The 70391-nt window shown below is 42.1% G+C and overlaps 3 protein-coding genes and 1 long non-coding RNA gene across 15 annotated transcripts; 2 read left to right on the top strand and 2 right to left on the bottom strand.

Moving 5' to 3' along the window:
- Positions 1–2392: 2392 nt before the first annotated feature.
- CBX3 (chromobox 3) lies at positions 2393–13777 on the bottom strand. 4 transcript variants are annotated; one of them, XM_019639896.1, is made up of 7 exons: positions 13373–13466; positions 12599–12709; positions 12171–12219; positions 9098–9240; positions 5994–6156; positions 3310–3404; positions 2393–3008 (listed from the first exon to the last, which is right to left on the bottom strand). In XM_019639896.1, the coding sequence occupies exons 3-7, from the start codon at positions 12192–12194 to the stop codon at positions 2882–2884; spliced, it is 552 nt and encodes a 183-aa protein (XP_019495441.1). In that variant the 5' UTR covers positions 12195–12219; positions 12599–12709; positions 13373–13466; the 3' UTR covers positions 2393–2881. The 4 variants fall into 4 exon arrangements, with proteins under 4 accessions (XP_019495441.1, XP_019495440.1, XP_019495437.1 ...); XM_019639895.1 differs by lacking the exons at positions 12599–12709; positions 13373–13466 and adding an exon at positions 13647–13777; XM_019639892.1 differs by lacking the exon at positions 12599–12709 and having other exon boundaries at positions 13373–13479.
- Positions 13778–14451: 674 nt separating this feature from the next.
- Positions 14452–24668, top strand: HNRNPA2B1 (heterogeneous nuclear ribonucleoprotein A2/B1). Of its 8 annotated transcripts, XR_002123703.1 has the most exons (14): positions 14454–14670; positions 17279–17314; positions 17412–17522; positions 17711–17857; positions 18169–18379; positions 18538–18639; positions 18712–18792; positions 19456–19518; positions 20818–20940; positions 21180–21302; positions 22000–22085; positions 22932–23158; positions 23466–23599; positions 24133–24668. XR_002123703.1 is itself a non-coding variant. In XM_019639888.1 (12 exons), exons 1-11 carry the CDS (start codon positions 14665–14667, stop codon positions 22062–22064), a joined length of 1068 nt encoding a protein of 355 aa, XP_019495433.1. In that variant the 5' UTR covers positions 14454–14664; the 3' UTR covers positions 22065–22085; positions 24133–24668. The 8 variants fall into 8 exon arrangements, 4 of the variants coding, with proteins under 4 accessions (XP_019495434.1, XP_019495436.1, XP_019495433.1 ...); XR_002123701.1 differs by having other exon boundaries at positions 14453–14670; positions 22242–23599; XR_002123702.1 differs by lacking the exon at positions 22932–23158.
- Positions 24669–28030: 3362 nt separating this feature from the next.
- Positions 28031–56468, bottom strand: NFE2L3 (NFE2 like bZIP transcription factor 3). Of its 2 annotated transcripts, XM_019639886.1 has the most exons (4): positions 55391–56468; positions 35349–35513; positions 30323–30406; positions 28031–29612 (listed from the first exon to the last, which is right to left on the bottom strand). In XM_019639886.1, the coding sequence occupies exons 1-4, from the start codon at positions 55952–55954 to the stop codon at positions 28368–28370; spliced, it is 2058 nt and encodes a 685-aa protein (XP_019495431.1). In that variant the 5' UTR covers positions 55955–56468; the 3' UTR covers positions 28031–28367. The 2 variants fall into 2 exon arrangements, with proteins under 2 accessions (XP_019495431.1, XP_019495432.1); XM_019639887.1 differs by lacking the exon at positions 35349–35513 and having other exon boundaries at positions 55391–56466.
- Positions 35522–49084, top strand: LOC109381343 (uncharacterized). Its single transcript, XR_002123705.1, has 3 exons — positions 35522–37503; positions 47144–47236; positions 47949–49084. It is a non-coding gene; the product is annotated as an uncharacterized LOC109381343 (long non-coding RNA).
- Positions 56469–70391: the final 13923 nt, after the last annotated feature.

Here is a 70391-nt window from a genome sequence, read left to right as displayed (position 1 = left end):
CCTACGAGCTGATCTTTTTGGGGTTTTTATGGAGGTTTCATTAGTCATGATTGACTAATCCATTGTCAATTGATTCAACAAGCCCCTCTCCCCTCTCTAGAAATCAGGGGTTGGGACTGAAAGTTCCAGTCCTCCATAACGACATGGTTGGCTCCTATTGGCAACCAGCCCCCATGCTTAGGTGCTTTCTAAAAGGCACCTTATTAAAAGACCTGCATCACTCAACATTTAGTAACTTCCAAAGGTTTCAGGAGCTGAGCCAGAAATGTTTAGACCTACTATAAATCACCAGTACCACATCTGCCAATTAAAAAAATTTATGAAACTGGCAATTTGTAGATGAGGATATGCAAATAGTTGTTAAGCATGAAAAGAATGCTCAACAAAAATATTTCAGACATGCAAATTAAAACAAGATGCCATTGAATTGGCTTAAAATAAGATCAGTATTATCAACCTGCAGTACAAGTGAGGACACAGGGCAATGGCTGCTGGTGGAAGAGTAAATCAGTACAAGTTTGACTTCACTGACTCCATCTACTTAAGTGTCACTATACATTATGTATAAGAAAGTTCACATACTACAGTAATCTTACAAATAACCCAAGTATTAATACCCAGCAATTGGTTAAATTGGAAAACCTCCATAAAACAGCCTACTACGCCCCTATTAAAAACAAAAACACGTTTTTACTACTTAATACAAGTCACTGTTCTAAGTGCCTCACGTGTACATGTCTTTATAGAAACCCATGATTTATCTATTTTACAGGTGAGGAAACTGAGGCAGAGAGCGGTAAGCTTGTTGAGACTATGCTACACTGCTGGAACTTGGAAGGGGCCAGAAACCAAGGAATGTAGACAGCCTCCAGAAACAGAAAAAGACAATGAAACAGATTTTGCCATTAGAGCCTCTGGAAGGAACCAGCCATTACCTAGACTAGCCCAGTTGAGACCAATTTTGGGTTTCTGACCTCCAGAACTGTTAATAAATTTGTGTTGTTTTAGGCAATTCAGTTTGTGGCAATTTTTTACAGCACCAAAAAATACAACATAATAAGGCATAAAATTGTTTCCAGAAAAGCCCTTATTAAAGTTTAATGTATAGGGGCATTAATATCTGATATGAACAGGTCTTATCATCTATGGAACCACTGTTGACAGCAGTGCTTGGTCTGTAATAATCAGCTTAGCATAACTTCCTTTTTTCATTTTTAAATTAAGGTATAAGCAACATATAAACATTGTTAGTTTTGGGTATACAACATAGTAATTCAAAGTTTGTATATATTGTGAAACTACTTCCTTTTCTGTGTGGATTTTGGAAATTAAAAACATGTCCAGCACAACAGGATCAGTCCTATCAGAATACCTGTTTTTCAGATGGCAGTTTTCACAAACTAGATTCTAAATAACAAAATATCACTTCAATGAAGCAAATGCCTCTTAGAAATCACATGAAACTAATTTTTATCTCCTCCAAGAAAACATTTTTGTGGAAATACATGTGTGGGGGTGTTTACACTCCTACTGCAAAGGCAATCAGATAAAGAAAAAGTCTAATCACAAAGGAATATAAAACTATTTATTGACCACTGTTTACCAGTATTTACAATAAAGTAAACAATATACAGCTGGATAACATTCTGATTACTACAGTTGTTTTTTCTGGCTTCTGCTGAACCAGTAACCCAAATACTTAGATTAAGCCTACACGTAAGGAATGAGCTGGGAAAAAGGAAAAACATGCAGGTCAAAAAGTTTCGATTATACAAGTTTGTTCACCCATTTATTCCAACAGGTCTTACACTGCCAAGTCTCTAACCTTCGTTCCATGAACAAAGTCTTATGCATTCTATGAATACTGACCTTTTAGCCAATATAGCACAAGGATTTCAACTTCTCGTAAAGGAGTAAGTCTTGCCTGCCTAATTAAAATACACCAGGATTTGCCTAGTTTTCTCATTTGGGTGAGGTGGTTGCTGGTAGTGACAAAATTTTCCTTTAAGGGTTTTGCAGATAAACTTGCATTTATATGACTGTAGATATGGATATGGAATCTGATATGGCTGCTCTTAAATTGTTTAATTTTAACTGCTTACATTTTACTTGAATTGCCCAATTAAATTTTTTTTTTTAAGCTGAGCCATCCTGCCACCTGTTGGCAGCTCGGCGGCTGCTCAGCTCGGGCCGGGACTTGAACCGCTGTTGCTCAGAGCTCAAACTCTTGAGCGAGCTCTTAACCAACTGAGCCACTCGGCCGGCCCTGCCCAATTAATTACAAATGATCTATGTAACTTCAAAGGTTAAAGCTTCGGGAAAAATTTCAATTTAACTTGAAGTGTTTCTTAGGTTGCTGAAAATGATGGCGTCCCAGAAACACGGGCTCATCCATGGTCGTGAAATGCTTTTTATTGTAGTAAATGTTAAACAAAGAAAGAAAACCATTTACTTATGTATTCTATGTATACACACCCGAAACCCTTAAATAAACAAAAACCCCAGAATGGTCCTTAGGCATATATGAGTTGAAACAGAAATTCCAACTCAGTAATGACAGTGGAGATTTCCCCCAACATTTAGAAAAGCTGTTCTCTAATGCAGAGGAAAAAATATACCATGGCATCAAATGTTCTTTTCTGATAAAGGAAGCAACTACAGAAAGCTTCTGTTCAAAGTAACCAGTGCTCTAGATGCAAAACCACCCCCCAACAACTCCCCGAATACTACTTCAAAACAAACATATCAAACTTGATTTTCATTAGAATGTAAATGTAGTTATTTCTTCACACTAATAAATCAAAAAAACAAAAACAAAAACAAAACCAAGACCCGGATTTTATATATATATATAAATATATATAAAAGGCAACGCAAATAATTATTGGGCTTCGTCTTCTGGACAAGAATGCCAAGTTAGTCTCTCTTCATAAAAAGCAATTACAATTTGAGGACACTTCATATTTGCCTCTTTTGCCAGCACCAAATCTGCCTCATCTGAATCTTTCCTGTTGTAAGGAAAAAGAAAATACTCAGTTAAAAGTCTAAACACTTTTGTGGTCAACCAAAAATCATCCATTTAAGGAATCGTAACTTAATCGAAGTTTATTTAAGTGCTTCAGGAGGGTTATATGGTACTTGTGCCGGTGTTCCAATAAAAGTTCATTTTATAAAACAGGCCAGTTTGCCCATCTTTGCTTTGAAACATCATTAGCAAAAGTAACTAGAATCATCCCTTCAGCATATTTTAAAAAAACATGCCCATCTATTTGTACTTGATAATATAACAGCAATCACCCACACACTTACCATTTCATGAGAAACATTAATTCTCCACTGCTGTCTGTGGCACCAATTATTCGTTCAGGATCAAGACCTCTGGCAAAGCCTCTTGGTTTATCAGCCTGTTTAAGAGGTTAAATGATTATTTATATACATGTTTCCAACCATTTTTCCAAACAGCAAATGAAGAATATTAACTTCCAATTTGTCTTCATGATATATAGCTTTTAAATTAAAACCTTCCAATAGTCAAACAGCAGAGCCCCTTTTAGTACTAAAACACCTTGTAATTTCCGTTAACCTTACAAGCAGGAAAAAACAAATCTGGGTATCTAAAAAGTATACTGAACTAAGAAAAAAGACAAACTAATCCCTTTATTTCTAGTAACTCCAATCAATTAATAATTATAAATCCTTGAAAGTTAACATTTCAAATCACTTCCAGGAATTAGTCTAAACTACCCACATGTTTAAAGCATGTGCAAAAATACAAATAGTAAAAACTTTAAAACTCAAGACTAATCAGTATTATAATCAATTTGAATTATAGGAAACCGTATAAAACAGTATAATCCAGTGATTTTCAAAGTGTGGTCTGAGGACTCCTGGGAATCCCTGATACCTTTTGGGAGGATCTGTAAGTTCCCCTCTATTCATGCATGTGACTTTAGATTGCCTTCATATACCTCCACCAAACACAACACATCAAATACAGGAAAAGAAGTGTCTTCTTTAAATCAGGCATTGAAAATTTGCAAAAATCTAAAATGCCTCTCTTCACACTTAAAAGTTAGGTTATGTCATTCTTAACTAAATACATAAATATTTTAGAAATTTCTATTTTAATTTCTACTAGTTATTGATAGGTATAACCCACATACGCAAATGTTTTCTGGCATCCTCAATAATTTTCTAGAGACCAAAAAGGTTTAAGAACTGATTAGATCAGATCAACAAATCCTTTCTCCCTACTAGACTTTTACATCGATATCCCAAGCTCTAGGTCAAATTATCCAGGTTAATTAGAATGATGGTTCTAACCTTTACTAGCTGTGTGGCTTTGGGCAAGTTGATCTCTGTGTGGTTCAGGTTACCTATAAAATAGGAATAGTTATACCATGTCTCATAGACATTTCATAGTATATGAAATACAAACTAAGTTATTGGGAACACTGTTTGGCACAATGTAAAAGCTTAATACAGGATAACTTCTGTTATTAAACTGCTTCTGTTGAGCATGTGGTTGACTTTTAAATTATGTACAGTAGTCCCCCCTTATCTGCGGGAAATATATTCCAAGACCCCCAGTGGATGCCTGAAACTGCAGATAGTACTAAATTCTAAATCTACCATTTTTTCCCCTATACATACACACCTATAATAAAGTTTAATTTATAAGTTAGGCACAGTAAGATTAAATAATAAAATACAATTACAATATACTGTAATAAGTTAGATGAATGTGGTCTGTCTCTCTCAAAATACCTTATTATACTGTACTCACCCTTATTATGATGATGTGAGATGACAAAACGCCCACGTGATGAGAAGAATGACGTAGGCATTGAGTCGTAGCATTAAGCTACTATTGACCTTCTGATGATACATCAGAAGGAGGATCATCTGCTGCGGGTGATCCTGGATGGAGCCACGACCATGTCGATGGTTGGATGTGAGGAGCAGACAATGTCGATGGTTGGGGAAATTTAGTATTTTCAGACCCCAGTTGACCACGGGTAACTGAAACCGTGGATATGAGGGGACTACTGTATATTAATTCTTAACACTGTTACTTTCTTTGCTTTGGTTGCTAAAGCATTCAGAACCAAATTTATAGCCAACCCGTTTCTCATCTGTAAAATGGTGGTAATACCTACAATTTTGAGATGTCATGAAGATTTAATGAACTATCTGTAAAGTACTTGCCATCTAGTTCAAATCATCAAATTTTAAATCCAGACATGATCAATAAATCCGTATTGTATGTTTAGTCCCCAAACCTAGATACTAATTTAGAACCAAGACCCTTTTCCCAAATTGCCATGCTAGCCCAATAGGCAGGGAAAGTATACAATTTGTTTTGCAGTAGAGGGTAGAAGCAAGGAGTTGTGTTTTGCCCAAAGCCACAGAGACACCAGTGAAGCCAAGACTGGATGAAAATACACATGTAGTGAATAAACCAACTGTCTCAACTCATGACAATAAGACACAAAAAAACTTATTATCAAAGATTATATACTTCAAAATCACAGCACTGTTTGGCAATACTTTGATAACACAAAGATCATATGCCAAAGTACTTTCTGGTGGTCAATGCCACTAATGGTCTACAATCAGGATGTGCTATGTGGATTGTTTTCATAGTACTGTAAGGGATTTCAATGGTTTAAGGTTAGTGTTCCTTGTATTTAGGACTGTTAAGACTTGGATCACAAGAAATTGTGTGATCAAGGGACCACATTCATGAATCTACCTAAAATAACACTAGCACAATTTAAGTGGTGTAAACATTTACTGCACATTTATACAATGCGGGCTAAAAACCACACCTATCCTTTTTGTCTTATATTATCAAGCGTTTAAAAAAAAAAGTCTTTTAAATGATATTTTAAAAGTATTTGAGTTTTTAAAAGTATTCTAAAAGTATTTTAAAAATCAAGCCATCAACCTTTTACAAAACGCCAGTTTGGTGGGCAATATTTTATACTTACGGCATCTCTTTTCTTCTTTGATTTGCTATCTTCAGACTCACTGTCAGATAAAGATTTTCTTTTTGTACCATCTTTTTCTTTACCAGCTTTTTGAGAATTAAGAAATGCTTCAATTAACTCTGGACAATCTAAATTTTCTTCAGGTTCCCAAGTATTGTCAGCACTGCGTTTAGTTTTAAAAAAAAAAAGTTCAATTAAACATGGTTCATCACCATCACCCAGATCCATTTAATATACAATATCTTAAAAAGTCCTCTGTACTCCAGATGCTAACCATTTCCTTCCTACCCCTCACATTCTTTTGAGACGATCTAGCTGATCATATTTCCCTCTTTTCTTTCACAGCCCCACCTAAAGGAGCCATCTATTATATTACCTCTAAGTTAACTGAACCTGACTCTAGCAGAGTAATTACAGCTAGTATTTTTCTAAATTATGGAGACAACCCACTTCAGAATTTCTTTGGGCTTTTAAAAAATATGAATTCCTGATTCCCACCCCAATTCCTTTACCAGATTAGTCAGATTATGCCTAGGGATGGGGCCTCCAATACTGTGTTTTAAAATATAATTCTGAGGCTTTTTCAAACATGAGACAGTATTTTCAGTATCTGCTGAGTGCTCAAATTGGGAAGTGACATAAAGCAGAGGCTGGCAACCAGTCAAATCCAGTCTTTTGTATGGTTGGCAAACTAAGAATGTTTTTCACATTTTTAAATGGTTGGGGAAAAATTTCAAAATGAAAATTATAAAATTTCAGGGCCCATAAAGTGTTATTAGAATACAGTCACACTCATTTAACAAATTGTCAATTGTTGTTTTGTACTACATTTGCAGAATTAAGTAATTGTGACAGACCTATGAATCATAAAGCCTCAAGTATTTATTTACTATATGATTCCTTAGGCAAAAAGTTTGCCAATCCCTGATATAATAAAGCCGAGATGATCATTTCCATGTATTTTTCAGAAGGGCTGGAAAGAAAATATCAATTACCAAATGTGAAAGTAAGATCATCCTTCATTAGTAACAGGCTTGCTAACTTTGTGTGCTCTGATCCAAAAAACCTTTACACAACAAGATCGAATAAAATTAATCATTTGAGAGGTGCTGGGGAAGGTGCTATTAGCTCCTGGTTATAACTTGGTCTGTTGATAGTGTGAGACTCCAAAATTGGCAAACCTAAATTAGAGGGTAAAGGAGAAGAAAAGAGCTAAAGTGGAGCCCCATTTCTGCAGTGTTGTTTTCATTAGAGCCTTCCACATTACCTAATACATTATACTGCACACAGCAGATTCTCAATCATATTAGTGGCATTAAGTTTGGGGAGAAAGAGGGAGAAAAGGAGTTAGTTTCCTAACGTTTTGATGGGTAGAACAGAGACAAACAGCTTTTAGTGTCTCATGACATAAAAAAAAAACACAACACAAAACCAACAATAAAAAACAACTGTCTACCATATGAAGGTTATTACTTCTTTGGTAAACTGGTTAAATTTAATTTAAAAATAGTTTGAACTCATTTTTGCTTGGTTTAAGCTATTTGTAGGAAATTTTTCTAGTGGTAAATTATGAACTTATGATATACTCTTTTTTTTTTTTTTTTAGCTGAGCCATCCTGCTACCTGTTGGCAGCTCAGCGGCTGCTCAGCTCGGGCNCTGAGCCATCCTGCTACCTGTTGGCAGCTCAGCGGCTGCTCAGCTCGGGCTGGACTCGAACCGCTGTTGCTCAGAGCTCAAACTCTTGAGCGAGAACTTATGATATACTCTTAAGCTCAACTAAGGATACTGGAAAGATAAAACAGGGAAATCTAAATCTTCTATTTAAGTCATAATTCCCAAATTGTAATGTAGGTGGCTATAAAACATGACTGGTGGGGGAAGTAGTACATAAAAGATATACGAAGTCTAATTATTTAACCATCATACTCCCCATCTCTACCATGCTCAGAAAATTTTTGTCAATCTCTACCTATCCATTTTCAACAGTTGCTGCCAGCGGAGTTTTGCTGTTTTTTGGGTGGTAAGGCAGAAGAATCCAAGCAGATTAGCACACGATAAACCTAAGTGTAAGAGTATAATTTCTGCATGTAAGTTATTCACAAGACAGCTAACATAACAGAGCGGTTCGAGAGCAATTAGTAATAAGGAACATGAGGAAATGGGGAGCTTAAAAAGTGCCCAGACTCTACTTCTGAGCCATTAGGATATAGTAAGCCTAGTGGAAGACCCAGGTCATAATGTGCACTTCTGTTTAAGACCCACTTGTCTGTGTTATATAGCTTCCATGTTTTTTAGTGTCCTCTGTATATAGGACAACAATGTAGATTAGGCATTTTAATTAGCACAACATCTAACTATAATACATTCAAACACATGACACAGGAAACTAGACTCTAATTCTATAAATTTGACTCTCCAAGATAATCAACTAGTTTCAGCTCTGCTTGGTTACAACTCTAGGCTAAAGACTTGGTTCTTTTTAAAAAGATCTCAAGCTACTGGGGATTAAAGGTGTCTCTAAGTTTAAAGAAACCTATGGGAAAACTGATAAAAACTGATAAAAATATGCTAAAAACAAATTTTAAATACCACTTAAGTGCAGTTAAACTTATAACAGGGGCCGGCCGAGTGGCGCGATGGTTAAGAGCTGGCTTGGGACGCCAGAGGGCCCCGGTTCGGATCCCACATATGAGGGCCAGTGACACTGCCCTCTATAGCTAAGATGCTGAACAACAGCTCAACCTGGAGCTGGGTTGCCATGAGTCGCCGGCGACGGCATAGGCTGCAGCCCCTGCTGCAGTGAGTTGCCATGGGCTACTGTGTGTAGCCTGCAGCCAGCGTGAGCGGGCAGCAGCCACTGTGAGTGGCCGTCCAGAAGCCGGTGACTGATCTGCCTCGCCCGGGAAGAGCACAATGATGGTGCCAACTTGAGCCAGTGAAGCAATATCCTCCACAACTAGATTGAAGAACAAAAGGACAGCAACTTGTCTGTTCCCCTTCCCTCAATTCCCCAGCACTGTTCCCATCCCCCAATTCCCCAATAAAAATCTTTAAAAAAAACAACAAAAAAAAAACTTATAATAGAAGCACTGAGGATTCTTACTCGGTGAATCCCTTCCACTTCAGAAAATACTCCACCTTCCCATTCACTACACGTCGGTCCAGTACTTTTTCCACCACAAATTCTTCAGGCTCTGCCTCTTCAACTTTTTTACTTTTCCCATTCTGTTTCTTTCCCATTTTTTGCTAAAACAAAAGAGAGAATTAAGAAACATCTGTTTTTGATTTTTGAGTACATTCAAAAGGCTAAATTGCTTATATTATTATTGCATTTGACACCTAAATTTTTACTTCTTTATCCCAGGGATAGACACCTTCTGAAAAGATAAGTCAACAGATAATCGAGAAAAGAAAGGAATGCTTAAATCTATTGATTTAGTTTAAAGCCATCACCCATCACCCTGCACTGAAATAGTACAATCAAAAACACTATGTGGAAATACTGTTCTCTTATTGCTATGTAGTGTATAAGACCAAGTTTACTAGAGTTTTCACTCATTTTAACAACACAGCCACAGACTAGGAGGTATTAGAGGAGAGAGTAAGTAGCAGTGACAGGTCTTAAGTGAACCATAGACCTGTTAAAACTATAGCTCCCAAACACTAAGACCGCTTTGGCAATTCAAACACCAATGTTAAAAGCCACAATACAGAAAAATAGGTAACTGCAAGAATTGAAAAACATATTCAGAATCCTGATTTCAATAGCAGGGTCAACCAAGGAGACCATGAATAGGTTATTTTCCCATAATCTTTGCTGATAACATTACCAACCACTTAGTACAAAGCTATAATGCTGTCATTTCAGGAGGCCAAAATGCTGGATCATTTTAATTCTGTGAAAAAAAAAATCTTTCTTGGTTTCTCAAGAGTCTAAACCAAGAAAATTCACTTAGTTTTTTTGTTGTTGTTTTTTGTTTTTTAGCGTTAACACCATTTGAGAGAAGCAGGAGACCAAGCTCAACCTGCTATTTTCCAATAATGCAAACAGATTTGTTATGAGAAGACTGAAAATGGATAAATTAAAATAAATGAACTGGTCAATTAGAAGAGACTAAGGGGGATGAGCCCCAAATGTTATACTCATTTTATAATCATTTAATCTTAAAACAGGTGCTATTAAAAAAACCCTTAATTGCCTAATCACTCAAATCATCCCTCAATATAACATGCAAGCAGAAAAAGGTAACGGCAATGCCACACGATTGCAAAAGAACATTAAAACTGTGTAGTCATTTAGAGGTAGACACACACATAAAAGAAATAAAAATCCTCTGGAATTTAAAAGAAACACAGCAAACACGTGATTTTGTTGAATACCATCTTTAAGTCAGGCCTTACAATTTTCATTAGTCAAGATACTTGGGTACTGTATCCAGTCTGATAGCTTTCTGCTTCTCTACAATACAGGAAGGGTAGTGGGAAGAGTGAAGAAATATTGGTGTGGACAAATGCTTATTAGATATTGATCCTAAGTAATAAACAAGATAGCTATGTCCATGAAGGTAAGAGATTAATAGAATAAAGGGGGTGACAAAATAAACACAGGAAGTAAAAAGGATAAACCCTAATAAAAAATGAAGTGCTTACTACGATGGTACTCATAAGCTAGTTTCAAGCGCTCATCTTTTTCTTTTTAAAGAAAAATTCACCCACTTTCCCATTTAATTTATAGCACATATGACCTCACAACACTAATAAAATTATTTAAAAATAAAGTTAGATGAAAATACTTGTGTGCAAAAGCAATTTAATTTTAATAGAAGCACTTAATTGCTTTCTGTAAGTATTAGGCAGAGCTAGTTCCTTTCTCATCCAATATTTGGGCAGTTGACCGGAAAGCCAATGTACACTTTGGTTTACTGACTATGAGATTCGAAGGACAGCTCAAACTTGAAGGGGGCACAGAAGATGTTTTGCACTTTTTCCATGGATGGCTTTGATGGGAATCATTTGTGCCATAGAGACTCATCAGTGGGGCTTTATATTTCTTTTTTTTTCAAATAGTAATTTTTTTTTATGAAATACACATTTTTTTAGAATTAGTTTCAGCTGTACAACACAGTGCAATAGTTATACTTTTTACCCCTCGAAGTGACAACCCCCCTCCCCCAGCTTTATATTTCATTTTGATGTTTCCCAGGATATGTCATTTAGATGTGCAATCTAATAATAGCACAAATTAAAAATCACCAACTTGTCCTTTTCGGTGTGAAAACCAAGAGAATATACAAACCAAAATAAAATGTTTTGCTTTATTTAGATGTTAACACTCACCTTTACATACTTGCGATTATTAACAACACAATGTGTTAGAATTAAATACTGTGGGAACCATAACTTTGAATTTCGTGATTTTTATATGAATACTCCAGTGGTTTTTTTTTTTAAACTTCTAACTTGACATGGCTAAATATATGTATGTCTTTACACATCTGCAGAACTTTTTAACGAAGTCTAAGACCGCAAACGTTGAGTTTAAGAAACTGGAGAGAAAAAATATAACTGCTCAGAAGCTTCAATAGATCTACTCTCCTTCCTGGACATACGTGCAATTTTGTTCATTTTATTAAAAAACACTGCGATGATTTTAAGGCCCTTTGGTGTTTTTAGAATGAGCAAGTCTGAAATATGATCAAGTGACCAAAGTGATTTGATTCAGTGACTTTGCCCCATTTAAGTGTATGATGTACCTGCTCAATTAAGTTGGGCAATATTGAAAGTACTTGATTTCCCTAAAATTCAATACAGCGATGTAATTATGCCAATCAACAAGGGCTTTACTGCTTTGTCTATGCTTGTAACATATTTTTCTATGTTATACAAATTTGTGCATTTTTACTTAAAGATAAATATACTTGGTGACACTCATACTGTGCTATTCTTCCAAGATTAGGATCCTTTAATTGAATTAAGACAACTATTAACCCAAGTCAATAAGTATCTCAATGTAATGATTTCATTTTTGCCCCTAGTTTTCCCTGTAACATCGGGGAGAGAGTGGGCTGCAGAATATAAATGGATGTAAATTTCTCAACCACCGAGACGCAGTTATAATTTTTGGGAAAAAAAAATTGAGTTAGATCCTTACATATTTGAGGTTTTCATTAACTTACCAATGTAGTTTTATTGGATGCCATTTTTTATTGCAGACTTGAAGAGCTACTATTAGAAAAATGAATGACAATTAAAAGGAAGTTTGCATGATACAAAAAGGTAGCTAAACACAAGTTTTGTTTGGATTCCAACCCCCACCTGTGTAGCCCGTATTATCAAACATGTATATAAATCCATAGAAGATTTGAGTTTCTGCCTAAGTTATTAGTGATGTATGCCTGAGAGCAATATCAGTGTTCTAACCAAGTGGGCCTATAAAACCTTACTGGGGACACTGGACTCGGAGACACCCTTACAGGGCAAAAATTAGTAGACAGTATTTTTCCAATCCAAATCCCATTTCTACCATAGCCAGCATATCTTTAAAAAAGGTCAAATATCTTGGTTCACAATCAGACACAATTACCACATGAAAATGGTGAACTACCGTGAATTTTTCCTCTAGACCTCGTAACAGTCTTAAGAGGCGACTAGGTAATCCCAACTTGGTTTCTTCTTGGAAACCCTCCCTCTTTCCAGTCAGTCACTAGTTAAAAAACTAAAGGAAAAAAAACACAGCAAGATGCTTCTGTCCCATTTCGTGCCACTTTAAAAAACACATCACCTCTTCTGCACGTCCATCCGCTCCCACTAAGCCCCAGAACCCCGCCCCCCCACCCGGGAGCTCAGGCCTCGTGGTCAGCGCATCCGCGGGGAGAAACAAAGGCCGCGGCGCGGGGGTTCAAGGGCACTGCGCCACGGGGCCCGCGCCTCCTCCCGCCCCACGGCGGCCACGTAACGGAGCGCCCGCCGCAGCCTCCGGACTGCGGGCCGTGCGCGCAGCCGGCCACGCAAATACGGGAAAATGCACAGCCCTCCCGGGAGGCCCCAGTCTCCAACCAGGCCGGAGGGGGAGAAGGGCCTCTCAAGCTTAATCGGGGATGGGGGAGGGGAGGAAATGCGCTTTGTCTAGAAAAAAGGCGGCTGTCGCCACAGCTCTCCACCTTGTCAGACAGTCTCATCCCCCCCCAACAAACTACAGGCGCCGGGCCAGCGCCAGGCCCGCGGCGGGGGTCTTCGCCCGCCTGTTTCTTCCCCCCACCTCACGCCTCGAGGGTCGGGTGGGGAAGGGTGGGAGCGGGAAACGGGGTGGGGGGGGTCTCTGGAGCGCATCTTAAGCACCAACTCCGAGTGATCGCTAGAGAGAAAGAAAAACACCGACTTCACCGCCTCGGAGCTGCTCCGGGTCTCGCGTCTGCAGCGTCTCCGGCCCTGCGCGCCTTCAGCTCGAGCCACATCCGAGGGGGAGGGGGGCCGAAAAGCTGCGCGCGGGACCGCGGGAGTGGGGGGGCAGTTAGTACCGCCCACGCCGGGCGGCACGGGGGGCGGAGCGGGCGGGAGCGCGCCCGGCGGCGGGGGAGGGGCCGCAGGTCGCGCGGTGTGCGGGAGCCCGCGCTCAGACCTGGTGGCAGGAGGGCAGCGACAGTGGCATTTACCTTTCGCCGGGTGGCGCTTGGTGGTCCCCGGAGGGCAGGGAGAGGGAAGGAGGAGCGAGGGCGTGGACCAGAGTCGTCGCGGCCGAGGCGTTTCACCTTCGCGGCTGCAGCGCTGGCGCCAAAACCAGACCCCGCCCACTTCCTCGCTTCTGGGGGTGGGTGCTTTCAAACGCTGGGGAGGGGTGGAGGAAAACTTAGCTCGGGGAGAATCGGGAGCTAATAAGGAGTGCCCCGTTCGGCCTACCCTCTCTGAAAACCTCCTAAACCCGAGAGGTGGACCCCAAAAATGTTAGCCAGGGTTATGTTGAGGGAACGTGAAGTGTAATTTGTTGACTAGAAGTCGCTTCGGGTTTTCCCGGAAGGGGCCGAGTTAGGCCTCAGCGGAGGAGGAAGGGCTGGGGGAGGAAAAACGCAGGGGGAGGCACGAAGGTTTTTATGGAGGGAGATTGCGAGGTGGGGGGATTATCAAAGTCAGTATTGCAGGGACCACTTCCCAGGTTGAGGAGGTTGGACATCTGGGCTGTGGATTAAGCTCCACCGACATCGTTAATTTCAAATTGCGCGACCGTTTCTCACCTGCCGTGCGCTAAAGCAGGGGCTGGACCCAATTCCAAGAAAGGAAAATACGCAGGACTCGAGCCTTCCGCAATTCACTGATCACATTTACGCAAGTGACGTCAAGCACTGCCGTTTGTCGCAAGGGAGGGAGGAGTACGTAGTTGGCGTAAAAAGGGCGTAGCGCTTTCCCGCTATTGGCGGCAGTTAGGACGTTTACGCAACGGCCTGACGTAAAGGCACGTTAGTTGGGGGGAAGGTTCTAGAAAAGCGGCGGCAGCGGCTCTAGCGCCAGTAGCAGCAGCGCCGGCTTGCCGTGCGGAGGCTCTTCTAGCGGTGTTGTTTCTCCAGCCGCGGTAGCTTTCACTACAGCGCCAGGACGAGTCCGGTTCGTGTTCGACCGCGGAGATCTCTCTCATCTCGCTCGGCTGCGGGAAATCGGGCTGAAGCGACTGAGTCCGCGATGGAGGTAACGGGTTTGAAATCAATGAGTTAATTGGAAAGGGCATGGCGAGGCCTTTGGCGCCTCAGTGGAAGTCGGCCACCCGCCTCGTGGGAAAGCGGCAGTGAGATGGGGCGACTTCAGAAGCGGTTGGTTTCGGGATATTTTTGAAGAGGGTATTTTGGCGGAGGCCTGTTAAACACCTTCCCCACCCTCAGCCGCCCGGCGCCATTTCCCTTTGCTGGGGGTGGGGGATGGGGATTTTCCACATGGCAAACGCAGCCCCATTTTAGTGAAAGTAAGGCGCGGAGGCGGGGGTTCTTATTTCCTTTTTAAAGCGGGCTGATTTGGGGGCCCCCGCATCTCCGCGTGCGAGCGTTTCGGCGGGCTTTGGGTCCTCCGGAGCGAGGCTGCGGAGCCTCCCCTCCCCCTCTCCTGGGAACCGGATTTGGCGGCCGCCATTTTCATTTCTCTCCTTCCTCGCCGCGTTTTTGTTTAAACTGTTTGAATTCTACTAGTTTGACCCTTTTATCAAAGAACAGAAGTGGTTAACTATTTTTCTTTCTTCTCGGGCTGATTTCATGCCGTTTTGAGGTGGATTCCGAGTGTTTTGTGAGCTTGGATCTTTTAAAGCCCTGCGCACCTCATTAGAGGCTTTCCTTTCCCCTCGATGAAATGGCGCCATTGCGTTCAGAAGCCACAGCGAAGAGCGCGCGGGGGGGGGGTCGGCTACAGGGTTGGTTCGCATGGCTTAAGAGGCGGTAAAGCGACCTCTGTGGTCTTGGGCCTAGTTATAAGGCGAGCCAGGGTGCAAAGAAAACATTTTGGTTTACGGCCCTTATTTCTTTGAGTAACGGTTTTTGTCTGGGCCTGCAGTGACTAAAAAGGCAGTTGTCTCGCAGAAAACTTTAGAAATAAAGAAATTTGGACCTATCAGATTAGTACCGACTATGTGGGTGGCAATGGGGAAGGAGGTGGTGATTTGTTTCAGAATCCTTTTCTCCCCTGAAGGATTCCCTTTAATGCTTTTATTGGAAAATTTGGTTTTTATTAAGACTACGGGTCTCATAAATGATTAGCGAGAAATTATGAGGAAAGGAAATAAACATGACTTTATCCTTAAGTTTTGTTTAAAACCCGACTCAGTCCTCCAGTGAGTGTATTGCTATATGCAACACTTTAGATTGGGCTGCTATGTATTTGAACTTGGTCACTTGTTATTCTCATTTACGTTTGCGATTACCGTTGGTCATTACATTGGTAAACATAAGGGACCAAGCGAAGGGGTCCTATCTGGGTATTTTCTTTGACCCTAAGCACGATTATAAAATAACTTTGTAATCGATAGTGGACAGTCGGGTAAGTTGGGGAAAAAATGAGGTAAGTAGTGAGTTTTTGTCTTCTAGCGATTTGTAGAAATTGTTGCAGATGTACTTTTATAAACTATTTGGGTTTTCAAAGACCTATTAACAGACAATACAATATTTAGAATAAGCTTAAGAATCCAAATACCAGTGTGCCGAATAATTAACGATTTTAATTGTTATTTAAATATATCAGAAGCTAGTTTGAGAATTTGTTAATCTCAAAATTTTTCAGATTCCTGAACCACAACTATGCAGAAAAAAATCTAAATTGCTCATCACTGAATTTTTTTGAGTTGGGACAATACGCTTGGAAGGAGTAACCTCCATAGAACTGGGTTGAGAGCTGTGATACTATTTACTAGTAATAAAGTATTTCCTGTTGTATTGGAAATTACACTTGATATTTTAGTTAGTATTGTGTAGTCTTAGTAGGTCCTCAACATTACACCTATTCTGGTTTCTGAAGGATTTTTTTTTAAGCATGTCACCTGAAAACGACCTTAATATAGGACTCTAAATGCAGTATATTTGCTTGCTGGTTTATAGGGGTTAAAATTAAAACATTTCAGCACAGGCTTGTTTCCTTTTTCCTTGTAAAATCACATTTCTGCATAGCATATGGGATGGCCACTAAGTTCAATACACTTGAGCTTTTCGGTGTTTGTGGGTTTTTTTTTTTAATGGATAAATTGTAAATAGTGATAAGGTTTAGATAAGCTTTAGTTGGTCATGAAAATTGGTCTTGGTCAGGAGAGGTAAATTTTGAGGATATTTTGCTACATATAATTGAACATTTAAGTTTTTACCCGGTGATGAGTTGAGTACATGGGGAAAGAATGATTCTTACTACGGTTTTTTTATTGCGTTGCATTAGACTTTCCACCAGAGGGAGCAATGAAGGGAATGTAAATCTTGTCACTTTTCAAAACTAAATCCTGGCTGTAAGGAACCAGTAATTTTTATATTAAAAAATACTCAAATTGGGCATTTAAAATGAACTTTTCTGTCTAGGATATAGGATTGAATGCAAATTCTGATGAGAATCCTTTAACCCTTCAATGACCAGGGAATAAATTTGCTCCTTTCTCTTCAGAAAGCTTTTTAAATTGATTAAATTTATTTGAAATAATTGCAAGTAAATTTAGATCAAGCATTAACAACTGAAACATGTAGTTTAGCTGAGGTAATTTTTCTTTTTTCGGTGTAACACAACTAATGCAGTTTAACATATGGTTTAAATTTGATGTCAGTCTTTTTTTTCCCTCCAGAAAACTTTAGAAACTCTTCCTTTGGAGAGGAAAAAGGTACTCTGCCAGCAGGTCACCTTATATTTAAGAATTTAATTTCCTGCATACAAAAGGGAAATGTAAATAAAAATTGAAATGGTGTTTTCCTTTGCAGAGAGAAAAGGAACAGTTCCGTAAACTCTTTATTGGTGGCTTGAGCTTTGAAACCACAGAAGAAAGTTTGAGGAATTACTACGAGCAATGGGGGAAACTTACAGACTGTGTGGTATGTTAAATATAAAAGTGCCTGCAGATACTAGCTTTTCAACTGCTGGAATTCTGTCTTGGAAATGCTAAGTGAATCCTGGAGAAAATCACATTTAAATCTGTGTCATTAAAAATGCTATTTGTGTTGCTAGTTCATAGTAGAAGTAATTAGATCAATTGCTAAAGTTTCCCCCTTTGGTTTTAAAGGTAATGAGAGATCCTGCAAGCAAAAGATCCAGAGGATTTGGTTTTGTAACTTTTTCATCCATGGCTGAGGTTGATGCTGCCATGGCTGCAAGACCTCATTCGATTGATGGGAGAGTGGTTGAGCCAAAACGTGCTGTTGCAAGAGAGGTGAGCACAGTGTAACTTGGTGCAATAAATGTGAAGAAAATTCTGTCCCAATGAAGGTTAGAATGTAGTTTTTTAAAGAATTGTCTTTTGGGTCTTGCTCAAAGTGTTTTATTTATTTTTTTTTATTAAAGCTATGGATGGGTTTCTCTGTTCTTTGGTTTCCTAGACCAGCTTGTTTTTCAAAAGACTAGGTTCTTACTCTAAGCTGTTGCTTCACCCTGCTTCATTTATGGTACCCAGAGGTAGGGTGCTTTTTAGTCATGTTTGTGGTTTTTTTCTGTCAGGATGACTTTTTTCTCCCACTACTACAGGAATCTGGAAAGCCAGGGGCTCATGTAACTGTGAAGAAGCTGTTTGTTGGTGGGATTAAAGAAGATACTGAGGAACATCATCTTAGAGATTACTTTGAGGAATATGGAAAAATTGATACCATTGAGATAATTACTGATAGGCAGTCTGGAAAGAAAAGAGGCTTTGGATTTGTTACTTTTGATGACCATGATCCTGTGGATAAGATTGTGTGTAAGTTTCTATAAGTACTAGGTGTATGGCTCTTTTTACAGATTAAATTTTGGCTATTTCAACACCTATACTTTATTCAAAGGTGAACTTTAAAGTAATTTTTATAAGTTACGACTTATAGAATGCTGGTTTAATGGAGTCTGAACTTTTCATTGCAGTGCAGAAATACCATACCATCAATGGTCATAATGCAGAAGTAAGAAAGGCTTTGTCTAGACAAGAAATGCAGGAGGTTCAAAGTTCTAGAAGTGGAAGAGGAGGTAACTTGAATTACATTTATCTTTTAAAATTTTACCTGTAATGCTTGTTACTAACGAGGGCATTTATTGTAGGCAACTTTGGTTTTGGAGATTCGCGCGGGGGCGGTGGAAATTTTGGGCCAGGACCAGGAAGTAACTTTAGAGGAGGATCAGGTAAGTTCAAGTTCTAAATGTTAGAGGGGCGAATGTGCTTGATGAAAAACTGGGATTCACTATTCCTAAGACTTTGTATCCTGGTGGGACACTCTGATTTGACCAGGCAAAAGGTAATAGCTAAAAGCATAATCTTCTAACTCTAATCAAGAATAATCCAGTGCAGATGTTTCTTTTCTGGTCTTTAATTTTAAAAAAAAATTAAATCAACGTTGCAATCACCTTAAAAAGTACGAGGTACTCCTGAATAGTGACTGAAAATACCATAGATGCTTTGCCTGTCGGCTTTAAAAGGTTTATATCTGTTAAATTTTTTTGCTTTAGGCTTCAGATAATCTATCTGAATAAAGTGTTGAGGTGCCAAACCAAAAACTTCTGTCTTCATTTAATGTCATTTCTATGTGTAGATAAATGGAATCTTTTAAATTGAGGATTGCCAAGTCCAACCCCTCAAATTAGGCAGTTAACCTTGATAGTGAGATTTTCATATTTCTGTGTTTATTTTTAAGAATAAAGTAGTAACACCACGGTGTTCAGCATAAAGGGAGATGGTTCCTAAGAATCATTAATGGATAACTAGTAGAGAATGTGGAGGAAAGGGAGATAAGAAAATGGAATAGGGTGAACAGTGAATAATGGATCATTTTCTTCTGCCCCTAACAGATGGCTATGGAAGTGGTCGTGGATTTGGGGATGGCTATAATGGGTATGGAGGAGGACCTGGAGGTCAGTGTTTTCTACAGTTTGGCTTGTATGATTTCAGATTTAATCACACACTATTCAGTTTAATGTATATCTGAAATTTTTCTTAATGTTTTACATTTTACTTTTCATTAAGAACTTAGGTGATAGGGGCTTAGTTATTTGGCCTTATAATACACATCTTAAGTTTTGTGTAGTTTAAGGAAAGAGTATACTTGTAGGTATTTAATACAGGTTGCAAAATCTTTGGGTGAATTTTAAATGAGAAAGTAAAAAAGCCATCATGCTATCCTGTTTCTCAAGCAAAAGAATAAGATAGACGTGATACTTCATATGCTGTGGTTTTTTGGGAAAAGTACAGAACTGTTTATGACGACCATGATCAACACATAAGGCCATATAACAACAGTTGTATAACAACTGTTGTCTTATCCCTTAACAAGATGATGAGTCCCTCAGGAAAACTTCTCAAATGTCACCAAAAGAACTTTTTCAAAATATACCAAGGTGCTCCTAGGTTCCACTAAGGTGGTGAGCCACCGTTATAATACATATCAAGTGATGCATTAGATGTTTTCTTAAAATACGGAAAAAGTTGATACCTGCTGACAAATGCCCTAGTAAGAAAGATGTTTAAAACTGAGCTAGTAATAGACCTGATTTTTGCCGCTCATGAGGCACAACTAAATTAAGTCCTCCATCTCACTCCCAACTTTGCTTTGAAATCCAAATATTTATTTATTTATTTATTTATTTATTTGAGAAAGATGAGTTCTTATACTTACTACAAGTAATGTGAGATTAACAAGACCAATTTGTTTTTGAATTAGCTGTAAGTTTGATAATTCCTGGTCTCCTTTTCCCTGTCCCCAATTTCTACCCAGGAGAAAGGGTAGTAGGCATATTATTTAAGAGGCATGATAACTCACGGTCGGGAAACATGAGTTGGGGATTTAATCTTTTGGACCAGTTGAGGAAATGTGCTGTTCTATTTTGCCTCACTAGTCTACACCTCATCAACCTTCACAGTCCTTAATATAAAATATAATATTTCAAGATACCTTCAGGAGAACCCTTAATTTTAGTTTTAGGGAAGAGCTAGGACATGGATAAAGGTTTTATCCAGTTGGTGGTTAGGTACTCCCCACCCGCAAAGGTTTACCAGGGAGATTCTATTCTGCCCTTGAGGCTATTGTAGAAAAAGTTTCATAGAACAAATACTTGACTTGTAAAAATGTGTTTTGGAAAGCTGGAAGTGGGTATGCTAAGACAGTTCAAATGGCATTGGAAATACTAAGTAATTAAAGGCTTATTTTATAATAGGTGGCAATTTTGGAGGTAGCCCTGGTTATGGAGGAGGAAGAGGAGGCTATGGTGGTGGAGGAGGACCTGGTTATGGCAACCAGGGTGGGGGCTACGGAGGTGGTTATGACAACTATGGAGGAGGTAACATTCACCTGCAACCTTTCTGGGGGAATTTGGACTGGAATTCGTGACTTAACCCAAGAGTTTTTCATTTTAATGTTGTCAGTAGTTGCCTTAAAAATTGTAGAATTTTAGATAGGTGTTTGCATTTATCCTGGTGATTTGTTTTTGTGGGAGAGTTGCCCTAAATATTTAGCATGTATCACTGGTTTAATGTTTGTATTATTCTGAGGTTCATTATGTATTTCAATTTTTTACAGGAAATTATGGAAGTGGCAATTACAATGATTTCGGAAATTATAACCAGCAACCTTCTAACTATGGTCCAATGAAGAGTGGAAATTTTGGTGGTAGCAGGAACATGGGGGGACCATATGGTGGAGGTAATTTCTTAGAGTCTTCAAATTACTTTGTGATTAAGAGAAAGGGTTAATAGTCTAGGGAAGGTAACATGCTAATTTGTTAGTTTATGTTGGGTAATATTTCCATTATATATAAGGTTACTGAAGTAATCTTTCCACAAATAACTTTAAAAAATTGTAACATCACTTTGAGGGCTATGTGTGATGTTCAGTGATATAAAATATTTGAATTGGGAAAACAGATTAGATATTTCTAACGTGTGGGGACTATTTTTTAACCCCTTGGTTAACTACTTCTTAGCCAAATAAAGTACATGGCAAAGTGGTATATGTTAGTATGAGTCATCTCTTTGAAAGTTAATTTAGTAAAAAAAATACAAATTTTTATTCAAACTATTGTTTTTTGTTTTTGAGAAAGTTGATAGTAGGACCAAAACAGATTTCTTCCGCCTGTAGGTATACTTCCTTAAAACCCTTAACTGTGACTTCAGTGATCATGGTAGACAACCAAAGAATAGCATCAGTAAAATGTTTCCAAATGGAAAGGAAAAAATTACCTATGACTCTGGATAATTTATCTCCTGAGTAATTGGGATAAATCGAGACAATGGGTGATGATCTGCTTGTTTTAGAGAGTAGGTATAAAGTAAAACCATAGTATCTGGCTAATCACTGGAGGTTGAAGTAAGTTTGCTTTCTCTTGTTCCATCAATTCTAGGAAACTATGGTCCTGGAGGAAGTGGTGGAGGAAGTGGGGGTTATGGAGGGAGAAGCCGATATTGAGCTTCTTCCTATTTGCCATGGGTAAGTAGCTTTTGAGTTTACATTATTATTATCTTGGGGAGACCTAGCTGCCAGGAATAAAAGCTTTTTAGGATCATGTTATCTTTCCTAAAAGTCTGGGTAGATGGATAATTTCATAACCTATTTTTTTTTTACTCTTTACTTCTGTTGAAACAGGCTTCACTGTATAAATAGGAGAGGATGAGAGCCCAGAGGTAACAGAACAGCTTCAGGTTATCGAAATAACAATGTTAAGGAAACTCTTATCTCAGTCATGCATAAGTATGCAGTGATATGGCAGAAGACACCAGAGCAGATGCAGAGAGCCATTTTGTGAATGGATTGGATTATTTAATAACATTACCTTACTGTGGAGGAAGGATTGTAAAAAAAAAAATGCCTTTGAGACAGTTTCTTAGCTTTTTAATTGTTGTTTCTTTCTAGTGGTCTTTGTAAGAGTGTAGAAGCATTCCTTCTTTGATAATGTTAAATTTGTAAGTTTCAGGTGACATGTGAAACCTTTTTTAAGATTTTTCTCAAAGTTTTGAAAAGCTATTAGCCAGGATCATGGTGTAATAAGACATAACGTTTTTCCTTTAAAAAATTTAAGTGCGTGTGTAGAGTTAAGAAGCTGTTGTACATTTATGATTTAATAAAATAATTCTAAAGGAAATTGTGTAATTATAGACTTTTTATTTTAAATAAGTTAAGGAGTGGGTAGTATAATTAAGGTCCATTGCAAAGCTGTTGTTAATATTTGTGTAAGATAAATGCTGGTCAGATATAAGTGTGTTGTCTGCAATTCCTCAGGATTAAATTATATAGATAACTTAAGGGATATCTCTGCAAGGAGAAACACCTTTTTAGATCTTTTAGATGCTGCTTCTTCAATGCAAGGAAAGGAAATAACCCCAGCGAGGTACTCTTCAGGGATGCAGGTCTAGTACAAGAAAACTCTTGACGGCTACTAAGTTCAGCCAGTCTTAAAAAACTGCTGTTTCTACAAAACTTTAACTACAGTAGTTTATAAGGATGCCAACGAAAGCTGAGGGTGTAGAGCAAAATAGTTCTAAGCTTCAGTTAAACTTCTTTAGGTAAGATCTTATTTACTTTTCCTTTCTTAATTTTCCTCCCCAAAAGATAAACTAATACTCTTCAATGGTCTTTCAGTATAGTGGTTCTTACGTAGTTTAACATAGCTATAAATTGAGTTTAACAATTTATAAACTCAAAAGAATAATTTTATAAACCCTGTTTTCCAATCTGTCATTTATTTAAATTATTTTGGTTGTTTTTCCCCTTTTTTCCTTCTTTCTCCCCCTTCCTCACCCTTCCCCTCCCCCCCCCAAAATGAAGATTCAGGTGCTTAACATATCATTTTTTTCCCTACTGGAATTTTAGCATTGATATGAACCATGGACAAGTATATTCTGCTGCCACAAAGACTAAAGTGCTTCATTTCAACAGCTGAGGCAAGCCAAGTGATCATTAATAAAGCTATTCTTGGTTCCTTCAGTGGTGTTGGTAGTAAAATGGTAGGTAAAAGTTAGGCTGCAAGTTCAATCATGAAATTTCCCATCGTTACACCCTTGTGTATTCACATTTCTTGGATCAAGCATTTTGAGTGAACCAGGGGTTTTTACTAAAAATAAAGACATTTTGTTTTATTTGATATGGTTGTAGGTTTACATGGCTTATCAGGATCAGGCTAAGGTAGGGCAAAATGGTTGAATCTATTTTCAGATAACATTTTATACTTAGAATAAACTCTGTCTACATTATAAATCCTGTATGTATCCAGTACTAAATACGTGGGTATAAATGTGGTAATTCTTTACCAATTCCCTACCTTATAGGAGAGATTTAGGTTGGCTGCTGAAATTCATTTCTTAAAAGTCATCAGTTTTGATTGCCTGGCTTTATTGCCTTTCCAGGAATGTGATAATCTGGGCATATTCTACTGTGTGCACCAGTGAGTCCTCTGATCCTAACACCATCACTGAAGTTATTTAGGCTCTTTGGACAAACATGATAAACTTCTTCAGATACTTTTTTTTTCCTTTGGCAGGAAGGTGTCTTGCTGCAGGTAACTAATGAAGAAGTGGTCAACCACAGAGTCTTCAAGAAATAAGAAATTCTGTACCATCTGAAAGTAGTTCTTGTTGGTGCCTTCATTTAAAAAGCACTCTTTAAGATTAAAGGGAAATGTTTTCTGATAAAAGTACAAATTTCATTTAGTATACAGGTTCTTAATATAAAACAATTACGAGTATTGTTTGTAACAGTAACATCAAATCAGCTAGAGAGAAATGTATCATGTTTTAAATTAGGTTTTGTGAGTAGACAGATTAAAATTCTATTTTAAATATAAAGTTGATAAAATAAATACTTTTGTATTCAAATATTTGGTGTAATGTTTACACATAAAATGTGTGAATCTTGTTCTATAAACATTCACTTGTCTAAAGGGTTGCCATCCCCTAGATTTTTTAAAGCACTTTCACAGAACTGCATATTGCCATTCTTTCAATATTGATAGACATGAGAAAAGCATTGTGGACATTATTGGCTGTCCCTAATAAAAATGCCATTCTTGATACACTATATTCAGCGTTTGAATACTGCTATACTGCTGTAGTTTTCTGGCTTTTCGATGTTTAACGTTGCTGATGGCGTTTTTTTAATGTATTACAGATTTTAACCAGCTAAAGTGGTTCCAAATTAAGTGGCTATGCAAAGCTTGAGACATACAATCTGCCATTATAGTTGTTCAAATATCAGTTCTATTGCATTTTACACGCAATATCAATAGCTGGCTGTCTTTAAAGGGTTAATAAGCATGGTGGATAAAATTTAATAACTGACTTAACTTGGACATTTACCTGAAATGGAGAAAAAACATGAAAGAAACAATACGGTTGACTTGTTTAAACTACAGTTTCTTTAGGTTTTGATAATGTGGTAAGTCACTAATGAAGACTAACAAGATGGGCTGTTAAAAATAGTAGCTGTATTTGTCAACTCATGAAAATTCTTGGCTTCAAATTAGGAAAGTAATTTTGAAGATTTTAAGTGTCTTGCTCTACAAAGAAGTTGAACTTTGAAGAAGGTAAAATCAAGTTGGTATATAACCTTAAAAACCCCAACCCTAAACCAGCACAAATGTGGAAACTTGATACATAATAAACCAAAATAAACTGTAAGTTTGCAGTAGGTAATGTTGAGGCATTTTACCTGTTTATTGAGCTGTTAATTTTCATTTTGGACTTGAGGTTAAGGTAGTTATTGTATAATCCTACACCGTTGAAAAAGTAAAGAACTTTAGAGTCCTGTTACATTTCACCTCAGGCTTAACCCTTATTGCTGCATAACACATTACTGCTGTATTTAGGAGCAGTTTCCACCAACAATAAAATTGTGCCCTCACAGTATCTGGGTCAACAATTAGGAAGCAGTTCAGCTGGGTGATTCTCTCTGAAGCTCAAGGTGGCTGGCAAGTTGGTTTTGGCTGTTTCCCCTATAGTGATCTATCCAAGAGAGAGTCCTCAAAATATGACCAGTGTTTGGAACTCTCATAGTTTGATGGTCACATAGAGGGTTTTAATTGCATGGTTACCAAGAGGCAAGCAGCATTTGGGGCTGGCTCCCTTTCTGAATGTTGGCTTGTGAAAATTTTTGAATCCAAGTTTGGTGTAGGAATACAAGTTAGGTTGGTTGGCCTGTAAAAGTGATCTTGACAATTGCTACTTGTACTAGATACTTAAATTACTGAGCAAGTTTCAGTAATTTAAGGATTCTTTAAAAGAAACATGTCAGTTCCTAATAGTTCAAAGTGGGTATGTCTTTGCAGGAAGTAGAAAACGAATCCTTAGCTTAATTTTGTTGCATGCCTTAAAGATCATTGGTTTATCATGCACTCAGATGGTTGACAAACCCCATAAAAATTTAATGCCATAACACTAGTACTGCAACTAAAGCTTGGCTGGAACTGGGTTTTTCACTAAATCTAGTTGAATAAGTGCAGTGAGTGGATTAGCCAAGGAAGCAAATTCTATTGAAATGGGGATGGCCATGAGGCTGATGCAGCCATTTAAAAATAAAGGCCCTAATAGGCACCATAGGTTGATAGTTCTGTCTTCTAAAGGTCAGTGGGACAAAGGACAAATGAGATGGAGCATCTGGCTATTCAGATTTAAATTTTCAACATGCTGGAGGAATGATTTCAGTAACCAATTTCCTGTAGTTTGGGAGGTAAGAACAGCTGCGTAGGAAACAATTCAAAAAGTGGAATTTAGATTTGGGCCAGGCTACTTGCAAGTTCAGAAGAGTGAAAAAGGCCTCCCAGAAAATGTACTTGGAGGCGGCCAAGGACTGACAAGATCTATATAAGTAAACATTACTAATCTTAACAGTTCTTAGTGGTCCCCTTGAGGTTTTTAAAAACCCCATAGCAAATACTTGGGAACACATTTTGGGGTCTGTTTTGATGGAATTGTTTTTCAGTTCCAACAGCTTCAATTAGCTTGGCCTTTAGGAACCAAGCGGAATAGACTGGATTCCTCTCTTTTTCATAACACCCCCATCTATTCCTGAATTCCAGGATAACTGCATGTTTTTCAGTCAACCTTAAGAGGGAGTCAGCCTAAAGTATTTTAAGGTCTCCACTGCTAAAACTGCGATATCAATGGTAGAGTAAGCTGCTTCAATTTACCTGTTCTGAATCCATTGTGATGTATGGCAGTGTCAGGAAACAGGTTTGATTTGTCCCGACGTTACAACACACCAAACACGTTTCAGGCTCAAACTGTTTAATCTTAAGTACTTTGTATTTGAGTCCCAGCTTTACTACATGCCCTTTATTTCCTTGCCAATTTGATGTTCATCTATTTCATTGTGGTCTTCAGGAGTCTTGACAAGTAGGCACTGAACAGCTGAGTAAGGCTACCAGCAGTTTTTAAATCAAGTTAGTTGGTGCTGTGAAGCTGTAATCTACCAAAGGTTACGGTATCGGGGGGTATGCTCCCTTGTAAAACCTCAACAGATTTAAGAGAGCATTGTACAAAACTGGTCAGAAGAGGGATTGTATCTAAAAGCATCTGGTGGGGAAATCTAGGGCTTGAAAGAAATGTGTAGGCCAAATTTAAAATGGAAAGTTTATTATAAAAAGCCACTCAACAATACACTGCATTTCTGTAACCCAAGGTAATACTTTGACTTGTGACTTCATTGTTAGGCATATAATTCTAATGTAGAAATGTGTTGACAACTTTGATTTTCCTAGTTTTGAAATCAAACAGTTATACACGTTATTTTCATTCCAATGACAGGATTAATGGTTTTTAGTATTTCCAGTTTTTTGGTTGTAGAGTCAGTGCTTATCTACTGGCACCACTTCCCTTACTGATGGTTTGTGTTCTTGTATGGCTTGTAATGTTATCACATTAAGCCATGTGACTGAGACATACATACTGGCTTTACCTGGCCAGAGTTCTAGTTTACTATACACAGGCTAGCTCTGCCCTGTCTGACTTTGTCTTCAGCCATTAAAGCCTAATACTTTTTTTTTTTGGACACATTGGTTTAGAGCTTATATAATATTCTCTTAGCTCCTGTACCAGTTTAACATATTGTATTAACTTTAATGTGGCTTGAATCTAACATGCTGCCCTATTTGCTAGCTACCTGTATTCCTGAATGGGTATTTTGGAGAAAAAAGCATCCAAGGTAAATTTGCTTAGAATTTTTATAAATTGAAATACAAAATTTATTTTCACAGAAACTATAAGTACTCATAAAAATTAAAATAGCTTTTGAAAAGCTCAGTAAACTTCAGTGCTAAATGAGTGTGAAAGCTACTTTGCATTGAAAGTTAAATACTTTGTTTGGTTTTGTTGTTTTTTGTTTTTTAGCTGAGCCATCCTGCCACCTGTTGGTAGCTCAGCTCAGGTCGGGAATCAAATCGGCAATCACTCTTGAGCAAGCTCTTAACCAACTGAGCCACTCTGCTGGCCCTTGAAATACATTTTTAAAATAATACATTGTTTGCTCTTTGTTGTAACCATCTTAAGAAAAAATTACTACCAAAGTGGAGTCATAACCAAATTTTCATCCTATTTGTACATATTTATGAATTGTGTACATAATGTAGGACTTCATGAAAAGTGGCTTTCCCCAGTTTTCCCACAAGGCTGATCTTGCAGTACTTGATTTTTGTAACACTTGAACTAAGAAGTTTCATTGGTTTGTGACCATATATTTCTTCTGAACATCACCATTTTATACATATTAATGGGGGACCCATTTTCAATTTCTTCTCTCACCTTTTCTCTTTGCCTTTTGGTTTTCCTTTTTGTGGCCTGAGGTCACCAGTTCCTTGGGTACAACCCAAACACTTCCATCATGGCTGCATTGAAGAGTGTATTGGTTTGGATTGACCGGCCTACCTTCCTCATCTCTTAACCTACTAAAGATATCATGATAAAGGTCATGCAGTTTCTGTTTCATTATGTTAATAGCTTTGTTACACTGGGCTCGCTCTCTCTTGAGAGTCTCCTTCTCTGCTTGCAAGTTACATACATCATCTTCTAGATTCAAAATTATGTCCAGTTTGCGCTTACGACAGTTCTGAGCAGCAACTTTATTTTTCCCTCTTCGTCTGATATCACGGATGAGTGATACCTGTAAATCTGTCAGGTAGTACCTGCTTAGCATGCTGTTGAAAGAATCAACAGGCATGCGGACAATTTCATCTACAGAAAAGGGGATGTGTAGAGCTTTAGCACGGCGTTCATCACGGCTTAAACTGGTGTCATTCAGGTACCTACTTTTTACTTTTTGTGATTTCCCAGGCCATGAAAAATATTCAGGAGTGGATTCTGATGTACTTGGTTGTAAATGGTAAGTGTGGTTATGGAATATATGTTGAAATGCAAGGTCCCCATGGAAACCAGAACCACTCCTATGATCCACTTGACAAAGCTTACTGGACTCTGGGCAGTAGCCTCCTACAGCGCCTTCTAAGGCATGGTGGGAAAGCGATTCAACATCACTACTAGAACCTATAGCACCTTCACACACAGAAGAATTAGACTTGGTGATAGAGGGGCTATCGTGGTTTGAATTGAAAGAAAGCCCCGAATCAGAATCTGGTTCTTCAAAAAGGTGAGAAACTTCCATTGGATCAAAACCTTCTGTAGCCAAAGACATTAAATTTATCTCATCAAATATGTTCATATCAAGGTCATACAGGTCTTGGCTTGTTAAATTCCTCATCTGATGGTCAGGAAGTGGGAGAAATCCTGTCAGATTAGTTCCAGGAAGGGTCTGTTCAGGATTGGTGTTAAGAGAATTGAACTGTAGAAACGGTTCTTGGGGCTGTGAAGTCCTCGCTATTGGATCTCTTCTAAATGTACTGTCAGGACACAGCAACATGGCCTCGTGAAGATTCACATCGTGACTGATAGCCTGGCTAAAATTGATGTTATAATGTGCTGAATTTATGCCATCATTGATACTTCCTGGAAGAGGAATATCTCCCAGTGAGATGCCCTGAAAAAGAAAGGGAAAGAAACACTTTAATACACATAACCCAGTCTCAACAGCAATTCTAATGCTTGACAGCATTTTCTTGCCTCACTTGTGAATTCCTTTATGCAAATAGGGATATAAGTTGGCCGTGAATAGCTTTCCACAGTTAAATAATTCAGGCAACAATATGTGATGTGAGCCCAAATCAGAATATGCTACACTTGGAGGAAGATTTGTTTTTCCAATACAGCAATTTAGAAAACTTGATTTAAGTTAGTAAAAAGCTGGTTTTGTTCGTCATTCTAATGTTTTACTGTACCTTACTATATTAAATGCAACTCTTGTCCTAGCTGTTGGCCATCTAAATTCACATAAGTTACAGTGAAGTAGTGGGTGTGTGTGTGTGTGTGTGGGGGGGGCTTCTAAAGTAAATCAGACCAAATGTGATGAAAACAAATTCCACCAAAAAGTTATGCCCTAGTTTGTCAAATGTTTACTGCCATTTTGATTCAATATGAATTACATGAATTGGGTTATACCTTTGTGGTCATTACTGGGAGGAACTATATTTGTTTAATTCTCCAAAGTTGAAGTGTATCTGTAAAGAAGAATCTTAAATAATGTGGTAGATGTTAATTGTTACATAAGGATGTCATCCAGGTAAAAAAGTTACTTTATAGAAGTCAGTGCAGATATTTTCCTGCAAGAATAGAAACCAAGGTTCCAATTACCTCGGGTGAATTTTCAGGCTGTGATGAAAGCAACTGAGAAAAGGCTTCCAGAGAGAAAGATGTGTCGGTCGCATTTAGATGTCTCTGAAAGAAACAAGGTATATCATTTACAACACTGAAACTGGTTGCCTGGGTCTTTGTTTTATCTTGAAAGGACAACCAGATCTTACCTCCATCCTGCCCTTCATATGATTTTTGGCTAGTATTGTTAGTTCCACCTTAGTTTGCCCCTCCACAGCCAACCCTACAAATTTCATACAAAATTATATAATTTTACAGTTAAGTTGTATTTAGATTTACCGCAGTGTGTTACCAACTTCTGTACTCATCATTGTGCTTTATCCTGCCTTAGGAGATCTCCCTTCTTGTTGAAATAACTGCTTTGATAGTTCTAGTAAACTTAGTTTTCATATATAGCCTAGAATTATTTCACCTTCATGCTTAAATGATAGTTTATCTGGTAAGATGATCAAGTTTAATGTTTCCCTTCAGTACTTGGTCCTATGGCATTCATTACTATTGATGTGTTTGCAAATCTCGTTTTATATCTTTTTTTCCTCAAGTAATTTTCAAGATTTTTTTCTTCCTCTTTGTTGTCTTGCCATTTCACTGACAGGTCTTGGACTTTGCATTTAGTCTGGTTGGGATTCTGTGTTCCTTTAATCTGAGTCATAAGATCATTCTAATTTTGGAAGTAATTTTGACACAAACCCTTTGAATACTTGCTAGTCTCTCCTGGGACTATTAGAATAACTTTTCATTTATGTTTAAAGGTGAGCTCATCTTTGTTGAGAGCTATCAGTGTAGGAGTCCCACATATCAAGGGTTACCAACTAACTGTAAGGTAGTTTTGTGTTTTTCTCTGCAAGGACCAGTTTTTTATATCATCTAAACTGCTTTCTTGGCTCAGGACTCCTTATGGCAATGGTAGTGTGGATTCAGTTTATATCTGGCTTTGGGGCCCATTTGGGGTTCTGTTTCCCAAAGGACAGACAGCTTCCTTGCTCTGTCTCCAGTCTGATGGCTAGAATCGTCCTAGTTCCCATTTCCTGAACCGAAGAACCTTTAAACAGGGAACTCTCAGGTGCACAGGTTTGGGTTTGAGATCTCATTTCCTATCCATCCAACTCCAGTCTCATTTATGACATTTGGATCCAATTGTTCCTTGGGGCTCTACAGTTTTGGTGCCTGATTATCTTATTGTGGATTTTGAGTTCCCTCGTTTCTATCTCTAGTTTCCCTTTCTTTAGCGTTCTGCTATGTATTTAAAAATATTATCCATTATATTTTATCCAGGATTACTGTTTTTGGTGTGTCATGGGGGTTATCTTTACATGTTAGCAAGTGCATATTCCTGACTTGTGCTGTGCATTAGTCCCGCCCCTAACTTTTTACTTTAGGGTTTCTTTTTTTGGAGGATTCGGACCAGTTGGACTGAAGTGTAGTGTACATACAAATACTTCGTTTCCTTTTCCACCAAATACCTTGGGTTCTATGAAGCCATGTTTTCAAGGTATTTCATCATAATACAAGCAGTACAAGGCTTCCTGTGTCAATTTCTGTGGATGCTATAGGACTATGTAAGCTAAATTGTTGGATGAGATTTCTTGCTCTTTAACTGGCAAATTATGCATTCTTAGGGGATAGGAGACTTTGCCAATACTGTTCTGTAAATGACCCAAAACTTGATGGATTAGTCCTGGCCAACCATTGACCAAAATTTGTTCATGGTCACAAGTGTGTGACAATGGATGACAGCATAAACCTGGATTCCTGCAAAAACAATCTGTAATATTGGGTAAATAACATTATTTTCAAAAACTAAAGCTGTAATATTTAGAAAGTATAAGTAACAGTATGAGGATCACTCTGCTTAAAGTGAGTTACAGACTGATCCCTTCAAGCTAGTCAGAATTGTGTTTCACTAAACCTTTTTGCCTGTTCCCTCTCCAGTGCCCTTGGAGATGATGGGCTGAGGTCTAACCCCTCCTACCCAGCCCTCTGGTTGGGTGCACTGAAGACAGCGAGCGGTGGGAGGGGCAATCGCGTGCCTTACAGACAGCAGCTTCAGCAGCGTGTCGTCAGTTCCAGCTCTCACTGAGCCCCCGTTCTCCCCAGGTTCCCCTCTGTCCTGATGCTGGAAATGGCTTCATGTTGTTGCTAGTCCCTGGGAGCCTCCTTGTTTCTTGGTGTTTCCCTTATACCTGCCCTCACCTCTGTTAAAGAAAATCCCCTCGTTTACTTCTCTTCAGAACCTCACTGACATGTCTGTCTGAGAGCCTTAACTGAACAGCATTCTATTTGAAATCACTATGCAACTGAATTCTAATATGAGTTCAATTTAGATTGCAAGGAAATGGTATGGTTTTTTTCTTAAGTCAGACCTTAATAATTCTCCTTTGGAAGTCTTAACATGAAATACCAACACACAGTTCTGATTTGGGTGAAGAATCCACTGCATTTTGACAGACATCACTAGGAGTATTTAGAGAACATGGAGGACACCCACTTCACTTGAAAAGACATCTTAAAAGACGAAACATTAATATAAACTCAACTTGTCTTTAGTGAGAAGAAAATCTCTTCAGATCAGTTAACCTACTTCTCAGTAGCCAGCTGTCTAAGTCGGCCTGCAATGGGGCCAGAAAGAAGTCACTGCTAAGGAGCAAATATGGCAGTCAGCCCTAGTTAACTACCCAGGGTTGTCACCTGAAAGAACTGAAATAAACGCCAGTGGTTTACTTGATTAGACAACTCATTACTGTTTTATTTCAACAAACTAATAAGAGCACCTAGTAAGTAACATCTCAGTAAGAGTAGACAGGTGTACTAACATCAGAAGCTCCTATGAGAAATGTGTGATTCACAGTACACAGGTGTGGTGTAAATGCAAACTACGCAAGATGCCCAGGCCAGGCACATGGAGGTACAGACAGGAGGCGAGCCTGCTACCACGGAATAAGGCACAGATGCCTTGCTTTGAGTGATGAAATGTGTTTCTAGAGAGTTTTATCCAAACTGATATTTGTTGCAATTCAAATTATATTTTAATTTCTCTAAGGAAGCTCCCCACTTCACCTGTCTTCATTAGTACTTAATGAGTGCCGACCTATGCTCCTACCTAGCAATGAGTTGCTTCAGGTAATGCAAACAAGTAGGAAGCACAGTTCCGGCTTTTCTGAGAAGCCCAGCAAGGGAGTAAGGAAAGGCAATGGCATACCCAGGAGAAAAATGGACCAACCACGTATGCTATCTATCTGTATACACTGAAGTGATGGCCTGTGATAAAAACATCTCCCTCAAAAAAGACTGTGAGGAAGAGGCACTCAGGAACGTGGGCTGAAATGTCTCCTTAAAAGCAAATGTTCTTCAGTATTTTGTTAAAGTTCACTGGCACTGATGTGACTAATGCTGGGTGGGGTGGGGGTGTAAAGCCACACCAAGGGTACCTGAACTGTGAGGAAATACAAGGCCTGCACTTCAAAGTGAAATGCAAGGCTGCAATGGGGCCCTCCCTCAATTGAAGGTTCTAAAGGGGTCGTATGAAGCCTAAGAGGTTAGGGAGTGAGAATGGGAAGGTTCTTCGGGGTGAGCTTCCCTCGCACCTGAAGACAAGCAAAAAGGGACTCCAGGAGTCCAGGGACTCACTTAGAAACATCCTGTGTGTTCCCTGCAGTTTGGGGAACACAGTACAAGAGTGTCCAGAGCCTGCCTGAGAAACATGACGGGCAAGGGGCTGAGTAAGGGAGGTGACGGGATTGTGGAAGGGGGCGAGGTTGCAGGACCAGCTGCTGGGGAGCAGCGTGTGGTTGAGAGGGCCACCTGGAGCGGGGATGAATGCCACTGCAGGAATGCAGGAAGGACTCCAAAAGGTCATCTGGAGGTGAAGAGGGATTTGTCCTTCGCAACAGAAGGGCAGATGTGGGGGTAGGGGTCTCAAAGGAACTTAGGAAATGAAAGTGCCCATCCAACAAAAACAGTTTTAAATACGTATATCCTATGGTAAAGAGAAACCAGTGTCAAAATGATGCCAGTCAAGCAACACCTTGCCTGAGCCCTTACTACCCCACCACACCCCAGAAGACAGCCTAGTGAGCAAGAGAGTGGAACTGGGGAAAGAGACAAACCGCCACACGCAGGAGAGGCTTTGAGGCCGCAGCACATGAGACAGGAGGAGGGGATAAGCCGAATTTCAGTTCAGAGTTTTCGAGAATCACTGGATTATATAGATCAATTGCTGCACTGAAATGACCAGAGAGATTTTTATCTGATTATCTAAAGTCATGGTGACTGCCCTGGATTTCACCCAAGGTGCAGGGAAGAACTAATTCCTAGGACAGAACAGCCTGGAGGGGCGGTAATGGTAGGTGAGCAAAAAGGGTAAAGCTGTGTTCTGATTTTACTCCGTTAATCTTATAATGTTCAATGCGATGTTACATGGTCAAGGCGACAGTGATGATGGACTATCTGACAAGGGCCAATTCATGGTACCCTCTCCATCCTACAAGGGTGTTCAAGGCACAGCCCCAAAACACCACCTGGGGTGAGTCATGGTTCAGACTGCCATCACGAAAAGTCCTGCAGGGGTGCCCTGTGGGTGATTTGCTTGCAGGGTGGGTCTTGTGGTTTGCTGTACCAGACCTGGCCAGCCTGGTCTGAGTGAGTGAGGGTTCCTGGATTCAGGATGCCAGCCATCACTTCATCCCTTGCCATAGCAAACACAACTAATAAAACCTGCTAGCAGGTTCCTGGAGGGGTGTAGGTGTACAACACACACGTACACACACATACTCAGTCTCTCACACAGTATCTTGAGTTTAACCAGAGATAATTCTATGGGCTGATTCCTTTGTAAATCAACCATTCCCATAATTTAAAAAATACGTATTTTCATACACCAGATTTGCTTACAGTAGCTCTCACACCTACATACAAAGTTCATTCTCAACACACATTATCAGAGCCTTACGAAATCTACTTTAAGGCCCAAATCTAAGGTGAGGCTGGAATATTCTGACATGCTTACCTCATTTCTAGATTCAGTGGTCTTTTCTGCCTCCCACTCAGGTTTATCAGCTATTTTATTTTCATCTTCATTCTCCTGGAGTGATTTTTCCTTCTGGGCTGACACTCTTTGCTCATTTTCCTCATGCAGGGAACTGTGACCCATAGCTCTTAGTACCTCATTCTCCTATAAAAGTACCCCAAAATAGGCTAAGTAGAAATCCATAATTCATCAAATAGGGCAAACAATCTTTACAACTGCATTGTACTTACTGCTCAGTGGTCATGAAAACCCACAAGTCAAAAGCTAAGACGGGCATTTCATTATTTCGGTATGAGAAATATTTAATTCTGAAACAGCTCAGTTTTGCGTTCTGTCCTTTAGATCTTGCTGTGAGACATGCTGTTCTAATATGCGTAATTTAAATTATGCACAACTATAAAGCCCCTGAGTATAACATATTTGCAAATTTTATTAGATTTGGAAAGCACTGTTTCCAGCAGGCAGTTTTTATTCAGTTTTCTGTTGAAAATAGATCAAACACCTATGTTAAAAGCAAATACTGATCAAAATATACGTAGAAAAATCTGGAAAGTTTTGCTAGAAGGTATTAATTGTGGTTCTGTCTTAAAAGTGGGATGATGGGTTGGGGCAGGGTGTTAAAAGAGGTCACTTTATACATCGCTGTATACTGTTTGAATATTTTGCAACAAACGTGTATTTCTTTTACAATCAGGAAAAAGGGAAATGTATTTTTCTTTTGAGAAAAAGGTAACAGCTTAAACTAACATCTCCATAGATATTTTCAACTATGCTTAATTACCCAGATAAGTCCTTCCACCTTTTAATTTACTTTAATTGGGGAGACGTAAATATTAAAAGGCTAGAGAGTTCTATCTAAACATTCAAATAGTTACCATTTAGCATATGTTGGATACACTGATACTTCCAATTATAATATGAAAAGCTCTCTCTATAGCTTTTCCCCTCTAACAACACCAAGGCTTCTCAAAATCATTCAAAGGATCTATTTTTAATTTCTCTTTTCCAACAACAGAGCACACTGAGCTACAGCATAGAACACCACCATTGCCCCCTCCTCCCAACCACAGAAATAACTGAATGTGTGCAAGTCAAAGAAATGGAAATCCAGATGCCAGAAGACGGGAGAGAAATCAAAGAGCAGGGAGGAGAAGTGGGTGTGCTGGTGGCCCAGCTGGTTTTCACTCGCTTCTCTGCTCACTGTCCCTAACTCCATGACACACTCAGCCCCCTCTGGGCACTGGATGTCCTCCCCGCTCCTACCTCTATCTCAATCACCCTGTCTGTTGGTGCGCCTGTTTGTGGGGAGCTCCTGTGATCAAGAACATCTTCCTGCTCCTCTACCCTCTTTTCTGCCCCCACAGTGGTTTCCTGTCTATTGGATAATTCCCATCAGCCTATTAACATACACCACCACCTCCTCCGTGGTCTTACATTACTCTTTAGATCCCATCCCGTTTTTCTGCTCCCTTTTAGAGCCAAATCCTAGAGCACGACCCGGACTCAGTGCATTCTCTCTGGAGCCTATTCCAAGGAGGACTGTGTCCCCACCACTCCCCTGAAACAGCTCCTCAGGGCCTCCCAGTCAGCTTAGTTCTCCATCTTCGCCTTGCTTGACCCATCGACAACTTTCACTTAGTTACTCCCTCCTGGAAACAGGTTCTTTACCACATCCAAGTACCTTCTCTTTATTCGCCTACCTCACCAAATACTTCTCCTTTGTTGATATTTCATCTTTATTTACTATCTCTACACATGGCAATGGCCTGCAGGGCTCTAACTCTGCTCGCTTCCCCCCTCCACCCCGTGGCTTCCCCTTTAGGTCCCTATTCAAATACTACCAGCTCACTTTTCTTTTTAAGCGTACTCGATAAAAAAAGCGCCTCTCCCATCACTATGTAGCCCTCTTGTGTTGCTTAACTTTTCCCATAGCATCCATTGAGCACCAGCTGATACGTTGCCATATTTATTTGTTTGGTGTCTATCTGTCCCACTAGAATGCTGGCCTTGAGGACAGGGGGTCCAGCTGCCTCGTTCCTGCTCATGCCGTGCAGTAGACCCTTAAAGGGATATTTGATGAACAAGCTCCTAGACACAGCATACCAAGAGGCTGGGAGGGACTGGCTTCTGATGGGTGAGATACCAGTCTTGCTCTTTCCTGCAATTACAATGCTGATTCGAATTTAAATTTGGGGAAGGGAGGAAAAGGTCATTACGCTTTTATCCTCTAGCTTTTGCCATGGTAAGGTTTCTTTTGTTAAGCCAGCACATAGTAAAACTCAAAATTCTGTATTCCTGAGGCCGTTGGCTTTGGTTACAATTTTGCTTTTGGTGGGCAAAGGATGTATTTTGGAACCATGAAGCAAGGTACCCTTAGTCTGTAACATGTCAGTTAATACAAGCGTGGCCACACACATGAACTTGTAAACATTAATAAACAATGACAGAGGGAACTAATACAGGACTAGAGGAAGCCCATAAGGAAACTGATCAAGTCAAGTCTTTTTTGAGGAGAAAACTTTATTTTAAAGTGTATGAGAGGTTGGTAACATAAGTATGTAAGATGGCCTGCCTAAAAACTTGGGGAGAGAAGAACTGAAAGAGAGACGTTCCGTGCAATCACAACTCACATGCAAGAATAAAAAATGAGGTTAAAAGGCCTATCATAGAATAACGGATCATATCTAACTCATTAAATGAGTTAAAGAGAATCAATTAATCCATTTGAATATAAACAAACAAGTAAATGAGGAACAAGGGAAATCTCTTCCTTACAGTAGCATGCAACTATTATAATAAATATAGAAGGATGATGGAGTTAGAAAATCATCAATGGATGCTAAAACTAGGGAGTAAAAATTGGCTGAGAAACAAGACATTTAGTCTCAAAGCATCACTCCACAGGGAAAGGAGAAACCTGGCAAACACCATCTAAATAAGCCACGTGGTCAAACCTAGCACCATAATCTGGAGATAAACCAACCAACATCCTGCGCCTCCTGACATGGTACGAAGGACACATTACCACCTCCAAAAATTCATGATCTTAATGTAATCATGAGGAAATGTCAGACATGTAATAACTGGGACATTTTACAAAGTAACTGATTGATAATCTTCCAAAATTTAAAGGTCAAGATATACCTAGGCAGAAGAAAAATTTCCAGATTAAAGGTGACTAAGATACTTATTTGACAGCTAAATGCAATGGGTGATCCTGGGTTAGATGCTGACTGACCGAGCAGAAACAGCTCTATATGACGCTACTGGAGCAATAGATAAAATTGGAATATGGACAGATTAGATAATAGTCTTAGATTCATGCTAAATTTCCTGATTTTGATAATTGGTTATAGAGAAAATCTTGTTTTTAGGAAAGAGACACGAAAGTATCTGGGTAATCGGGCCCAATGGCTTCAATTCACTCTTAAATGTTTCAGAACAAAAAGAATTATGTGCTGTATGTACATATATATACAGAGAAAGATATAATTAGAAGAGCAGATAAGTCAAATGTTAACAATAGGCAAATCTGAGTAAAGGACCTATATACCATTCTTGCAAGTTTTCTTCTTTAATTAAAAAGTTATTCTGGGGCCGGCCGAGTGGCGCATTGGTTAAGAGCTGGCTTGGGAGCACAAGCTCTGAGCAGCAGGGCCCCGGTTTAGATCCCACATGAGGGCCAGTGACACTGCGCCCTCTACAGCTAAGATGATGAACAATAGCTTGACCTGGAGCTGGGTTGCCGTGAGTTGCCGGTGACGTAGGCTGCAGCCCCTGCTGCAGTGGGCTGCCTTAAGCTACAGTGAGCCGCTGGCAGCCGGCATGAGCGGCCGTCCAATGGCTGGTGACCGACTGCCTCACGCGGGAGGAGCACAATAATACTAACATGGGCCAGGGAAGCGACATCCTCCACAACTAGACTGAAGAACAAAAAGACAACAATTTGTCTGTTCCCCTTCCCCGATTCCCCAACGCTGTTCCCCTCTCAATCCTCCAATAAAATTTTTTTAAAAAGTGATCCTAAAAACCCCTACATAGCAAAATCACTTTGGCCAAGGCAGTTGCAAAGGGTCACCCCAGAACTGTTCTTCCTTTAAAATTGCTGTTAATCTACACCTCCCTGCCGAAGTGTACAGTCTTATCAACAGCTTTAATAATTATTTTCACCTTTCTTCCCAACACTTAAATTTCGTTTTCTTGTGTAATTGTTTTGGCTATGCGTCTGGGATAACGTTCAACAATAATGGCGATGCCTGATGTAAAGGGAAGTACTGTCTCACTCTCAACACTCTGCTACGCCACCTCACTGCTCACACCAAGCAATTCTGCGACCCCAGCTGGGTGTTGTAAGAGAGCAGAATTTGCCACCTCACAGTGTCTTTTTGATATAAGGATTATTATAGGCAGGTTATTTTTAAGAAACAACAGACTTGAGAGGAGCTCTGAGCTCTGAAAACCAAGTAGAAGTTACTCTTTGTTGTTAAGAGGTATTTACATGTATAAGGGACATCTCCATTTGGAAGGGCATCTCCCAAGCTGTGCCAGGGAGAGGGGGATGACTCAATCTCTAGTAATCAATGGGGAGGGCAATGACTTAAATCTGCACAACCCCCTCACCCACGTTCACTGTGTCTTTCCTGGTAACCTCCCCAAACTGACCCCTCCTCCCCCAACATCATTTGCCTTCAGTTGAGGATGGTATCTAAGTTGATGACTTCCGCCATTTCCGTGTGAGTTGTATCCTCACTTTTCCTGGGTCTCTCCCCTGTATACGGAGGTACACGTTACTAAACTTTTTCTCCTGTTAATCTGCCTTAATTATCAGACCAAAGAACAGAGAAGGGAAGAAAGAAATTGTTCCTCCCCATCAGTATCCAGTAATTTAACTCAATTCTGACATGATCTACCTGGAGACAGGCCCCATTGGTTAAGGGCTCAGTCCCACAAGACTGCTGAATTTCCCCCACCCCCCCTTTCAGATGCCAACTGCAAGTCGAGGTTGTCACCTGTACTTCCAACCAACTGGCTATAAATCAGAGGTTCCCATGACCCACTCTTTGGGTTCAATTAATTTGCTAGAGCGGTTCAATTAATTTGCAGATCTTAGGAAGACATTTTACTTACTAGATTACTGTTTTATTATAAAAGGACACACAACTCAGGAACAACAAAGTGTATAGTGCAAGGTATGTGGGAAAGGATGGAGCTCCCGTGCCCTCTGTGGGCACATCGCTCCTCAGGCACCTCCACAGACATGTTCCCTAACCGGAAGCTCTCCACCCCTGGCCTTTTCCATAGGCAGCCATGCCCATCATTACAAGGGCATGGATGATTAAATCATCGGCTTTGGTGCTTGAACTCAATCTCCAGTTGTTCTCACTTCTCCAGAGGTCTGGGGCTGAAAGTTCAACCTCCTAATCATAGTTGGTTCCCATAGCAACCAGCACTCATCCTGGGGGCTTTCCAAAAGTCCCCTCATTCATGTAAATCAGGTGTGGCTGAAAGGGGCTTGTTATGAATAATAAGATACTCCTTTTTACCTTTATGGCTCAGTTTCTATTTCAGAAACTGAGGACAAAAGACCAAATATTGTAACAAAAGGTGCATTGCTCTTAACTTTTAGGAGATTCCAAGGGCTTGAAGAGCTCTGGGCCTGAAAGGAAAAGGAAAACCAAATACATATTTAAATCACATCACCTAACATTCTTATCATCTTGCTCATGAAATTTAATGGGAATGCTTTGAATTGGTAGGAATTTCAATCACCACAAACATCTTTGAAAGGCCATCAAATGAAAAATGCACATATCTATTGAGTGCCAAATACCACAGTAGAAGCTGGGGACACAATAATGAAAAAAATACATCCAGGCTGCCCCTTCAGAGCTCACATTCTAAAAAAGTAAGAGAACCAAAAATACAAGTGAACTAACAAAATGACCACAAGTTTTACGGCAAGTGCATGGAGAAAGAGGGGACCTATTTTAGAAAGAGCGTTTAGGGAAGGTGTCTCAGGGGAGGCGGTATTTCAGCTGAGATCTAAAGATCTCATGAGCTGTGTGAAAACAGCATAATGTCCAAACCGTACTCATCTGCCCGTTACCAGAACGTATGTAATTAGCTTCTCTACTGATGTTTAATTGTTTCCAATCTTTTCTTAAAACACAATATTTAAGACAGTCTCATACACACTTCTTTGCCTACATGTGCAAGTAGGACGAACTCCTAGAATTTAAGCTGGGTCGACAGATAACATGCATTTATATTAAAGGCTTTCTACCCAATGGCCCTTCAAAGATGTTTGTAATTTAAATTCTTACCAGCAATGGATAAAAGGGTCAATTTTGATAAAAACTAACTAGGGCTTGAAGCAAACATAACGAGTCAGGAGGGTCTATGGGAGGAGTCAGGGCTCATGGAAGTTCTTGGACTCTAGTAATAACCAGAACCCTGAACATGAGAACCCCACAGGAAGAACTCTTTATAATAAAGCTCTACAGTTCTGACTGTTCTAACTTACCCTCCCCTTAACTTCCTTTTCCTGTCTATGAATGCCCCTCCACCTTGGCATGCGGGCCAGGGTGTGCACGTGGCGTGCACGTGGTTTGCCGTGTCTGCATACACTGGGTTGCAGCCCTTTCTTTGTATCATAAATCCTTTTTGGTGACAAAACACCTAGTAGATATTATTTTTCAGTCAACAATTTGTAGATGAAAACTGGTTTCTCATTGTGGTTTTAATTTATATTTCTCTTATAAGAGTGAGGTTGAACATCTTTCACAACTTCAAAAGCATTTATTTCCTTTTCTGTGAATTGTTTGAGGACTCGGCCCATTTAGTAAAATGGGTGTGAGTCCTTTTCTCATTGGTCCAGAGTAGCATCAGATCATTTTTACTCACCCCTTCCCATCCAGTCTCTGCAGCAATGCAAGTGTGGAAGTGGAGAGACCAGTTACAAGACTATTGCAATCATTTAAGTGAGAGATGATGGTCTGGAAAAAGGTGCTGGTAAACTGACAGAGAAGTAGAAGAATTCATAATATATTGTGGAAAAGGAATAGGGCTTGTCGATGGACTAGAAATGGGAGATAAAAGACAGGGAAGAATTAACAACTCCTACATTTCTGGCTTGAGTAATTTGGTGGATGGTTATGAAGAGAACAGTGTAAAAGGGAAACAGAGTTCTTCCATTTTGGATGTTCAATTTGAGATGTAAAAAGTCAAGCTGAAATGTTTATTACACTGGTGAGACACGAATCTGGAAGGTTGAGCAAAGATTTGTACTGGAGGTATAAACTGGATATATATATATATCCAAAACACAGAAGCTAATGAGATTCTGGCAAGAGAGTACAGAGCAAAGAGAAGGGGCTGAACACTGGTACTGCCACATTCATTCTGAGGTCAGGCAGAGAAGCAGCAGAGAGACTGAGGACGGGAAGTGGACAGGGGTTGGGGGGAGAGCAGGGGACAGCACTGTCTAGGATTCCAAGTGTTTCAAGAAGAAGGGAGTGGCTGATTATGTTGCTGCATGCTGCTTGGAGGTTGCACAAGGACAGAAAAGTTATCCACTGGATTTGACAATAAGAAAGCTGTTGGTAGCCTTCAAAAAATCAATTTAGTGTAGAAGCCAAATGATATTGTAAGGAAGAGTTAATGGGAGGTGACAAATTGGAAACAGTGTACAGATGATTCACTCAAGAATTTTGGCTATGGAAGGGAGAAATGGGTCAGAGCAGTGTTTTGTTTTGTTTGGAAGATGAGAGACACTAGAATATGTCTGTAAGGGCATGACTTAGGAGAAAGAATTGCAAAGCAAGGTCTGCCAGAAGGCAACAGAGGATGGACTCCGAAGCACCAGGGGCAGGATTGATTTTGAAAAAAATATATAAATAGAGCCTATATTTCAAGATAAGCACTAGAAAATGGGTGCAAGAATATATTTGAGGATTTCATAGTAGGAAGATCTATCTATTCTTTTTTAAAGATTTTTATTGGGGAATTGGGGGGGATGGGAACAGTGCTGGGGAATTGGGGGGAGGGGAACAGACAAGTTGCTGTCCTTTTGTTCTTCAGTCGAGTTGTGGAGGACGTTGCTTCACTGGCCCAAGTTGGCACCATCATTGCGCTCTTCCCGGGCGAGGCAGATCAGTCGCCGGCTTCTGGACGGCTGCTCACTGCGGCTGCTGGCCGCTCACGCTGGCTGCTGGCTACACACGGTAGCCCATGGCAACCCACTGCCACAGGGGCTGCAGCCTACGCTGTTGCCGGCGACTCACGGCAGCCCAGCTCCAGGTTGAGCTGTTGTTCAGCATCTTAGCTGTAGAGGGCAGTGTCACTGGCCCTCATATGTGGTATCCAAACCAGGGCCCTCTGGCGTCCCAAGTCAGTTCTTAACCATCGCGCCACTCGGCCGGCCCTATTCTTATTTTTAAGGGTATTTCTGAAAAGGAGAACTAGATATTGAAAATATGTCCACAAATTATTTGACACTCTTTTCTTTAGGAGGTAAAGCTTAAACCCCTCCCTTTGAGTAGGGGCTGGACTTTGTGAATTGCTTCTAACAGAATAAGGTGGAAGTGATGGTGCATGGCACTGTGGCTTCCTCCTTGCACTCTCTCTGATCACTTGTTCTGGTAAAAGCTGAAAAATGCTCACACTGTAAGGACATTCAAGCTCTCTATGGAGAGGCCCACTTGGCAAAGAGCTGAGGCCTCCTTGCCAACAGCCATGTGAGTGATCCATCCTGGAAGTGGACCCTCCAGCCCCAGTCAAGCCTTCAGATAAATGTAACCCAACCAACATCTTGATTACAGCCCCATGAGACTCTGAGTGAGAACCACCCAGCTAAGCTGCTGCAGAATTTCTGACCCACAGATACCGTGGGATAATAAATGTCGGTTGTATTAAGCCATTCCGTTTTGGGACAATTTTTTATGCAGCAATGGAACACTAACATAAACATGAAAAAAGTGCTTTTTGCATCTTCATTTTTGTATGCCTTGCTAATATTTTACTTAGTATTTTGCATGAAGATGCCTAAGAGTGATTCCTGGATTTCTTCGAGGTGTGTGTGTGTGTGTTTAAGATATCTTGGTATCATTGGCACGCCAGTTTTGAAAAAAGAATTGGGAAGTTTTAGATAACAGAATTCCTTACTGTAAAGTTTGAAAGCATTCTCCTTGAATTCTGCCAGCGCCATGTTTTGATTGTTTTTAAAGAAACTACTGACAGTGTTTTCAACTTCTTTGTTGGGGTTTGCCAAACAGCCCTCCAAAAAGGCTGTTCCCATTTATGTTGTCTTCAGTGGTATCTGAGCATATCCATTTCCTCACACCCCACCCACTCCATGTTTGTTTTTCAATATTTTGCTTATTAGAAGGCTACAAATGCAGCTCATTAGAGGCTATAATCTTGGCGGTATCAATGTACATATGAAACAAGTGGTGATGATGAAGACAGCAGGGGCAGGGCCTAGACTGAAGTGGGGGACAGAGTTAACTGAAGGGAATGCCTAAGGACTCTTACAGACGGAGGTAAGAGGAGCCAGAGGAGCCCGGGAGGAAAGTCATGGTCAGAGCAGGAGTCTGAGCTTTGCTGCCTGTAGGTATGTCCTCGTCCTCTTTGGCCAGAGAGAGAGGCAGAAGAGGGAGAAGGCGAGACCTGGGCAAGTCACTTCAGTGTTGAACATCTGGTTTCCTGAGATGGCACGTTCCGGCTTTGACACTCCAGTGGTCTATGAACAAGTAGCTGTATCATTTATCACCCAAACCAGTCCATTTTTTTTTTTTGAGAGGGCAGTTAAGCTGGACAATTAAGCTGGACAACAGGAATACACCAAAACTGTCCCAAATGGTCACCCTAGCTATAAGGCCACAGGGGGAAAAGGAGACTGCATAACAATCAAGAATCTTGATGGCAGACTGAAAAGTGTTGACTGAATTCCGCAGACCTTGGGAAGAGAGATACTTAAACTTGTATAGCCTTAGATATTCCTTCACTTAGTCATTCAACTATCATTTATTGCGAGCTTATTATACGAGTAAAGCTAATAGAACCATGTGTTATAAGAAGTGATGAATCTGTCCCATCAATTAGATCATTTATCCCAGCTCTTGAGATTTTTGTTTTGATTCTGTTATTTTTTCAGTATCTATAAATAATAAATATGTTGACGGGGGGGAAAAAAAAAAGAAGTGATGAATGACACTGCTGGCCATTACATAGGTTTTGTCGTTTGGGGACAGGAGGGGGCTTTTGTTGCTTTTGGACATAATACAGTCAATGCACTAACAATTATGTACATTCAAGCTTGAATATTTTAAATTTGATCTTCAGCTGTACATAGGGTTCTGCATTGTAGTCTCCATGTTTATTACTCTTCTGTAATATTTAAGAGTTGCTTAAAAGTATACAAAATGTACGGTTACTTTTTAAAACAGCTAATTATATCCTTCTTGCCCTCTTTTAAGGGAAGGGACTTCAGTTGTTCCTACATGGCAGGAACCATAATAAACAGTGTACCAATAATATGTAACATAAGTATTGCGGTATGTTATTATAATAATAATCCTGAGGCCCTGTTTTCCAAAATTCATTTTATTTCTATCAGTTCAGTATATTGCACTAATTGTTTTAGGTATTTTCATTATATGAAACCTACAATATGTCAAAAATGATTTAACCTATTTAAGTGTTGAACTGCTAGCAGAACTTGTACATTTACAGTAATTCAGAATTAGTAAGGAAAACAGTTCACCAGCGTTTAGTTTTATATTGAGGTGCTCTGGCTGGAATACAGTGCTATAAAATGTGGGGGGAAAGAAGTGATGAATGAAAAGAATTTTCCCCAAGTTAGTGAGATTGCACATGGAGCTGTGCAGCCCAAGTCCCGCTCCAGGAAGGACTGTGGCAGCTGCTGGGGGCCTGTGGGTAGACGGCATCCAGCTGTGCATGTACAGAACACCTCAACTGCTAAGAGCTTCTTCACCCAAGGTCACCCCCTTCTCAGGGCACCCACATCCCACAACTGAGTGGGGAGGGTCAAGGCCTGACCATTTCGGCCCAGTGTGGGACTACTGCGACGTGCGCCACTTGAGCCCTGAGCTCCTGGTTTCCTAGCCTGCCGCACAGCTTGACTCCTGCTTCTGTCCGATAATACTGCTTTCACATCCTTCCTTCCACAGCTGTAGCTGCCAGGAGACTCCCCTATGAACCCTGCACATTAAGCTCAGGCTCAGGGGACCCAATTTGTGACAGTTAACAACTCTATCCTGGCGGCGAGAGAGGAGAGACCACAATCGCAAGGCAGGGACGGGTAGAAGATTCACTATTACTATAATATTTCCACTTAGAAAGTGAAAAAGGCCGCCCGCACTTGTAATACAATTTGCACAGTCCACCAGGCCCCACAAAAACCTTGTGGCCGGGGAGTGTGTGTGTTGGGGGGGCTCAGGTCCCAAACGGCTGAGAAACAAGGCCCATCCTCTTCCTACCAGCTGTGTGACAGTGGGCCACTCTGACCCCCATTTCCTCGTCTGTGAAAAGACATTTTCTCATTCACATTTTAAGAAATTAGTTGACAAAAAGCATTTTATACATTTGAAGAGGCTATATAGACCTTAATTCCTACTGCTTTCCACTTGGTTCTGAAGAGCTGCCATTAATGACTAACTGCTGGCAACCCAATCAGGATGTCAAGAGAAAGCAGTGCCAGCCCCTGGTGGCCGGTAATTACTATCTCTGCTCTTTTCCTGTTTTTCTCAACTCAGTGACATGGAGCTGAGGTACCCAGCATATGTATTTTACAAGTACTGGTGTATATACTGGAGATTTATGGTCCATGCTCTTAACTTCAAGAATGGGTAAGTTAAACCCATCATTAAGTTACTTTTTATTTGTGTGTAGATGATATTTTACTAATGGTGGGGCTGGGACTCAATTAAAAAAAAAAAAAGCAAGTTTCCACGCCTGCCATAGCAAGCCCTCGTAAACCTGTGAGCTGGAGTGTCCAATCACAACTAAAGCTCCAGTGACCTGTACTGAACTGGCCCCTGCGAGAAAGGCCCTCCCCACCACAGCCCTCTCTGCTGGGAAGAAACCCATCTCATACACTGCATGGATCTAGAACCTTCTCAGGCTGGGCCCCTTGGCTGAAACTGGGTTCTCCTATCTCTAAAGACCCATGGCCTCTAGGTTTTCTCTTATGACACTTACCGGAGCCTAAGTAAAATCACAACTATTCAGATCTTTTCTTTCCTACCGGCCTGGAAACGCCTGATACTTGTCTTGCAGCTGTTAATGCACCCTTGCCGCCAACGAAGGTTTTCTGAGTCAGTATAATGGGAAGGGGAAGACAGGAGCAAAGCTGGGCTTGTCCCTTCTTGCCCAATTTCTGTAGCTCTGATAACTGGCAACGTGACTTCTAAGACTGTTTATCATCCTGTGTTGGGCCCTGAATAATGTGATGGAGAGTTTGACCCTGAACAAACTCTGTGAACAGTCCCAGCTAGCTTAGCTGGGCCTTTCATTTATTCACTGGTGGGAAGAAGGACTGAGGCCTGTGTTGACCTTTAGGGTTGGATGACTCTTCAAAGACAAAGAACAGTGTGGTGCCTATGAGAAGGATGACATCAGCGGGAAAGAGGTGAAGGACCATGAACTCTGAAGTCTGTCTCGAGGCTGGAGGCAAGCTGGAGCCTTCAGGTCTAGAGAGAAACAAGGAGCCAGATAAAGAGACTGTGTCCTGTTTGGCCTGCGTGGTTTGTAATAGCCATTTCTTATAATTATAGCTCCCATTTAGTGAGCACTCACTGTGGGCCAGGCACCACACACATGATCTCACTTAAGTTGCTCAGCATCCCTCTTACAGGAGGAAACTGAGGCACAGAGAGGTTAAGCAACGTGCCTTAAAGTCACACAGCAAGCAAGTGACAGAACCAGGATTTGGCTGCCGGCATTTTTCACTTCCGAGCCAGCCAGCTTTTAGACCCTGTCCTGGTACTTGTTTGTCCCTGCAAAGACATGTGTGTCCTCCAGAAGCTGTCCCCTGCAAATTCGGGGGCTCCTGTGTGGCTGGCTTCCAGCTGGGTCCATCAGAAGGAGGTGGGAGCAGGGGACAAGAGTGTGAGCAAAGGACAGGCCAAGGCATTTTTCCCTCTTGATCTGCATGTGACAACAGCTCCTTCTCGCCCTACCTGGCCCGGAGACGCTCTCTCCACCCCAGTCTCTGGGTGCCCCATCCCTGTCTGCTCCTGTAAGAAGTCAGTCATTAAGTCCCTTCACACGAGCCATCTAGGGTGAATGCTACTTCCTGCCGGGACCCCATCTGCTCCACCACTACCCACAATGGCTCCCACTTGCTTCACACCACATCACATAGATGAGAACAGCAGTGGTGGAAAGAGCTGACTCCACTCAAAAAGAAATGAAGCTCCTGCCTGAATATCCCTTTATCGTGCAAAACAGCTGGCTACAATGCGAGGTATGAATCTGGTTTGGCTAGTGGGTCCAACCAAGCAGCCAACCATGGAAAACTGCTGGTGAGATAATTCGGGAATTTGAATACTGATTGGATATTTGATGGTATCAAAGAATTATTGATCATTTAGGTGTACTAATAGAATTATGGTTATGTTTAGAAGAGTCCTTGTATTTCGGGGATATATACTAAAATACTTGTGGACGGGTAGTGCCTCCTAGAAAGTCCAAGGCCTCCTTCACATGACAGCTCATCAAATATTTGAGCTGGCAACCTTGTTCCTTTCTCAGTCTGATCTTCTCAGTATGAACACTCCCAGTCTGTTCAACCATTTCCGCATGATTTCTCCCCCGGGGGAGAGATAGGTTCCTTTCTCATCAAAGCAGGTCCCAGCGTGACCTAGTGAGACAGGAGTTTCCTGGAGATTCGAACCCCAGCTCTGGGACAATAAGAGCAAATCCTCTGCCAAACATCTCTTCACATGCCAATAACTATACCAGCCCTTTGACACACAGTGTTACTTAATCCTCACCAGAGCTCTCCCAGAAAGAGGTTAATATTCTCTTCTCACAAAGGTTGCCCAGGAAGAGATGGATTTGGAATGGTCTGATGATTACTTTTATGTGTCAACATGGCTAGACTATAATACACTGTTGTTCAATTACACACGAACCTAGGTGTTGCTGTGAAGGTATTTTATAGACGTGGCTAACAGCTACAACCAACCTGGTGACTTTAAGAGATCATCCAATCAGTTGAAGAGCCTTAAAAGCAAAACTGAAATTTTTCCCGAGGAAGAAATTCTGCCTCAAGCCTGCAGCAGCAGCTCTTGCTGAGTTTCCAGCTACCCTAGAGTTTGCCAGCCTCCACAACCTGCAGCCAATTCCTTGAAATGAATCTCTTAAAAGTGTGTGTGTGTGTGTGTGTGTGAGTGTTCACATTATACTGGTCCTGTTCTCTGGAGAACCCTGACTGATACTGAGTCTTATCCAATCTCAAAAAGTCACGCCACTATGACCACAGGTCAGACATTTATGCCACTGTCCACACCCCACCAACCACTGTAACCCAAAACCACCCAGGTATGTACCTGAGCCTCACCAGCTTCAGCTGCCCACAAATGGATTTGGAAATTAACGTAGATCCTTAACAACTAGACTTTGAGAATAAACTATTGCTATCGAAAGCCTGCCGCGAATGGGAGGAGCCTGTTTTTATACCTGTAGACGTGTCGTGGGTGAGAGGCATGCTTTACCTGATGCCTAAGAACAGTGACTTGGTCTATTCCGGGCAAGGTCACTAACTTGTTATATAACTTTAGGTAATCCTGTTTCACCACCTGATTAATTATAATGCCAACCTGAAAGTCTGCTTTCCACTGCCCCCATCCACTCAAATTGGCATTAAATGGTCTGATGGCCCCTCAGGGTTTCAGATCTGACCTACTTTCTAGTTGGACTCTGGCCTTGAAGGACCCAAGACACATTCAAGCTCATGATATCAAGCCAATGTGAAGGAATGGGTGAAAGCTCAATCAACAGACACGGCGGAACTGGCCTGTGTCTCACGCTGTCTTGGGTGTTGCCTGCAGGTTCAAGTGAAGACCCCATTTTCCATACTCAAGACACTGTGATTCAAAATAGACATGCAAAGTCCCATAAAAGAAATACTACAGAGTGTAATAGGGCTCGAAGGAGAAGAATAGGAAATGCTTGTAAATGACATGACAGTTGAGATGAATGAGAATTAACAGTCAGAAAACTGGGAAGAATAAAAGGAGGCATTCTCGGCAAAGGTAACAAAGTGAGAGACAGGAAAAGCATGGGCTGTCGGGAAAAGAAGGGAGAAAAAATTGGCTGGAAAGTAGGCTACAGGTGGAGGCTCATGGGAAATGAGCTCAGCTAGGGCAGTTAGGGAGTTGGGTCAACATCTGGCCAAATGAGGAGCCTTGAATGACAAAATATTGAATTGGTAGGTAATAAGGAGCTAGTGGAGGCTCCCCAAATGAGAGTGCAGAAAACCAAGGCGTGCTCTGGAAGCCTGCACCTGGCCATAGAATGGACAGAAATAAACTGGGGAAGGGGCATTACAGAGCCCAGCTGAATTAGTAATAGCCAGAGCTGACACTGTTGAGGGCATTATCATGTACCAACCCTGTTGAACTTACATTTAATCCTCACAACTCCCTAAGGTACTCTTACCATCCCATTTTAAGGATAAGGGAACCAAGGCACAGAGAAGGAAAGAAGTGTGCCCCAGATCATACAACCAGTCAGCAGTGGAGCCGAGACCTACAGCTACCCCAGCTGGTCAGATTCCAGTGCCAGAGCGCCTGACCACAAGGCTGGCCTGCCTGAGCGGGGGCCTGGGCTCTGCACTCTGTTTTCAGGGTTGAGCTGAGAAGTCAGGGGAATGGAAAGGAGATTGATGCAGGGGACACAGCAAAGATGCTATCTCCATAACCTACCAATTCAGGTGAAGGACTGACTGGGAAAAGTCTGAAATAGGATCCCCACGGTTCTTTGCACATCAAGCCAGAAAAAAAAAAACACCCAGATTTGCTCATTAGCACATACCAAGTCCTGCTGCAGATGATCCTACACAGACCAGCTGCTTCCCGAAACAGCTTAGTTTTCAACAGTTGGAGCCCATTTGCTAAGCAAGCTGAACACCCCAAGAGTTGCCAGGAAAAGGGAGGTGGTGACTGTGTTACAAATGGAATTGTATCCCTCAAAATTCATATGCTGAAGTCATAACCCTCGGTACCTCAGATTGTGACCTTACTTGGAAATTGGAGCATTGTAGATGTAATTAGTTAAGATGAATAGGTGGGCCCCTAATCCAATATGACTGATATCCTTATAAAAAGGGAAATTTGGATACAGACACGCACAGAAGGAGAATGCCATGTGAAGATGGAGGCAGAAACTGGGGTAATGCAATAAAACCAAGCGCCTCCAAAGACTGCCAGCAATCTACCAGATGCTAGGGCGGGCAACAGATTCTCCTTCCCTTCCAACCCTGCTGACACCTTCATCTCCAACTTCTTGTCTCTGGAACTATGGGACAATGAATTTCTCTTGGTTAAGCCGCCCAGTTCGTAGCACTTTGTTCTGGAAGTCCCAGGACACTAATGCAGTGACCTATGCCACCCTTTCCCATCAAGGCCTCAGGGCATCTTTACGTTGTCCTTTAGTAAGCAAAAGGGAGAGCTTCCTGTGAAAATTTTCAGCGCTGCAGTGGATGGAATTATTGGACTATTTCTGTATCCTGGCTGTGAGTTAGAAACAGGCAAGTGTTTGAAATTTCATCTATCTCCACTTGCCCAGGCATCAGGGACATTCTTTGTGAAGGAAAAGAAATTTTTCCTTTAACAATCAAGGACCTTTCTCTTCCCTTTCCTATTAGAAGCAAGTATTAATTGTATCAGATTCTTCCTGTGACCTGAAGAAACCCAATCCAATGAGCAATAAATCAAGAGGTTCTGCTGGACCCCTCACCCAGGAGACGGTGCCCATCCCAGGTCACGAAACCACATCAAGATGACCACACGCCTTCTCAGTTTCAAAGTGGCAACAGCTCCCTGAAATACTGATGCTGGGTATACACAGTCACCCCATCTTCAAATATGCTCACACATTCAATTCTGCAAAAACTGTTCATTTCTGTGTTTCACCCAAGCATCATTTTCAGGAACACGTGCTTCATCAGTTGTGAGTGAATGGCTGTGGTCATGAAAAGAAGCAATGTCTGCCCTGGGGAATTCCAGATTCTGTTTTCAGATAGTGATTAGCCCCACTAAGAAGTGAAACCAAAGCAGTTCTTCTTTGGGTCTCGTACAACTCAAATGTAAGCCACCAGAATGATCTATTTAAAAACAAAACAAACCTATGATGTTCTTATGGGGCAAAACACTCCCTCTCTTTGAAGTAAACAGTAACTAACATTTACTAAGCACTTAAGACACAACAAGCACAGTTCAAAGTCAGCTATGTGGAATGAATTGATTCTCACAACAACCTTATGTAGCAGGCACCTTTATTATTCTCACTGTGCAGGTGAGGAGAATGAAGCACAGATAAGTAAAGAAACTGGCCCAAGGTCACAGAGCCATAAATGGTAGAGCTGGGATTCAAAACTGGGCAGTCTGGCTCCAACACACCTTACACCCTTACCAACCAACCAACTCAGACAAATAGGCAAACAACTAAAGGAAATAAAGTGAGTGGGAACAGCCGAAGGAGAGTGGGTTGAGGATGGAGGCAAAAGAGAACACCAATTACATTCCATGAGCTGGGCTGGCACTTCACATATGCTTTTCCCATTTAACTGGCACAACACCCCAGAGGTAAGCATTATTCTCCCACTTGACTGATGAAACACTGAGGCTTGGGGTGATTAAAGTAAACTGTAAGAGGGCACATTTGTAAGTGATGCCTCCAAACCCGAATCTGTGGATTGCAAAAACCGGTGTTTTCTCAGCCCATTTTCTCCCAGTCACGGTTTCAAACTGTAACCGCAGCCTTCTGGATGGTACAATCTGCTTTTAACAGTCAATCCAGTATTGGAGACAGTGGGCCAGGAGTCAGTAGTGAGGGGCATGACCCCACACCAGCTGCATGTGTGTCCAGAGAACCTGAGTACACTGCAGGTGCTTAATTAATGTGCCAGTCTGGGAGTCAGGAAGCTCAGGTTCTAGCCCCACTTCTGGAACTAATTATCTGGGTGGCTTTAGCCAAATCTCCTAACCTCGCCGGGCTTCTATTTTCCTTAAGTACAAATTGGATAAGGTTGCTCGGCCTGTGTACCTCCAGGTTGATGTAAAAAGGCCTTACCAATAAAGGTGAATTGGCCGTGACAACTGTTTAAGGTGCTCGACAGCTGACCACCGCCAGAATGAACATAACCAGGTCATCCAAGCAAGCAGCTACCCCAGTCCAGCAGGTCCACACATGCCAGCCGGGAAAGGCAACGCCAGAATGGCCCCATGTGAACTTCTCCCTCTCACCTAGGAAAGCTGGGCTCAGGGCCAACCAGCTCTGGCTGGTCCTAGGCCCCAGAGCTTCCCCCAAGGCTGGCTTGCTTGTCTAAATAGGTACCAACCAGGTGATGCGGGGAGGAGGGGAGTCCTTGCAGAGTGAAGAGCCTCGCCTCCTTCCAGGTCCCTGGATGCTTTGCAAGCCGGCTGGCATTCAGCTGTGAGGGGGGCAGGGTGCCATCTGGTACAGCATCCAGCATTGGGTTTCATTCCGTATGTTACAGAATCAGGAAAGGTAGCAGTGCAACACGCACCTCTCGTTCAGGAGGCAGAGGATTCAGATGAGGGACCAGATTGAAGGTGTGGGAAGAACCTTCCACTGTTTGTTCTGAACAGACAAAAGCCCTCCAAGACTCTCACTAACCCCCCGCCCCATTAGTTCTGGCCCCAGTAAAAGGAAGGGATCAAATCTGCATAACAGTGAATCACCGAACACTCTGGCACAATGACCCCCCCAGGAGAGGGTGGAGAAGCTCGTCTGACAACTGCCTACACAAACGTCTGACAACTGCGTACACAAACGGCAATTCGGAAGAGCAGCAAACAAACCTGTCTAGCCCCAATTCCCGTTTTGCTTTAGATTGCACTCCACAAAACCAACGTTCAAGGAACACTTGTTGATGGATACCAGTTGGTCACACTAAGGTTTGGGCCAAGAAAGAATTAAAAAGGTCCCTTTGAAGGAACTTTGGATAAGGTGGTTTTGTAGAAATTGTCATTAAGTGTCCTTGGACTGGAAGGGGCCATCAGCAGCAACACAGATACTTCAACGGACAGATCTCGGTGAACTGTTTCAAAAGGAAGTTAAACCAAAGGGTTTGAACCTATGAATCAAAGGGAACTTGTTAGTCACTAGATGATAGAATACCTGTTTTATGCTACAGCGGTTACACATTAACTGGGGATGGTTGGGTCACAGCGGGACAGTCTATCAGCTGGCCTAAGACTGAACACTGACCACTGCTCCTTAATCCAGGGAGGCAACAAAAACGAACTGCAACTGGGTTAAAATCCGGATTGGGGGGGAGCCATCGCGTTAAGCCGGAAGCGTGGTGCTTAAAGAGAAACGTGCGACCTCACCAAGGCCAAGGCCTCCTTCGGATCCTCCCGGTCACGCACGGGTTCCAGAAAAAGACATCTCAGTGTACACGAGTACTGAACGAAGGCAGTGCGCAAGAAAATTACCAGCATCCCTTCTCCCCTCCCCAGCCCCGAACTACCCTTGATAGCCATCAAACGCACAAAAAAGTGTTCCCTGTAACAAAACGGATGATTTCACCCACTTGTCTCTCAACTATTAATAAAAGCCACAGCGCCAGCACTAACAGCCTTCGTTCAGATTCACAAAAAGCAGTGGCGCAGAGTCGTCCGCGAACCTACAGCAACCCAGGGACTGAAGGTGGGGGGACACAGGGTGTGCCCCCCCCCGGTCCCTTACACCCTCTAGGGCTCCTGGCCAGCTCTCCCAGCACCGTGCTCGCGTCCCCGCTCTCTTGTTACCTCGCTCGCGCCTCCGCTGGCGTCCGGCACTTGAGCCGTCGGTTCCGCCGGTGCCTTCTCCTCCTCCCCAGCAGCCAAAGGACTACTCGGAGACGCTCGGGGGTCCCCGCCACCTCCCGGCGCAGCCTGGCTGCCGCCGTCCGCACTGGCGCCGACTCCTCCTGCCGACGAGGCGGCGGCGGCGCCGAGCAGCCCGTGGGCTCCGTCGGCGTCCCCGGCCGCCACGCTGTGAACCAGCCACGCATCCACGCGGGTACGGGGAATGAATGGGACGCCCAGCGCGCGCACTTCCCGGAGCAGCTGGCCCTCCGGCTCCGGTTCCCGGCCTTTGGGGTGAAGGTGGTCGGCGCGCCCCCACCCTCCCGAGGCCGGGAAGGAGCTGAGCGCATATGCGGGATTCGTCTGGCTGTCTGCGAACAGCAGTTCATCCCGGAGCAGAGTGGGCGGTGGGAGCAGCAGGTAGAGGTCCAGTTCCACATCCAGGTGGAGCCCCGCCAAGCTCAGCAGGATGGTGAGGTGCAGGAGGCCGCCGCCGTCGGACCACCACGGCTTCAGGTACTTCATCTCCCGCCGCGCGCCCAGGGACGCCCCAGCCGGCGCCCGCGGGTTCCAGCGCTCCAGCAGCCGCTGCGGCACGTGAGGACCCCGCGCGCCGCCGGCACCTGCCCGGAAGAGACCGAAAAGCGAAACAATGGATCCAGGAGCGCAGCAGCCGTCGCGGGTTCCCGGAGCCCGGCACAAAGGCACTCCCTTGCAGGCCTGCACGGTGCCAGAAGCTCAGGAGAGGCGGAGGAGGAGCCACCTGCGCGCGGAGCTAGCCTGCCTCTCCGCCTCGTAGCTCCGCGCGCCGGCCAGGCCCCGCCCCCGGCCGCGGGCGCAGTCGCTGGGGACACGCCCACTGCCGCCCCGGCCTTGCGCCCGTGGGAGGGGCCTGCGCCCGTGGGAGGGGCCTACGCGGGCGGGGCGGGGCTCCTCAGCTCAAAGGCTCTTTATTCCGGGGGAAACGCAAAGCTTTCTGGGAGCAGGAGTTGTGGGCCCCAAGTGGCCCTCAACCTTGTGCGGGCAGGCTGGGCTGTCGTAGCTGACTGCGCGGGTGGGAATAAGGGGTCAGGGTTCAGGGATAAGGATGGGTGGGAAGGGACCGGATATGTAGACTGAGGGAAAAAGTCGAGGCACTGGCAGCATGCAAAGGTCTTCCACCTACGTGAGAACACTGGGCTGCTGCACTGGGTTCAGGAATCTGATCCCTGGAATCGGATTCCAGCCCCGCTATCTGCCAGTCGTGTGACCTCGAGTAAGTTACTTCTCTGTGCCTCAGTTCTCTTATCTGCAAAAGGAGGATAACAGTACCTGTCCAACACGGATGTGGTAAGGTCAGATGAACTATTATATGTAAAGCCCAGAGTTTGACGTACAGATTCCACAGCTGCCATTAGGATCAAAGAGCACTTTCCCAAAACCCTGTTCCCCCTCCCCAGGCCGTGTGCTCCAGCCTCACAGACTCCTCACTTGTCCCTGTTGTGCCCTACACGATGGTAGGCCTTCCCTCATGGTTTCCTTTGCTCTTTATTAAGGGAGGGTTAAGAGCACAAGCTCTCGAGTTACCCTGTGTGAGTTCACATACCCCCTCTACCTGGACCTTGGACAAATGGCTCACTTTCTGTGTGCCTTAGTTTCCTTACTTGGAAAATGGAACTCATAATAGCACCTCCCCAGGAGACCTGTTGTGAACCCCAAATGAGATGCATGTCAACCACCAACCAACAGCACTTGATAGGTAGGAAGTGCTCTCCGAGTGTTACCCATTATTTGTATTACCCATCCTCCAAGGCTTAACCCAAAGATACATCCTGTGAGCTTTCACCATCTGAAATTAATCACTTCCCCCATCTGTTCTCCCACAGTGCTTTTTCCATATGCCAACAATGCAACACTTGGCACCTTCTATTCTAGTTGAGGATTAGAGCGATTTGCCCATTGTACATTCTTGAGAGGAAAAAAAAAAACAAAAAACCTGTTTGGCTCACCTTTGTGCCTGCATGGTACCCAGCGCTGGGCTTGCAAATGTAGGTTTTACTAACCCACATTCCTCTCCCTGGAGGGGAGGGGGGAGGCGAAGGAGGGGATGCTCAACTGGAGGTTGGCAGTTGTGTAGGAAGTTGAGCAAGACTTGTTTTTCAAGGTCCCTTCCTCCACTTGGGTTTCTCTTCTCTCTTGGAGCCAATGTGATAACTTCACATGCGATTTCAGTTTGCCCAGTGAGAACCTGGACAGGGCAGCAGAGCCTGCTTCTGCTTTAAGCCTTGGTGAATGGGTTAGGGGGTGGTGAAGAGGCTGGGAAAGGGATGAAGAGAGATGCTCACCAGGTTAGTAAGATTTGAGACAAGCCCTTGTTCACACCACTTAATTCCTGGATAGGGGATTCAGGTTCTGGGCTTGACAAATGTCAGCTGAATTCAGGTTTTTACTGAGGCCCTACTAAATTGCCTGATGCTTGTTGGAGGCTGTGAAGGATATGAAATGGATACTTTTGCTGGGTAAATATATGGTTTCATTAAGGAGATTTCCCAAGAAACAAGGGAAAGAATGTTCTCAGATGTCAAAATGTTGAGGAGAAGTAAATGACTATAAAGGAATTGCTGTAAACCAGGTGAAAACAGATGATGCCTTCTTCAAACAGATGATGCCTTCTTCAAAATGGTATCTTCCAGAATCTAGCACAGAGTTGGTGCTCAAAAAAAAATTTTTTTTTTCAGTTGAATTAAGGAGTTTACACTTGAGGTATGTTTTGAGGGATCTGAATAGATTAGGCAGAGCATTCAAACTTCCTTCTAACATTAGTTGGGAGGAGGCTGACTGCTCACCCTTTAAAATGTGAGTTGGTAATCACATAGTATCTGTCAGACTGCTCCATTCAAAAGTGTGGCATAATGCTAGCTTACAGGCTGGTGAAAAGGAGGGCACACAAAAGACTCTGAGATAAAACATTAAACAGGAGACTCATAATTAATCCCATATACCCTTGACCTTAATTGTAAGAAAAGTTCCCATTTTTAGGAATGCGGAAAAGAGTGGAGTGAGATTAGAAGGAATGACGTCTACTTAGGTTTTTGTTTTGTTTTGTTTTTTATTTCTAGAATCCCTCCATCCAGGAATAGCCAAGTGACTAGTGCAAACCATTGTCATATAAAAGCCTTGAAAAGTTATCTGTGTTTATTAAAACTCTTAAATCAGCACCACTCAAAAGATGGTCTAAAACTGATGCCTATCCACAAACCATTTGTATCTGGTCCAGATGAAGTAAGTAATAGAATTGAGCGTGTTTAGAAATTTTTATAATAATTTGACATTGTTGCCACATCCAACGTGCTATCAGTGGGGGTTTTTTTTGTTTTTTGTTTTTTTGCGTTTGTGTCTTTGTTATTTTATTTTTCTAGAAATTAATTTTTATTTATTTCACCAAAGTAGTGACCCACAGAGATTGGAAAATAAAAAACAAAATAAAATAAAATAAAAAAGAAGCTGGTCCTTCAGCAGGATTAGTTTGAGAAGGCCTGCCTTAAATGGAATTCCTGGGAGGTAGGCAGGGTCTAAGATGACTTCCAGTTCTCCCCTTTTCCGGAGTGTAGGCTAAATCTAGTGACTTGCTTTTAACAAATAGAATATGGGCAAAACTGATGGGATGTCATTTCCAAGATTAGGTTATGAAAAGACTGGGTGGCTTCTGTTTCATTTATTTTCTTAGTCTGTTTGGGCTGCTATAACAAAAATACCATAGAACTGGGTGGCTTATAAACAACAGAAATTTATGACTCACTGTTCTGGAGGCTGGAAGTCCAAGATCAGGGTGCCAGCAGGGTCGGGTTCTAGTGAGGTGACTCTCCAGGTTGCAGACTGCTGACTTTTTGTTGTATCCTCCTATGGTAGAAAGGGTAGGGAGCTTTCTCAGTGGCTTTCATAAGAGTCCTAGTCACATTCATGGTGGCTCTGTCCATCACCTAATCACTTCCCAAAGGCCCTACCTCCTAATCATCTTGGGGGGGGTTAGGTTTCAATACATGAATTTGGTGGAGGGACACAGTCAGCCCATAGCACTTCCTTTCTCTCTCCGTGCCTTGGAGAGGATGCCATGCTGTGAGCAGCCCTATAGAAGCTCATATAGCAAGGTCTGAGTGTCTTCTGCCAGTAGCCATCGAGAACCTGAGGCCTGCCGACAGCCACTTGAATGAGCTTAGAAGCAGATCCTTCCCTAGTTCAGGTTTGAGATGACTGCAGCCCTAACCAACTCCCTGAGGAAACCAAAGCATGTATCTATGTCACACGTGGACTCCTGACCCAGAAATGACTCCAGGATAATAAATGCTGTTTCAAGCCACTAAGTGTTGGGGTCATTTGTTATGCAGACTAGATAACTTAGCACACCTTGTTTCAGAAGTGGACATCCGACACGTAAAAGGAAAAACTACAAATGCTACCGCAGTTGTGCTATCTGGCTAATGATGTAGTCAACACATACTTTATAACTGCAAAGTACCATTACAGTAGTACACTCTGGTCCCCAGATGCACTTAACCTTTTAGGAGTAAGACTGTAGCTTGGCATGAAAGATAGTTGCCACTAAAACAGCCTCTGGCAGCGGATGGGAGGTAAGCAGCAAGCAAGTGCTTTCTTCCATGGCTGTTTCTCGCAAGTATCCAGACTCAGCAAGAAAGAAAACAGGTCTGAACCTTAGACTCCTTCTTTTAGAAAGTTTCTGCTAATATTGGCCACAGGAAATTTAAATTTGTGGTAGAAATACCAGGATTAAGCAAAATAGCCTATTCAAAGTCCAAGACATAAATTAAGATATAAGTCATATTATCTGGAAGGAAGAATTAAGCATAGGTAGTTTCAAAGCAGGCATAGTAACTAGAATTTAAATGACTGCGATTGTTGAGACATTGTGCCAAAGGCTTCTGCACAATAGATTTATGAATGGCCTAATTTGCTACCTTGTACCAGTCTTGGTGGTGGTGAATCAGCTGATACTTGATGAAGAGGAAGAGTTTATCCTCCTTTTTTTATTTTAAAGATTTTATTGGGGAATTGGGGAAGGGGTATAGACAAGTTTCTGTCCTCTTTTTGTTCTTCAGTCTAGTTGTGGAGGACGTCGCTTCACTGGCCCATGCTGGTATTATCATTGTACTCTTCCCAGGTGAGGCAGTCGATCACCAGCCATTGGACAGCCACTCACAGCAGCTCACGAAAGCTCACACCCGCAGCCGGCCAGCCCCACTGCAGCCTACACCATAGCTGGCAGCTCACGGCAGCCCAGCTTCAGGTCGAGCTGTTGTTCACCATCTTAGCTGTAGAGGGCGCAGCATCACTGGCCCTCATGTGGGATCCGAACCAGGGCCCTGCTGCTCAGAGCTGGTGTCCCAAGCCAACTCCTAACCAACATGCCACTCAGCCGGCCGAGTTTATCCTTCTTCTCATGTTAGTCTGTAATCTTGTAAAAGTTTGACTATAAAGTTATTTTGGACATTATGGTGATAATATCACTCTCACACGCAGCATTTGCAACAGAAGCTCCGATGAACCCTGGTCTGTGCTGAGCCCTTTTCATGCATAATCTCATTAACTGCTCACAGCAGCTCTATGAAGTAGGTATTGCTTCCATTTTATATTGTCTAGATAAGGACACTGAGGCTCTGGGACATGACACCCTGTGCCCAAGAACATGCACGCCCTTGGTAAATGGCAGAGTCAGAATTCAAACCCACGATCTCTCCACTTCCCACTGCTGTCCACCCCTCCTCTGTGCTGTTTTGCTTGTTTATTCATTACTCCTCCTCCTCCTCCTTCGGGAGGAAAACGCCCCTTTTCAATCAATGCATTCTTCCCAAGGCTTTTTTTTTTTTAAGATTTTTATTGGGGAATTGGGGGGATGGGAACAGTGCTGGGGAATTGGGGGAAGGGGAACAGACAAGTTGCTGTCGTTTTGTTCTTCAATCTAGTTGTGGAGGACGTTGCTTCACTGGCCCAAGTTGGCACCATCATTGCACTCTTCCTGGGCGAGGCAGATCAGTCGCCGGCTTCTGGACTGCCGCTCACTGTGGCTGCTGGCCGCTCACGCTGGATGCTGGCTACATACAGTAGCCCATGGCAACCCACTGCCACAGGGACTGCAGCCTACGCCATCACCGGCGACTCACGGCAGCCCAGCTCCAGGTTGAGCTGTTGTTCAGCATCTTAGTTGTGGAGGGCAGTGTCACTTGCCCTCATCTGTGGGATCCGAACCGGGGCCCTATGGTGTCCCAAGCCAGTTCTTAACCATCGCACCACTCGGCCGGCCCCCCAAGGCTTTTGAACGTGTAAAAACCTGCTAACATCTTTCTCTTCGCTGCAAAGTTTCACAGGAAGTGAAGTGTTGGTTTTGTCCCTCCGTCTGATGCTTCTTGATCTTTTACACAGAAATAACCAACCCTGTATTTAGGGCATCCTCTCGTGATTCTTGCATAGTTTTGATTCCTATTGATCTGTGCTAGTCTCGTTTCCATCAACGGCATGTATAAAGCACCTGGTTGGTGGCAGTCATGGGGATACAAAGACTTTGGAGACAGGAGCTTGCTGTCTTCATCGGGAAGCACGATGTGCACAGGCTGAAACTCACGCCACTGCTTTGGGAGCCTAAGATTCCTCATGTGAGGAATGTATTTGTTTAAGGCCAGGCCTGTGCCAGGGAACTGACAAGCTAAGTAGTTTTGCCACCTCCCACCTAGGCTCTGTAGCACGAATTGGAATTCTTACGTTCAGGTGAAGTAAGGTTCCCGAGTTTGCAGTTGGGGTGTGTGTGTGTGTGTGTGTGTGTGTGTGTGTGTGTGTGTGTGTGTAAGTGTAAGGGCATTGCAAAGGACAAAAAGGGATTTAGGAAGCAAGGTAGAGAGGTCTAGGGGACTTTGGAATGAGGTTGATCCGGAGGGAATGAGAAGTCTACAACAAGCTTGCGCCATATACACACGTGGGAGCAAAGGGGAACTACCATTGGCAACCTTTGTCCTGTCCATCAGATCCAAAGTGAGGGACCCCTAAACTGTTCTGGGCCTGGTTCTCTTTGACCACAGGGTGGCTAACCACTATAATAAACAACCCCAAAATCTCAGTGACTTACCCAAAGGAAGTTTACTTTTTTCTCATTTCACAGTTCAGAAAACGGTTTGGAATAAGGGGAGTCTGTTCTTTGGGGTCATTTGAGGACACAGGCTCTTTCCTTATAGTGCTTTGTCCTCCTTTAGGTCCTCAGCTTCTTCTCATTCAGTTAGTGATGGGGAAAGAGAGTGAAAACCAAGCATGGGAGGACTATGGACTGGGCCTGGAAGTGGCACCCACAACTTCCCCTCATAGTCCATTGGCCAGCACTCAGCCACACGGCCATACCTAGCTGAAAGGGAGGCTGGAAGGTGGGGTCCAGCCATGTTCCCAAGACCAAGAGGAGAGCAGGAATATCTGTCTCTGGCACATCTGGTGTGCCACTGTCCCTTGGTCTTATTCTGCATTCCATTCATTCAGAAACCACTTATTCAGCACCTACGGGATATCTAGCTCTTTTAATGAAAAATTTATTGTTGGCCGCTCAGAGTGAATTAACACACTAATGCAAATCCAGAGCGGCTTGTTCAAGCTTGACAAGTGTAGGAGTTTAAGATGCCACCTGGTGAGAAGAGCCCAAGCAGGTGGTGCCCATCATGGAAAGAGCCTGGGATTCCCGGGCCTAATCCTAGCTTGGCCCAAGCAAGTCATTTGGAAAGGGCCCCTGCGTCTCTGGACCTTAGGCGTCTCATCTGCACAGTGAGAACTTGAACTGGCCAGGTTCCTAAGTTCCCTTCTTGTTTTCGTCGTCTCGAAGCCTTGGCAACGAATGAGGATACCTTAGATTACTACCAAGCTTCAGTCTTCTCACTTAACTTTGAGACTGTCAGTCCTGAAAGCACTACTACTTTGCTTTGGAAAACAAAGCAAAAAAGAATACCTTCTACGCTTGATGACATCTCCAGCTGGAAAAAGAATCTAAAAGGCATCTCTCCCTGACTGGGGACACATCTTTTTTTTGTTGGCCCATGTTCCTGCTTGATCATATTTTGAAAGTCTAACATGCACCTTGATCTTCACTCTTCATCTTCACAGTATTTGATGACAGGGAGGCAGCACCTAAGTTGGGTTGTGGAGAAAGTCACTGACCGTCCACAAAGTAGAAGAGCCAAGTGCCCATAATTGGGAATTAATACCAGCACAGTTTGCAGAGGACTGATTTATTGTGCCTCTGCTATGAGAAACTCATTTTGAGGCCAACGACCCTGATCATTATTTAATAAATTTGATGGGGTTTTTTATTACCTGAACTGACGATTAGTTTAGCACCTGAATTCCCTCATTTGCTTAATCATCTCCCTCAAGCATATTTGTATTTTTGATAGCAGCTATAATGGTCTCTTTACGAATTCACATCATTAACCAATTCCTGCTTAACTGTTTCTTTGTCCTTGCTGGTTTTCTCTAATTCCTAGTTTTATTTTCCTGCACTCCGGAATCTCTACCTGACCTTAACTCAGTGCCAGCTTTCTGATTGCCAAACTACTCATATAAGACAGAAGGCAGGGCTTCCAGGGCCGTACAGATCTCCTTGGGATCCCCCTGCCAACCCCTGCCTGCCTTCCACCCACATTTTAAAAAAGTAAATACCAATCAGAGTCTTTGCGTGCTGAACAAATGTTACCTGTGGTATTGTAGTGGCTTAAATAGTGCATTCCCAAAATTCACATCCACCCCCAAACCTCCAAATATGACTTTAATTGGAAATAGGGCCTTTACAGATGTAACTAAGGTAAGGATTGAGATGAGATTATACTGGATTATGGTGAGCCCTACGTCCAATGGGACATCCTTGTAAGAGGCAGAAAAGGACACACAGACATGAGGAAGGAAGCGACGTGAAGACAGAGGCAAAGATGGGAGTGAGGCTGCTACGAGCCAAGGAACACTGGAGCCACCAGAAGCTGGAGAAGGTAGGAAGATTCACCCTCCCGCCCCCCGCCCCCAAAGCCTCCACAGGGAGCATGGCCCACCAGCACTTTGATTTCAGATTCCTGGCCTCTGGAACCACATGTGAGAGATACATTTCTGTTGTTCAAGCCACCATGTTTAGGCAGTGGTAATTTGTTCTGCCGTTCCAAGGAAACTCATACAGATGTTTCCTTCCATTTTGTTTTTGTTCTTGTTATTATGTAAGAACTCTTTCTTTCCTGAGTAAAGACAGGGGTACTCTGGGTGCTGCTGAGTTTGTGGCAACCTCAGAGCCAGGGGGTAGGAGGAGAGCTGATGTTGGTTCTCAAGAAGCCTGTTCAGCTAAGGGCGGCAGATGGGTGGGTGGCTTGGCTTGGAGGCACCTGAACCCTGACCTTGTCCCTGGGTCTTTTCTTTCAAGACTCCATCTGCACCCACCCTTATTTTGTCCCTCCTATCTCCCCAACAAAACACTGCCTCAAGCTTTTGAAGTGGATTAAAAGTTATTGTGAATCCCTTTTACAAGCTGGAACTAACTTTTAGTTTTCATCCTAAATATAGAAATAACATATGCTCATTGTTATTGAATTCCACCATCCAAAGATAACTACTTTTTAAAACGTAATACACATGTATATACTATGTTTATAAAAATAATTTTACTGGGCCAGCTGAGTGGCTCAGTTGGTTAAGAGCATGAGCTCTGAGCAAGAGGGTCTCCGGTTCGATTCCCACATGGGCCAGTGAGCTGCCCCGGAGCTGAGCTGCCACTGACCTGCCTACAGATGACAGGATGGCTCAGCTGGTGAGAGCAGGTGCTCCTAACAAGAAGGTTGCCAGTTTAACTCCCACATGGGATGGTGGGCTACGCCCACCTGCAACTAAGATTGAACACGGCACCTTGAGCTGAGCTGCTGCCGACAGCGGCCCAGATGGCGACTGGACTTGGAGCTGAGCTAGCTGCGTCCTCCACAACTAAGACTGAAGGACAACTTGGCTGGTCTCCTTTCCCAGTTCCGCAACACTATTCCCCTTCCCCAATTCCCCAATAAAAATCTAAAAAAATAATTTTACAGTAATCTATATGACACATAAATTACATAATAATTTTTATAAAAATATTTGGTTTTTGTAACTGCTTTTTAAAAACCACTTATACTGATGACATCTTCCATATAAACAAATAGAGTTCCACATTGTCATTTTTAAAGACTGCAAAATATCCCATAATGTGGATGTGCCTTGAATTAGTGAAACAGTTTGCTATCGATAAGCGTTTAGGTTGTTGTCAAATTTTCACTTCTGTAAGCAAGTGTGTGGTCAACTCATACGTGTTTTGGGGTACATATCTGATTATTTACATAGTATAAATTTCCCCAAATCAGAGTCAAAGAAGATAAACCTTGGGGGACGGTAAGATATATTCAGCCAATTGCTCTCCAGAAAGGACTGTATATAGTGACTTTCAGTGTTGTTGTTGTTTTTTAACAGCACATCCTAATTTTGAATTTCAGAAAATAGTCCCTGATTTTTCTGAGTAACACTAATATAACCTTGCTGGTACTAACATCTCGATCAGAAAGGATCTTTAAAAAGGTTTCATCCAGGGCAGGCCGAGTGGCGTGTTCGTCAAGAGCTGGCTTGGGACGCCAGAGGGCCCCAGATCGGATCCCACATATGAGGGCCAGTGACACTGCCCTCCACAACTAATATGCTGAACAACAGCTCAACCTGGAGCTGGGCTGCCGTGAGTCGCCAGCGATGGCGTAGGCTGCAGCCCCTGCTGCAGTGGGTTGCCATGGGCTACTGTGTGTAGCCTGCAGCCAGCGTGAGCGGGCAGCAGCCACTGTGAGTGGCCGTCCAGAAGCCGGCGACTGATCTGCCTCGCCCGGGAAGAGCACAATGATGGTGCCAACTTGGGCCGGTGAAGCAATGTCCTCCACAACTAGACTGAAGAACAAAAGGACAGCAACTTTTCTGTTCTCCTTCCCCCAATTCCCGAATAAAAATCTTAAAAATAAGTAAATAAATAAATAAATAAAAAGGTTTCATTCAGTAATTTAAATTTGTTCGGAGAGCGCTTTTCTTCAGCTTCTCCTCTTTCCCTTTCTATACTCATTTCTGTTTGAAAGTGCTTTCTGATCACAGTGTATTATTTACCGCTTTGCAACTTTTACAAGCATCAGTTAACCGTGAACATTATTCCCCTTGACATGTCTTTTTTAATTCAGTGGCAAGTGCATTTTCCCAATTCTATGGAACTATCTCTCCAAACCTTCGGGATTGCCAGGATGAGTTAGGAAGAAACAGAATCTAGATCTGTTTCCTACAAAACTGTCAATATTTGCTAAAACAAAGAGCCTGGAGTACCCCCAGTGGGATGCCATCTGTCCTTGTTGTTGAGAGCCTGCTGGAAAATCTTTCCATAGCCAAGAGACGATCATTTGGCATGACTGACACTGAATTTCAGCAAGGTGGCTTGCTGAATCAGGTCAGAAACTGGCTGATGGAAAGAGATACTTGGCCCTGTGAAAACAGGAAGCATAGAAATTGTTTTTTAATTTGTTCGGCTCAAGATTGTTTACACCTCCAAAGTATTTCCCACAGGAATCTTTTAATCAGCGGGATCACCTAGTCAATTTAAATATTCAGATCACTAACAACTTATTCTGTCACTCAGCCCTTGAGGAACTGAGTAGCCGATAGAATGAGACACAGTTCCCCTCATATATTAGTTCCATGATTTCAACCATGCTGTTTCTTAAGCAAAGAAGCACACCACTTTCTTCCATTACATAAGGAACCAGTTCTATTGCAGTTTGAGGATGGAAGTCTGACACACAAAGCCCACCTTCTGACATGTGGTCAATTTCCTAACCTGAGTTCCAAAGGAGGGTCTTGGCTATCTGGGTTTCTTTGCAGGAAACCCAGATTCCTTGGAACAGCACCCTGAAGAGTAATTCAAGAGGTAACCTTGGGTGAGAATGACATTTTTAAGAATATATTTAGCAGCTTTCAGGGCCCAGTTCTCCTGTAGAGTATTACTCAGTGGGATGCTTGCCAGTCAGAATTTCTTATCCATCTGTGTACTATCCAGCTCTCCCTTGAAAACAAATGCATTTGAGAACCTTGGACCATCTGTAGCGGCTTACATCACATCATGCTTGTAACCCCAAAACACTCCATCTAGCTGTGTCATTTCTTCCAAATTTATTTACAGCAGGTGTCACTACCCCTCAGTTAGACTGCCATCTAACCTTGCTCTTCTCTGGAAAAGAACAGTCATCCCAGCCTCAGCAGGGCTCTGCTGCCTCCTCTCCATCTCCTCCAGCTGTCCCTTTCACAGATTGGAATGGACTAGGAGTACAGACCTTCTCTCATTGCAAGGCATCTGGCTGCTCCACAGACATCTCGGCCCAGTTTGATGAGATCCAGCGAATCCAGGAGTTTTTTGACCACCATGGAAACACATCTTTTAGCCCCCAAAGATACATGGCACATTTACCTAAAAGGTTTTTGGTATGGACTACATTCATTCATTCAATAAGTATTTAATAAGCACCTATTATGTGTCAGACATTGTTATGAGAACAATTTTTCTGTGACTAAAGCAAAGCCCCAGGTCTCATGGAGTTTGCAATCCACTTGGGGGAGACAGACAGTAAACAATTTGTTGAGAGATGATAAAGGCGAAGGAAGGAAGGAAGGAAAAAAGGAAGAAAGGAAGGATGGAAGGAAGGAGGGAGAGAGGGAGGGAGGGAGGGAAGGAAGGAAGATAGGAAAGAAAGGAAGAAAAGGGGGGGAAAGGGAGAAGGAATGAAGGGAAGAAAGTGATGATGTGTGTGTGTGGGTGTACACACCTGTGTTACAAGGTGTTACAAGGAGGTGGGCGGGGAAAATCTGACCTGAAGGAGGTGAGGGAGAGCACCACACAGTGGGGATGCTGGGGGAAGGAGTATTTCAGGTAGTGAGAATAGCCAAGTTCAAAGGCCCTGAGGCAGGAGAGTACCAACCATATCCAAGGAATAGTAGAGAGGCCAGTGCAGCAGGAAGGGAGAGCCATATCAGGTAGCAAGTCATACCAGATATCACAGACTACGGTGAAAAATTTGTATTTTACCCTGAGCGGGATGGAAAGCTATTAGAGGATTGTGAACAAGAAATTAATGCATGCAAGACACTGAAAACACCACACACAGTACTCAAAAACCGCTAGCTTTTGTTTTTACTTCCCTTGACTTCTAAAGGTAATCTCCACTCTGCTTTATGACAATTGTATTTTCTTTTCTAAAATATGGCAGAAAAGATGAAAAGCAAATATAAAAATCCTGATCTTACAATCTTTAGGTCCAATTTTAACATCTTAACATCTACTAGAGGTTTAATCATTAGAAAATGACCCATGCCTAAGACTTTAGGTCCTTTTCATTCTCAGCAGTGTATTTTTTTTTAAAACCTATGACAGACAGGTTTGCAATTCAGAATTAGATAGCACACCCAGCTTTAAGGAATTATCAATTCACGGCTAACCTTTCTCTTACACTGCCATCATTTTCTTCCACTTCCTTCCACTGTGTTCCTTTACTAGATCCCAAACATAGCATTTCACCTGTGAATGCTTCAGTGCATGTCTCTAAAAATAAAATCTTTCTTTTTTGCACTACCATCATACCATTAGCACACCTACAAATTTAACAAAAATTCTTTAATGTCATAAAAAATCAGTCACTAAGTTTCCCTGGTTGTCCCATGAATGCTTTTGAAAAATAGTTGATTTTTTTTTTTAGCTGAGCCATCCTGCCACCTGTTGGCAGCTCAGTGGCAGCTCAGCTCGGGCTGGGATTGAACTGGCGACCCTGTTGCTCAGAGCTCGCACTCTTGAGCAAGCTCTTAACCAACTGAGCCACTCGACCGGCCCTAAAAATAGTTGATTTGTTTAAATCAGGAACTAGACATAATTAATACTTTGCATTTGATTGACAGGTCTTATAAATCTTTTAAAATTTGACTGTTCACCTGCCCTCTTTTTTTTTTTCCTTGTCATTTTGGTTGAAGAAACTTGATCGTTTGTTCCTTAGCTGTGTCTCATTTTGGATTTTGCTTAATTCATCCCCATGGATTGTTGAATATATTCCTCTTTCCCTTTGTTTTTCCTGTAAACTGGTAGTTCACTCTAGAGGCATAATCAAGTTGTATTTTTTTGGCAAGACTACCTGATAGAAGGTGCCATGAACTTCCTGCTGTGCCCCATCAGGGGGTACCTCCTGCCTTACTGCTCGCTTGTCCTGTCTCTCTCCTATTGTGGTAAAATACAGACAACATCAGATTTACTATTTTAACCATACTAAAGTGTACAATTCCATGGCATTTATTGGGTTGTCGGAAAAGTCATGACATATTTTGTCTGTTTTTCAAAGGTCATTTATTTATATAAAGAACAAAGATTAATGAATGATATATTGCCTGTTTTGTTTGATAACCTTTTGCCATCTTTCAAAGAGCTTCATGAGTATTCATGAAAGGACCTGTCTTTATTTGCAAAAAACTGAACAAAGTGCTGATTTACAGCCTCATCTGAATTGAACGTTATACCACGCAAAGAGTTTTGAAGAGAGCGAAACAAGTGGAGTCTGACAGCCAAAGTCAGGCGAGTATGGTGGGTGTGGCAACACATCCCATCCAAGCTTCAATAATTTTTGACGGGTGATCAAACTTGTGTGTGGTCTCACGTTGTCGTGATGGAACACAACTCCTTTACAATTAACAAGCTCTGGACGTTTCTGGATGATGGAGTCCTTCTAACTGTCCAATTGCCAACAGTACACATTTGAATTGATTGTTTGGTTCCTTGGTAGGAGCCCAAAAAACACGACACCTTTAAAATCCCACCACACTGAGAGCATACCCTTCCTCTGATGAATATCTGCTTTTGATGTCATTTGAGGCGAATCATCACATCGTT

Source organism: Hipposideros armiger, unplaced genomic scaffold, assembly GCF_001890085.2.
Source record: "Hipposideros armiger isolate ML-2016 unplaced genomic scaffold, ASM189008v1 scaffold_47, whole genome shotgun sequence".
NCBI classification, from domain to species: Eukaryota; Metazoa; Chordata; class Mammalia; order Chiroptera; family Hipposideridae; genus Hipposideros; species Hipposideros armiger.
Note: the sequence above shows the minus strand (reverse complement) of the source record. Positions and strands in the feature narration are given on the sequence as shown.

What these genes read in the sequence shown, in the direction of transcription:
- CBX3 (XM_019639895.1), bottom strand. Translation starts at nt 12,194, where the DNA reads ATGGCATCCAATAAAACTACATTG. An exon ending in CAAAGAAGAAAAGAGATGCC is followed by an intron (nt 3,405 to 5,993) that starts GTAAGTATAAAA and finishes CCTCTTAAACAG; the next exon opens with GCTGATAAACCAAGAGGCTT. An exon ending in TTAATGTTTCTCATGAAATG is followed by an intron (nt 3,009 to 3,309) that starts GTAAGTGTGTGG and finishes TCCTTACAACAG; the next exon opens with GAAAGATTCAGATGAGGCAG.
- HNRNPA2B1 (XM_019639888.1), top strand. An exon ending in TAACTTTAGAGGAGGATCAG is followed by an intron (nt 18,793 to 19,455) that starts GTAAGTTCAAGT and finishes TGCCCCTAACAG; the next exon opens with ATGGCTATGGAAGTGGTCGT. An exon ending in GGGGGGACCATATGGTGGAG is followed by an intron (nt 21,303 to 21,999) that starts GTAATTTCTTAG and finishes CATCAATTCTAG; the next exon opens with GAAACTATGGTCCTGGAGGA.
- NFE2L3 (XM_019639886.1), bottom strand. Translation starts at nt 55,954, where the DNA reads ATGAAGTACCTGAAGCCGTGGTGGTCCGACGGCGGCGGCCTCCTGCAC. An exon ending in CCAGCGGAGGCGCGAGCGAG is followed by an intron (nt 35,514 to 55,390) that starts GTAACAAGAGAG and finishes GTACTTTTATAG; the next exon opens with GAGAATGAGGTACTAAGAGC. An exon ending in AGCCTGAAAATTCACCCGAG is followed by an intron (nt 29,613 to 30,322) that starts GTAATTGGAACC and finishes TTTCTTTTTCAG; the next exon opens with GGCATCTCACTGGGAGATAT.